The 70,132-nt window shown below is 53.9% G+C and overlaps 2 protein-coding genes, 1 long non-coding RNA gene and 1 other non-coding gene across 5 annotated transcripts in view; all 4 read left to right on the forward strand.

Annotated features, from left to right (window-relative positions):
• SPON2 (spondin 2) overlaps positions 1-171 on the forward strand; it is a 3,316-nt gene extending 3,145 nt beyond the window's left edge. The window contains exon 6 of the mRNA XM_043448283.1: positions 1-171. This exon is cut by the window's left edge and continues 155 nt beyond it. Within this exon, the coding sequence (XP_043304218.1) occupies positions 1-30 (30 nt within the window). The 3' untranslated portion in view covers positions 31-171.
• A 20,559-nt stretch (positions 172-20,730) lies between these two features.
• LOC122428273 lies at positions 20,731-34,361 on the forward strand. The gene is made up of 4 exons (XR_006265681.1): positions 20,731-20,777; positions 32,383-32,508; positions 33,229-33,375; positions 34,149-34,361. It is a non-coding gene; the product is annotated as an uncharacterized LOC122428273 (long non-coding RNA).
• On the forward strand, positions 28,495-28,617 carry LOC122428512. Its single transcript, XR_006265735.1, has one exon. It is a non-coding gene; the product is annotated as a small nucleolar RNA SNORA26 (small nucleolar RNA).
• Positions 34,362-36,497: 2,136 nt separating the features above from the next.
• Positions 36,498-60,045, forward strand: RNF212 (ring finger protein 212). 2 transcript variants are annotated; one of them, XM_043448555.1, is made up of 12 exons: positions 36,498-36,627; positions 38,956-39,017; positions 41,171-41,245; positions 45,152-45,208; positions 45,920-45,978; positions 46,636-46,688; positions 46,781-46,841; positions 47,736-47,781; positions 49,207-49,270; positions 58,257-58,326; positions 59,476-59,593; positions 59,679-60,045. In XM_043448555.1, exons 1-12 carry the CDS (start codon positions 36,519-36,521, stop codon positions 59,757-59,759), a joined length of 855 nt encoding a protein of 284 aa, XP_043304490.1. In that variant the 5' UTR covers positions 36,498-36,518; the 3' UTR covers positions 59,760-60,045. The 2 variants fall into 2 exon arrangements, with proteins under 2 accessions (XP_043304490.1, XP_043304491.1); XM_043448556.1 differs by lacking the exon at positions 41,171-41,245.
• Positions 60,046-70,132: the final 10,087 nt, after the last annotated feature.

Here is a 70,132-nt window from a genome sequence, read left to right on the forward strand (position 1 = left end):
GCCCCCTGTGACCCCGATAACTGCCTCTGATACCCGCGCCCACCCGCGCCCGCGCCCGCGCAGAGACTGGCCCCCGGCCCGGCTGCGAAATACCTCAGACCTGGGGCCCCGGGTCACCGGCCTCGTCAGGGTCCCGTCCCAGCTCCAGAATAAAGACCGGTGTCTCCCACACCATAGCCGTGGCCTCGTGTGTCCCCGGCGGAGCGGGGCGGGCAGGCGGGGCGCATGCGCCACGTGACTTTTCCCCAGGAGCTAGTGTCACCCTGCGGGGATGAGCCGGGGACCACCACGCACACAGGCGCACACACACTGCACACACACCACACACGGCACACACATCACACATACACGCAGGTTACACACACATACACGCCACACACGCCACACATGCAGGCTACACACATACACGCCACACACGGCACACACACACAGGACACACACACACAGGACACACGCTGTACACACACCACACACGACACTCACATCACACATACATGCAGGTTACACATACACACCACAAACACACAGGACACACACACATACATGCCACACACAGCACACACACACACAGGAAACACACACATACACGGCACACACACAGAGGAAACACACACATACACAGCACACACACACAGGACACACACACACAGGACACATGCTGTACACACACCATACAGAGGGCACACACATCACACATACACGCAGGTTACACACATACATGCCACACACACACATACACGCCACACATGGCACACACACGCAGGACACACACATGGCACACGCACACACATACACGCCACACACGCCACACATGCAGGACACACACTGCACACACACCACACAATGGCACACACATCACACATACACGCAGGTTACACACATACACGCCACACACACACACGGCACACACACACAGGACACACGCTGTACACACACCACACACGACACACACATCGCACATACATGCAGGTTACACACATACACGCCACAAACACACACAGGACACACACACATACACACCACACACGGCACACACACGCAGGACACACGCTGTACACACACACACACAGGACACACACATACACGGCACACACATGCAGGACACACACATGGCACACACACACATACACGCCACACATGCAGGACACACACTGCACACACACCACACAATGGGACACACACACACATACACGCCACACACGGGGCACACACACACAGGAAACACACACATACACGGCACATACACACAGGACACACACACATAGGACACATGCTGCACACACACCATACAGAGGGCACACACACAGCACACATATGGCACACACATCGCACATACATGCAGGTTACACACACGGGACATACACATACATCCACACATAGCACTGACACAGGACACAGCACACACACAGCACATACAACCACACACACACACAGGACACACACACACATGGGGAGCTTGAAGGACCAGCAGCATGAGACCTGCTGCACCCCCAGGCCTCTGACCATTGAGGCCCCTGAACTTGCAGTGGAGCCCTGAGGCCTTACCGCTGACCTGCCCCAGCTGAGGTCAGGCCCCGCCCTGACACCCTCTGACCCCTGGCCCCTGCCCTCACACCCTCTGACCTGTGACCCCCAGGCCCTGCCCTCACACCCTCTGACCCCAGGCCCTGCCCTCACACCCTCTGACCTGTGACCCCCAGGCCCCGCCCCCACACCCCTGACCTGACACCCAGGCCCTGCCTTCACACCCTCTGACCTGTGACCCCCAGGCCCCGCCCTCACACCCTCTGATCCATCTCCTCTGGTGGCAGCACCTCTCCTCTCTGACGCCTCTTCCCATGAGCTCAACCTCGGACCTCCTCACCATCCTCTCCGCAACAGATTTCTGTCCCCAACGGTCACCGCTGACCTCTGGGACGAAGGAGTGAAAGCAGCCGCCTGTGACCTGTTCCTCCCCACCCACGGGGACGGAAGCCCTCGCGAGCCAGCGCCTGGACGGCCTGCCGACAGGCCGCAAGTTCCAGGAGGAGCCTCGCATGCCCAAGGTGCCCAAGGCAGAGGCACTCCGAGGACTTATGGGCACAGCGCTCCCCGGCGGGGGTGCCGCCCACACCCCCAGGAGCTCAGGAAGAACCCCGCCAGGCGCCAGCCGCCCCATGGGCCCGCCTCCCTGCACACCATGCCGCCGCACCCGCTGGGCCAGGCTCCGCGGGAGGCAGGAGCACAGGCGTTCCTCCAGTGGGCAGCAGGCTCCCGGCCAGTGGCTTGGAGGCGCGGGGTCACCTCAGAGTGGACCGGGAGCTTGACTTGCCTCCTCTGTTTTGTCCTGACACGGAGCTGCTGGCCGGGCCCAGTGGGTGGCGGGACCCAGGGCCAGCCTGCTGAGGAGGGGGCAGGAGTGGCCAGAATGCCCACTGATGGGGAAGCGGGGGTCATGAGATAGCAAGCAGGTGGTGCGGGTGGGGTAGGCAGTGGGGGCACTGGGGGGGCTGGGCAGAGGGTGGGACGCTGAGAAGTGACAGGAGGGGTCTTCCTTCAGAGCCAATGGGCCCAACACATCCAAGTCTACTCCCGCGCAGACTCCACGGAAACCACAGAAAATGATGTTTAGATGGCAAAACCCAGATGCCTGCCTTGGGCACCAGGTCTGCCCCTTACCCTGAGGAGACTTCTTCCAGCAACCATGGCCACCCACCTGTTCGTCTGCTCCTGTTATTAGAAGCAGCGGTGATGAGAGCACAGTCCCCAATATCTGCTCAGTTCAGTTCAGTCGCTCAGTTGTGTCTGACTCTTTGCGACCCCATGGACTGCAGCGCGCCAGGCCTCCCTGTCCATCAGCAACTCCTGGAGCTTACTCAAACTCATGTCCATCAGTCGGTGATGCCATCCAACCATCTCATCCTCTGTTGTCCCCTTCTCCTCCTGCCCTCAATCTTTCCCAGCATCAGGGTCTTCTCTAACAAGTTAGCTCTTCGCATCAGGTGGCCAAAGTATTGGAGCTTCAGCTTCAGCATCAGTTGTTCCAATGAGCATTCAGGATTGATTTCCTTTAGGATAGACTGGTTTGATCTCCTTGCAGTCCAAGGGACTCTCAAGAGTCTTCTCCAACACCACAGTTCAAAAGCATCAATTCTTCGGCATTCAGCCTTCTTAATGCTCCAGCTCTCACATCCATACATGACTACTGGAAAAACCATAGCTTTGACTAGACAGACCTTTGTTGGCAAAGTAACATCTCTGCTTTTTAATATGCTGACTAGGTTGGTCATAGCTTCCAAGGAGCAAGCATATTTTAATTTCATGGCAGCAGTCACCATCTGAAGTGATTTTGGAGCCCAAGAAAAGAAAGTCTGTCACTGTTTCCATTGTTTCCCCATCTATTTGCCATGAAGTGATGGGACCAGAGGCCATGATCTTGGTTTTCTGAATGCTGAGTTTTAAGCCAGCTTTTTCACTCTCCTCTTTCACTTTCATCAAGAGGCTCTTCGCTTTCTGCCATAAGTGTGGTGTCATCTGCGTATCTGAGGTTATTGATATTTCTCCTGGCAATCTTGATTCCAGTTTGTGCTTCATCCAGCCCAGCATTTTGCTTGATGTACTCTGCATATAAGTTATTGAGCAGTGTGACAATATACAGTCTCGACGTACTCTTTTCCCAATTTGGAACTAGTCTATCGTTCCATATCCGGTTTTAACTGTTGCTTCTTGACCTGCATACAGATTTCGCAGGAAGCAGGTCAGGTGGTCTGGTATTCCTATCTCTTGAAGAATTTTCCACAGTTGGTTGTGATCCACACAAAGGCTTTGGCATAGTCAATAAAAAAGAAGTAGATGTTTCTCTGGGACTCTCTTGCTTTTTTGATGATCCAGCAGATGTTGGCAATTTGATTTCTGGTTCCTCTGCCTATTCTAAATCCAGCTTGAACATCTGAAAGTTCTCAGTTCACATACTGTTGAAGCCTAGCTTGGAGAATTTTGAGCATTACTTTGCTAGGGTGTGAGATGCGTGCAATTGTGTGGTAGCTTGAACATTCTTTGGCATTGCCTTTCTTTGGGATTGGAATGAAAACTGACCTTTTCTAGTCCTGCAGCCACTGCAGAGTTTTCCAAATTTGCTGGCATATTGAGTGCAGCACTTTCATAGCATCATCTTTCGGCATTTGAAATAGCTCAGCTGGAATTCCATCACCTCCACTAGTTTTGTTTGTAGTGATGCTTCCTAAGGCCCACTGACTTCACGCTCTAGGACGTCTGGCCCCCGTATCTGTACAGGGTCTTTTGTACCCACCCCAGTTCCTGCAAGCTGTGTGTAGGGTGCTCAAGTAGCAGACGCATGGCCCCCCATCTAGTGACTCAGGGCTGAGGGGTGGTTGAGGGGTACTCAGGGGTACCCACTCAGAGTTCAGATTGACCAAAATTAACTACACTTTGCCATTCAAGGCTTCCCCTGGAAGCTGCAAGCCTCCAGAAGACTCCAGAGTTTCCAGACTGTCACATCAGAGGATTCTGGCCCAGCAGTTGTCCAGGTGAGAGACAGATTCTCACCTCCCAAGTGTTTCCTGCTGCGTCATCTTCCCCTGTCTTCCAACTCCTGTGTCTGTTGGGCAGAATAACATTAGTTCCTTCATATGAAAGCCTGGTGTAAAAAGTGTTTTCTATTGGGCTGCTGTTGCCTTTAAGCTTTTTCAGAGGACAGAGCTAGGAGATACTTTTGTGCTGAAGCACGTCTTTTAAAGTCCCTTGGCGTTAAAGTCTCTCAGTTATTGTTGATCTGAAAATGTATCTAAGCGCTCATTCTTGAAAGACGATATTGAGGTCACGACTCTGGGTTGCCAGCTCTTTGCTCTCAGCATGTTAGAAGCTCTGTTGGGCTGCCTTCTGACTCCCTTGCCTACTGCTGAGAAATTGCTGTCTTTCCCACAAACACTCCTGTATAGGCAATCTCTCCTCCTCCTCTGGGTCCTTGGAAAGTCTTCGCTCAGCAGAATGACAGAAGTCCCTCCCTATTAGCCATTACTTTACGTGGAAATGGATTAAATGTTCTAATCAAAAGACAGACACTGGCAGAATGGATAAAAACACATGACCCAACTATATTTTGTCTGCAAGACAATCACTTTAAATCCAAAGACTCAGAGGAATTGAAACTGAAAGGACAGAAAAAGACACTCCTGCAAACGGGAACCAGGAGAGAGCAAGGGTGGCTCTGCAAGCATCGTGCAAAACCAGCCTTGAGTCAGAAATAGTCACAGGAAACTAGCACGTTAAACATTAATGAAGCTCTCAATACAGCAAGGAAATATAACAGTTACAAATATTTACACGCCTAATGATAAAACATTAAAGATATATGAAGCAAAAATTGACAAAAGTGAAGAAATAGCTTGACAATAATAGTTGGCGACTCCAATACCCACTCACAGTAATGGACGGAGCAACCAGTCAGCAAGTGAGTGAGGAGGCGGAGGGCGTAACCAACACAGCAAGCTACCTAGGTCTAACAGGAGTGCGCGGAACATGGTACCGACAACACGCACACAGTCTTCTCAGATGCACACAAGACATTACAGACTAGAACACACATCAGGCTGTGTGTGTGTGTGCATGTGTGCACGTGTGTGTGCGCGTGTGCGTGTGCGTGCATGTGTGCGCGCGTGTGCGTGCGTGTGTGTGTGTGTGCGAGTCACTCGGTCATGTGCAACTCTTTGCGATCTTATGGACTGCAGCCCGCCAGGCTCCTCTGTCCATGGGATTCTCCAGGTCAGAATACTGGAGTGGGGTGCCTTTCCTTTCTCCAGGAGATCTTCCTGACCCAGGGATTGAACCCAGATCTCTTTCATTGCAGGCAGATTCTTTACAGAGCCACCAGGAAAGCCCAGGCCACATATCAAGTCTCAATCGATTTTAAAAGGTGATATCATCCAAAGTATCTTCTGCAACCACAACAGGATGAAGTTAGAAATCAACAACAACAGAGGTGAAATTCGAACATTCACAACTTTGTGGAAATTAAACAACACACTATTAAACCAGTGGATTAAAGAAGGAATCACAAGGAAATTAGAAAATGCTTAGAAACAAATGAAAATTCATGCATGCATGCCGCCAGGCTCCTCTGTCCATGAGATTCTCTAGGCAAGAATATTGGAGTGGGTTGCTATGTCCTCCTTTAGGGGATCTTCCTGACCCAGGGATCGAACCCACATCTCCTGCATTGCAAGCGGATTCTTTACCACTGAGCCACCAGGGAAGTTGAAAATGAAAATACAACAGACCAAAACATATGGAATGCAGTGAAAGTAGTGCTAATGGGGGAAATTGCGCCTATAAACAGGGCTTCTCAAGTGGTGCAAGGGGTAAAGAATCGGCCTTCCAATGCAGGAGATGCAAGCGATGTGGGTTCAGTCCCTGCATTGGGAAGATCCCTTGGAGAAGGAAATGGCAAACCACTCCAGCATTTCTTACCTGGAGAATTCCATGGACAGAGGAGCCTGGTGGGCTACAGCCACGGGGTCACAAAGAGTTGGACATGACTGAGCGCGCGCACACACACACACACACACACACACACACAGAGCTATAAACACATTAAGAATAGGAAAGATGTCAAGTCAACAACATATCTTTAAAATCTAAGGAACTAGAAGAAGAAGAACTATACCCAAAGCTAGCAGAAGGAAGGAAATAATAAAGATTAGAGCAGAGATAAACAAAACTGAGAACAGAAAAACAGTAGTAAAACAGTAAAGAAAATCAATGAAACCAAAAGCTTGCTTTTTGAAAACATCAGCAAAACTGACAAACCTTTACCCAGAAGGACTAAGGAAAAAAGAGAGAAGACTGAACTTACCAAAGTCAGAAATGAAAGCAGGAACATTAAAATCCACCCTGCAGGAGAAAAGGGTTACAGGAGTGCTATGAGCAATGGCACACAAACCAATCAGATAACTTGGTTGAAATGGACAAATTCCTGGGAATACGAAGCCTACCAGGACTGGGTCATGCAGAAACAGAAAGTAGGAATAGAAACATAACTAGTAAGGAAACTGAATCAGTAATAACAACAATAATAAAACTCTCAACAAAGAAACTGGACCTAATGGCTTCACCAGTGAATTCCATGAAACATGGATCTAATATCAACCTTTCTCAAACTTTTCACAAAAACTTAAAGAGGCGGGGATACTTCCTAACTCATTATTTGAAGCATTACCCTGAACCAAAACCAGACAAAGACACTAAAGGAAAACTACAGACAAATATCTTTTATGAGCACTTATGCAAAAATCATCAACAAAATATTTGCAAACTGAATTCAACAGCATATGAAAAGGCTTGTACACCATGACCAGAGCAGGACCACTGATATCTCGGCCTGTGTTGCTAGGCAACAGGATGCCCACGCCTGTTCCTCCCAATGTGGTTCTCAGCCCAGATCGAGTGGAGCCTCTAGATAGGGAGTCAACCCTTGCCCTCAGAGCTGGTCCACAGGGCAGCAGTGTCCCATTGGTCCAAGATGCACATTGAAAACTGATGAGGGAAAAGAACCTCTGATCTAGAATTTGCTTTAAAATACTCCAGGAAGCCGGGCGCGGTGGCGCGCGCCTGTAGTCCCAGCTACTCGGGAGGCTGAGGCTGGAGGATCGCTTGAGCTCAGGAGTTCTGGGCTGCAGTGCGCTATGCCGATCGGGTGTCCGCACTAAGTTCGGCATCAATATGGTGACCTCCCGGGAGCGGGGGACCACCAGGTTGCCTAAGGAGGGGTGAACCGGCCCAGGTCGGAAACGGAGCAGGTCAAAACTCCCGTGCTGATCAGTAGTGGGATCGCGCCTGTGAATAGCCACTGTACTCCAGCCTGGGCAACATAGCGAGACCCCGTCTCTTAAAAAAAAAAAAAGAGAAAAAAAAATACTCCAGGAAAAGTGTGAGTGCGCCTGTATCGGTTAAATGAAATAAGATTGGGGTTCATCGCACAACCCCCTGGTTTTATGTGCTTGAAATTCCATAATGAAAGTTCGGTGGAAGTGCATGGAGTTGGAGCAGAGACGCCTCGTCAGGACCAGTCTTCAGGGGTCAGGCTGTGACACAGTAACGGCAGACATTCTGGAGGTTCCCACGAGCCAGGAATTCTACTCTGAGCACGTCACACGTGTATCACGTGGGCTTTACAAAGCCCTGTGAGGCAGAAACTATTATCACCCCCGTCCTGCGGGTGAGGAGACTGAGCCGCCTCAGTCTCGGAGAAGGCACGTATGGACGGGGCAGCCCAGACCGGCCCGTGTTCAGACGGTGGACGCCCCCTGTGGCGCTGCTCACAGGCCCGTGTTCAGACTGTGGACGCCCCCTGTGCCGCTGCTCACAGGCCTGTGTTCAGACTGTGGACACCCCCTGTAGCACTTCTCTGAGGGACAGCCTGGTGGCTGCTATGGTCTGAATCCGTATGCTGGAATTCCGACGCCCCCCCGTGATGGTGTCAGGATGGGGGCCCTGGGAGGTGACGGCTGGGACCACTGCCCTCACAGGACGCCCCTCAGAGCTCCCTTGCCCCTCCTGCCACGTGAGGATCCAGCGTGAGGGCGGCCATCTGTGGACAGAAGCAGGCCCTCACCAGACACAGCCGGCCTCCAGGACCGTGAGAAACGAATGTCTGTGGTGTGCAGCTGTACCGGCCCAGACAGATGGAGACCAAGGCCCAGGAGGGGCCGGCAGGGAGCACCTAGCACGGTCCCTGAGCACAGGCGAGGACGGGCCACAGGGCCAGGAGGGCCGGGGCGGGGTCATGGTGAGACGCTGTGGAGGACCTGTGCTCAGCGGCCGCTGCCACACCAGGCCCACCAGGCCGGCGTGCAGCCCCGCCCCGCCACGCACTCCTTGTCCTGGAGGCCCCTGCGTGCCTGGCGCAGAGTCAGGGCCTGATGACCCTTGGTTCCACGCTTCTTTAAACATCTGGACTCCCTGCTGTAACATCTGTTGCCACCTATAGCTACAATGAAGTGTCATCTTGGAACCTAGTGTACATTTAAGAATGTGTTGTGCTAAGTCGCTCAGTTATGTCCAACTGTTTGCAATCCCATTGACTGTGGCCTTCGAGGCTTCTCTGTCCATGGGATTCTCCAGGCAAGAATACTGGAGTGGGTTGCCATTTCCTCCTCCAAGGGATCTTCCCAACTCAGGGATTGAACCCATGTCTCCTGCCTCTCTTGTCTCTTGCATTGGCAGGTGACTTTACCACTAGAGTCACCTGGGAATAAACTTTTATTTAAAAAAGAAAAGGAAAAACATTGGCTGCCAGAGCTGAAATGTAGTAAATCACACCAGGTGACTATAACTCTTTTTAATCAGGAAACAGAGCCTTGGAAAGTTGTTCGGGGCGAGGACTGGGGTCATAGTCAGGCTCTCGCCCCGTCCCAGGCAGGAAGCTTTCACTTTAGCACCTGCGTCTTCCTCCTCCCTGCGTCCTCACCAGCCTCCCTCCCCCACCGCCCACCGAGCGGAAGTGACCAGAGAACCGTTCCGGTCTGGTCACCGCTGCGCGGCTTGGGCCATCACTGGGCGTGTGCTGGGTGTGGCGCTCTGGGGAGTCCTCCTCGGCTTGTCTCTTGGCCTCACTTTGTCTTTCATTCCCTTGGAGCACTTCAAAATCCTTAAAAGTAATAGGTCCGAAGGAATTCTGATGTCACACTTTAGCGAGGCCCCAGGGTTCAGACGACTTTGATCCTGCTCCCTGGGACTTGCAATCTCCTGGCCAGGTGCAGCCACCATGTGTCACTTCTCACAAAAATCAATTTACAAAAAACGAACCAAGGAAATACAAACACTCCACAAGCAGTATCACCTGCAGTTGCTCCGTTTCTAAAGAAGCAGTACAAGGGTGGCTAAAGCAACAGAAATGCACAAGTTAACATTTCTTTTGAGTTTTTGTTTTTCACTCTCAACTGCTTTTTACTTCCACGTCGGGGAACGAGAGGAGAAATGCATAATAGAAGACATTCCGAGCAACACCCTGATAACAGGTGGGTTAAATGAGCTGCTGAACATTGAACTCAGGATGCTGTCTTATGGCTATTAAGGTTATTATGCTAACTTCTTGACGTATAAGTTATTTGGCAGAGAGAATCACCCTGTACAGTTTTCTCTTGAGACGTTTTTTGCATATCAAATTATGCAAAACTGACTTGAAAACAGGCTTAAAAGTGAATTGCGTAATTCATAAAACAGGAAAGCCAGACACAAGAGCCCAGAACCCAAGCTTGATTTGTTTTTCCGGTTGTCAGGTCTCCTTCAGTTAAACAATCTCTGATGCCATGAATCATGCTGATTGTGGTTGAATTCTTGAAAGATGACCCAGGTCTCTAGACTGGTTCAGTAACACAAGACAAAGCAGCAGAGGTCAGGGTGTCTTCTGAACTTCAGCCTCATAAAATCAGGAGACCGATTTTATATCACAAGAAGAGAAGCCGGAGCTCAATCTAGTAGCATTTTCACAGGTGCTGATTATGTATTTTTACATACAACTCAACCTTACATTGAACGTTGTTGAATTCTCCTCTCAAATTATCTTGGCCATCACATCTGAGTGTTCTGTTGCAAAGTGTCATAACTCATCCTGCAGAAACCCCAGGAGATGCAGCAAGTGTGGACGCAAAGAGAGAGAGACTGCCGAGTGAGAGCCTGGGGTGAGGGATGGGGAGAAGGCAGGTGAAGTCCTCTACTGAGGCTGCAGTCGCTGTGGGCAGAAGCTGTGTCTGTGGCCGCGGGGAGTTAACAAAACCGCCTGGATCTAACCCAGAGCTGCTGGGAATTGCCATCTGCCCTGGGCAAGCTCCTAGCCTCTCTGCTCCATTTGCAAAGTGGGATAAAGTTGTGATGAAGACAGGCCCAATACTTGTAAGGCTCCTGGAAACCCAGCAGACACACAGAAGGCGCTGCGCTTGCTGCTGTTCCCTGGCCCTGAGTCTCTTGCCCCCGGGCACGCTCCGAGCCCCCGGCTCTCCGGCAGCGGGCTGTTCTCCTAGTAACCTGGGGGGTTTCCCACCTGCATTAGCAGTGGCAGAGGAGGAGGAGAGGGACAGGAGCGGCCTGCCCACCTGCCTGCTGGCGGTCCGCCAGCTGGGCGGACTTGGCCTGGATGTGCTCACGACACAAGCCCGAGAAACAGCTGGCCCAGGAGAGGGTCTGAGGCAGGAAGCAGCTGCAGCAGGATGGCGTCTGGCAGCTGCGCAGGAACAGGCCCTGAGTCAGGGACTCCCGAGAATCCCTGTGCCCACGGACACGGCTGCTCACACCCCTCCTTGTCCTGCCCCGCTCCCCCACCAACCTGCCCGCCTTGGTCTCTGTCCCCCGCCCTGAGGTCCCCTCAGCCACCGCCCCCAGCAGTTACACGGAGTCAGAGTCAGCTACTCAGTGTCTACTGCAACTACAGGGAAAATGTGGAAACATGTCAGGACATATGTTTCAATTTTTCTCTAAAAGAGAATATGGTCCTAGAGTCTCAGAATATATAATACGCTAAAGGAGAAAAATGGAAGAAATACTCAATTTTTTAAAAAAGGCAAGAAAGAAGGGGAAAAGGAACAAGTAGGACAAATGAAAAGCAAATAGCAATATGGCGGGCTCAAACCCAGCTACATTTTACATTACATTAAAGATAGTTGGTAAAGAATCTGCCTGCAATGCAGGAATCCCCAATTTGATCCCTGGGTTGGGAAGATCCCCTGGAGAAGGGAAAGGCTACCCACTCCAATCTTCTGGCCTAGAGAATTCCATGGACCGTGTAGTCCATGGGGTCACAAAGTGTCAGACACGACTGAGCGACTTGCACTTTCACTTTCAAGTGTAAATGGGCAAAATTCTCCAATGAAAAGACAAAGATTGTCATACTAAACTAAAAAAAAAAAACTCATGTGGCACAGTAAGAATCCGCCTGCCAGTGCAGGGGACATGGTTCGATCCCTGGTCTGGGAAGATCCCACATGCCATGGAGCAGCTGAAGCTCCAGGGCTGCAGCTGCGGAGCCCAGCCTGAGGGCCTGCGCTCTGCACAGTAACAAAAACCCGGCCTGGCCAAAAATAAGCAAGACAACTAATTTATTTCCTTAAAAAAAAACAACTATGTGTGGTTTCTAAACAAACCACTTTAAATATATGGAAAGGTTGGAAGTAAGCGCATAGGAAAAGACATAACTTGTAAATATAAACCAAACCAAAGTTGGTGTAGTCAAAGTAGATTTTAAGAAAATAAACATTACCAGAGTTAAAGAGACACAAAAATCACCGAGGCCAGCTTTAGTAATAGATGTTTTGGAGATGTTTCCTACTTTTATGAACTTCTTTTAAAAGAATTTTGAATATGATGGGCCATCACTTAAGTCTCTATTCTTGTCATTATTTTTCCTTTAATTATGATCAGATCTTCAGTCATAAGCCCACTTCTTTGAGGCGCTAAATAGTATAACAACATACCCCCAAATACAATTCTTAAAACATTTCCTTTAAAAATCCCCTTGATAACAGACTTTGCTCTACTCCTTACCCTGCCTTTGTTCACTGTGTGTTGCAAGCCTCACGGTTGTCTACACCTCAGCCGGCTGCTGGCAGTGTGCATTCCCGACCGCAGCAGGCTCTGCGTGGTGAGGCTGCCTGCTCCACCTCCCTGCCTCACCGAACTCGCGCTAAACCTTTGCTGCCCGTCTCATCCTGACTTTCGCTGAGCGACACTCGAACACAAGCACACGGGTCAAATCCTACTTGGTTAAGAAGTGCCAATCAAGAACACGCTATAATTAATGCTTAGATCACCACAGTGGGGAAACAGATGTTAAACCTTTCTGGGGATCTGTGGGGACCTGAGATCTTGTCAGACACCCTGTGTCCAGGAAGAGCTCACGGCGGCTCCACCTTCTCTCCTTCCAGCTCAGAGTTCCAGAGGAGGCCGGGGAAACAGCTTCCAGAATGATGAAGGGAGATGACCTTAGAGCCATTTGGTCAACTCTAGACCCGAAAACGTGTTTTTGCTCCTGGGGGCTAAAAATAGGCTGCAGGGCATCAGAGCAGCCAGCTGCCCGGTGCCCAGGGGAGGCCGCTGAGGGCACCACAGGCAGGCAGCGGAGTGCAGGCGGTGATTCTGTCGCCGACGCTTGTTGACTCTGAGCCCCGTCTCCTCACCTGTGAGCTGGAGCAGCTGGCTGGGCCCCTGACGGCCACAGGTGTGCGTGCGGGCTTCCTCCCACCCTCCTGGACTCTGTCTCCAACCTGGCCAGCTTGGCCTCCCAGGGTCTGTCCGAAGCTTCCTGGGAAACAGGGTGGCCTCAACTCTGGCTCCAACCCCTCCCTGAAAGGGAGGAAATTTCTGAGAAGAGCCTGGAATTCCTGTGTTGAAGGTTAAAAGGGTAAGCGGCTCAGACCGCCCCCGGTGTGGGGGTGCAGGGTTTGAGAGCTGCCCGTACCCACTGGTGTCCGCTCGGTGGCGGGAGCTCTGGCTCAGGTTTCTGAGCTCCCAGCCGGGGCCTCACCTAGAGGCTCCCCTCACCTGGCCTCTCTCCCTCCCTCTCCTGGGCGGGCGCCCCTGTGATGAACCACTTGTGCTGGAACCCTTGGCTCGGGCGGGGGTGAGGCTTCAGAGGCGCCCAGGCCTCACGCTCCCGTGCGGTGAGGAGCGATGGTCCTCCTCCTCCTTGACTTCCTCCTCCTCCGCCTCCTGGTCTTCGGGAAGCTTTGCGCTTGAAGGAAAGAAACTACAGAACCCGGGAGCTGGCCCAGCGCCAGAGTCACGTCCAAGGACATTTCAAAACGCGACCAGGAGCGAGACTTCAGAGCTTCTGATTTCTAATTCCTTCCTTTTCTTGGCCGGGGCCCGGGGCACGCAGGGTCTTTTTGCCTCGACCAAGCCAAGGACTGCCCCCGGCAGTCAGAGCGAAGGCCTAAGGGCTGGAGCTCCAGGGAATTCCCTCATTACTTTCCTTTTAATGAACAGTCTCCACACGTGGTCACTGCGCTGCATGGCACCTCTCCCCTCACTTGGCATCTGCCTTTGTAGGAACTCACAGCTCGGTTTAAAGTGTCCGCAGGGACCAGCAAGCAGGGGGCCGCAGTGCCCACTGGGCGGTCACTGAGCTGACGCTCCCTGGAGTTCCTCGTCCCTCTCCTCTTTCTCCCCCGAGAGACCTTGCTGCCCAAGTTCATTAAAAAAAACCCGGAGCTTGTTATTAAAGAGCATTGCTAAGAAGGGCTAAGAGAAGCAGAATGAAGGGACACGACAGATTTGACTGGTTTCCAAACAAGTCTCCAGGGCAAGGGTTTCATGCCCTGTGTTGCCGGCATGCCCACCTGCCTCAGGCCCCCTGCAGACACCAGGGATCCGAGGGCCCAGGTACCAGAGAAGCATCTGCTCTGCCGGCCTCTCCTGGCAGCACCGTGATTCTGACAGTAGCGCGAGTGTGCAAGGAAGATCACGCCTCTGCACCCAAGGGGCCAGCATGGAGGACAGTCCTGTGGTCAGGGGAGGAGGCCCGGCTGGGGAGCAGCAGCTGCCCCACAGGAGAGGAGAGGCCGGAACGGCCAGGGGTGGGCGGCAGGGCGCTGACTCCACGTCCAGCAGGCGACTCAAACCCCAGCCCTAGACGCTGCTACACACCCACGGGTTGGAAAACAGGAAGTAGCTGGAGGGTCGGCAGGTGTAGCCCCCTGGCTCCAGGCCTAGCCCTCACCCCGACCCACGTGGCGCCCCCGGAAGATGCCCAGCCTGGATCCGGGTACACGGACTCGCCCAACAGAAACGCACACATGAGCTCAGGAGACCCTTCAGAGCAGCGCAACCCAAAAGGGCCCACACCGGGACCCTGCCGTGCCCAGGCTGGCGAGGAGGAGTCAGTCATCCGTTCGCGGGACAGGACACTGACGGCAGCGACAGGGGCGGTGGGCACCTGGCCCGCATGGCAGACCCCGCACGCAGGCCGAGCACTTTCACAGGCGGATGCGCACGGAACAGAGTATAGACACCACATGCTGCGTCTTCACAGGGTGGAGGCTGGAGGGCTGGGCGCTGAGGGGCGCCGGGGCGTTCCGGAGGTTGGCTCTGATTTGGCCACAGACTTGGTGGGGACTGCCGGTTGGCTGGGCCCGATGGGGCATGCAGCGTAGGAAGTGTGCGCGCCTGTGCTCGGTGTCAACGGCCCAGGGCTCCCCCCCGCTTCTGCACAGAAAGAACCGCAGCCAGCTTCACAGGCTGGAAGGAAGCCAAGGCGCCCGGGAGCCTGGGGCACCTGGAAGGGGCCGCTCTGTGTCCACGATGGCCTCAAAAGCACTTGCCTTCATGCCAGGCTGCTCCCGGGTCGCCCGGACAGCTGGTCTGAGTGACCCCCGCACAGCGGCCGTCCTGGCTCTTGCCCTGCCTCCCCTGACACGGTGGTGCCAGTTCGTGTCTGCAGAGCTCCGGGCTCAGTGCTGGACATGACGTGGTTCTCTCTTCAGCTCTCTGAACAGACCTCAGTCAAGTTACAGAAGAGCATTTAAGGACATACAAGGATGGCTGCAAAAAGCTGGTGGAAAAATCAAGTCAGAGTTGTGCAGTATGACCTCATTTTTTATAAAATATCCTATGTGTCCCCTTGGGAAAGCCTGGAAGGGTAACACCGAGCACCAGAAGCCTGTGGTGGGGCTTTTACTTTCTGAAATTCCCACCACGGCTTTGTCTCACTTGTCCAGTTTCAGCTCAAATGGCCCTGGGCTCCAGCCTCCAGGATTTGAGTCTGGAGCAGAAGACACAGCTGCCTCGGGGTGGGGAGAGCTGAGAGTCTGAATAGCCGCACCTTTGGGGGAGGTGGGGAGAGAGCTGAGAATCTCAATAGGCGCACCATGGGGGAAGGGGTTCTGGGAGGCAGCCTGGCTCCCTGCCAGGGCTGGAGGCCCCTGGAGGGCAAGGTCAGGGCAGAAGCTCTGCAGGGAGAGTTAGCACACCCGCCACACCACCAGGGCCAAGCCTGAGAGAATCAGCCCATGCGATTTTCACTTGTTTTCACCCCGTGTCATCTAGCTTTAGGAGTTCCCTGGGGGCCCAGTGGTAAAGAACCCAGGTGCCAATACAGGAAAGTCAAGTTTGATCCTTGGGTCAGGAAGATCCCCTGGAGAAGGGCACTGCAACCCACTCCAGAATTCTTGCCTGGGAAATCCCATGGACAGAGCCTGGTGGGCTACCGTCCATGGAGTTGCAGAGAGCGCACACGCTCCTGTTGCGGTCTGGAGGGCATCGGTAAGTCAGTAAGCTCTCCAGCTCACGCTCTCCTCCGCTGTAAATGTAGGTATTATTATACCGACTTTGCAGGGTTGTAGGACCTAATGGGAGTTGACAGGAAACACCACCGCATGTGAGAAGCCCAATAACAACTAAGGAAGAGTTCATCGAGTTCTTGCATCAGGCTCACCATGTGCTACGCTCTGCATTAAGCCGTGCACCAGTGGTCACTGGGTCATCACACCACAGGGGGATACGGGGCAGGCAGCGGGCTGGCTCTGCGCGCCTCCGCGGGACCGTCCTGTCCGCGCCCACTCGCCCGCCAGCAGTGCTGCTCTCCTGCCCCCTGGTGGCGGCCATGGGGCATGACGCCTCCCGGGGCCGGGAACCCCGGGCCGTGGGCGCACAGCCGTTCAGAGTGCTTCACTGAACATGTACCGGGAACACGTTCAGTTCAGTTCAGTTCAGTTCAGTCGCTCAGTCATGTCCGACTCTTTGCGACCCCATGAACCGCACGCGCCAGGCCTCCCTGTCCATCACCAATTCCCTGAGTTTGCTCAAACTCATGTCCATCGAGTCGGTGATGCCATCCAAGCATCTCATCCTCTGTCATCCCTCCCGCCTTCAATCTTTCCCAGCACCAGGGTCTTTTCCAATGAGTCAGCTCTTCGCATCAGGCGGCCAAAGTACTGGAGTTTCAGCTTCAGCATCAGTCCTTCCAATGAACATTCAGGACTGATTTCCAGTCACCCCGAAGAGCCTCACCAAGCTTCGACCTCCCTCTGTGTCCCGCAGGGGGCCTGCGGAAGGGGACACGGCGTGTCTCCAGGCCCCGGGTGGGGGCGGCTCGTGGACAGGACGAGCGTGGGTGGCGAGTGTGGGGACTGTGACCACAGCAGAGCCCTGGGGGCGGGAGGGCGGCTGCTGACAGGCCAGGGGGCAGGTGGGGGCGGCAGGCAGCCAGGGGCCAGGGTGCTCGTGGTGAAAGGGGGAGACGCTGAGCAGGTCCGCATGGGCGAGGTGGGAGGGACAGAAGGAGGCCCCCAGGAGACCCAGGTGCCCCGGTCCTCTGGGAGGACAGGAGTCACGAGGCAGATGTTTCCAGGTGCCCGCGGGCTTGGAAAGCCACCTGCCTGGCCATGTGCTCCTCCAGGAACACTCAGCAGCTTCAGCAAAGGTGCTGGGGCAGGCTCGGGGCTTTGTTGCCCAACTTGGTGAGACGTCCACGTACACCTGAAGAGCAATGTGTACCCTGCTGTCTGGGGAGACACGTGGGAATGCCAAGCAGGCAGGGGACGGTGAGAGTCAGCTCCTGCACGGCCAGCAACCCCAGCGTGCCGAGAAGTGCAGGCAGCCCTCAGGGTGCGGTGGACTTGTCCGCGTCTCTTTCAGCAGTTTCACCTCCCGTTGTTTTGAAGCATTTGGGATGGTCGTGTCTTCACACTGAACTGACCCCTTTGTCGTCACGTGAGGCCCCTTGTGTCCTTCGCAACTTCCTCTGCTGTGGAGTCTTATCTGATATTTATGGAGCCACAGGAGCTTTCTTTTGATTGTTGCAATGATAAATCTTTTTTATCCTTTTACTTTTAACCTACCTCCCTTCAACTGTCAAACAACTTTTTTTTTTTTTTTAATGGAAGATAAAATTCTATTGCGATTTCCCTTCCCTGGGGTGGACCTTCCCATTTTTCCTCCTTCATTCCTGCTATTCCAAATTTCCTTCTTACCACTTTCTTTCTGTTTTAAGAAGTTCCTTTAGCAATCTTTTTACAGCAGGTGTTCTAGTGACACGTCTTCCTAGTTTTCCTTGACCTTAAGAATACTCTGCCTTCATTCTGAATGGTATCTTTGGTGAGTATAGAATTGTTTGACAATTTCTTCTCCTTTCAGCACTTGGAAGTGTGTCGCTTCCTTCTGGCTTCCACATTCTGATGAGAGGTCCGCTGTTACTCAGGTAGTTTTCCCTCCTCAGCAATGCAGTTTCTCTCTGGCTATTTCCCCTATTTTCCACAGGTCTTTTTTTCCATGGTCTTGAGAAGTTTAATCATGCCGTCTGGTGGTGAATCTGGGAAGTCTGGCCTTGTAGGGTCTGCTTAGCCTCTTGAGTCTGTGGGCATTTCTCTCTCACCCAGTTTGGGGGGTCGCTCCTCCCTCTCAGCCCCTCCCCTCTCTCCTCTCCTCCAGCCTCACAAATCCTAGACCTTTGGTTACTGCCCCATGGGTTCATGGGGTTGTTTGAGGTTCTTCTCTGTCCCCATCTTCTCTGGTCTCCATTGACCAGATTTGATTATTTCATTGATCTAGTTTCAAGTTCGCCAAGTCTTTCCTCTCTCATCTCACTCTTTTATTGAGTCCATTCAACTTCAGATACTGTGTTTTTCCTGTTCTAATGTGTCCTTTTTTCCTTTTATGTCTCTACTCTTTTTCTGAGACTTCCTACCTTTCCATTTAAGGATGTTCAAACTCACTGATGTATTTTTATGGTGACTTTAAAATTCTTGTCAGATAATTTCAACTCTATGTCATTTTGATGCTGGGGTCTATTAGCTGTCTCTTCTCACGCAAGGCGAAGTTCTCTTAGTTCTTCATATGCTCTGTAATTTTGTAATGTATCCTAGACATTTTGAGTATTGTGTTATAACATTGGTTCCTATTTAAACATTTTATTTTAGCAAGTAGTCAACCCATTTATGGCTTCCCAGGTGGCACTAGTGGTAAGGAACCTGGCTCCCAGTGAAGGAGCTGTAAGAGACAGGGGTTCAATCCGTAGGTTGGGAAGATCCCCTGGAGAAGGAAATGGCAACCCGATCCACTATTCTTGCCTGGAGAAGCCCACGGACAGAGGAGCCTGGAGGGCTACAGTCCATGGAGTCACAAAGAGTCGGACATGATCGAGTGACTAAACACGCACAATCCATTTAGATTCGGGTGACACACCCTAATGTCTTTCTCCTGAGGCTCTGTACCACTATCCTGGCCTACCCTGGTCGTGTGCTACCCAGAGGCCAATCTGAAACCTGGGTGTTTTCCACACCATGGTTGGGTTTGCAAAGGTTTTGCTATGTTTGTTCTGGTTTGTGGCAAGCACAGGCTGCTCAGAGGGGGTGACCAGAACACCCCATGCGCAGATTTAAAGATTGCTTCCTCCTGCCTCTCTGTAATCCTCCCCAGCACGTCCCCTGACTCCAGTCCTTTACAGAATGGGGGGGCGCTGACCCTCCAAGCAGGTAGAAATCCACGTGTAACTTGCAGGCGGCCCCCCACGTCTGCGGGCCCACACCCCCAGGTTCAAGCAGCCGTGAGTCGTGCAGTGGTGTGTATTTACTACACTGAAGAAACCCCACACAGAACACACACTGACCCGCACAGTTCAACCCTGGGCTGCTGGGGAGTCAGCTGTCCTTTAGAGCCAGTGGGTCATCCGACGGCTACATGATGAGCAGCTCCCTTCAAGGGGGTAACAGCAGCTGGAGGAGCTGAGGAGAGACGAACAACAAGGACAGTGTCTTCGTTCTCACAGAGAACAGACAACAAGGAAACATAAAACGTCAAAGATGCTAAATATGCTGTAAGAGGAAGCAAGTGACAGGGCAGGAGTGTGGGGGCGTGCACGGATTCCGTGGGGAAGTCAGGCAAAGCTTCTCTGACACTGCGCCAGAAGCAAGGAGGCGAAGCTGCAGGAGGGGGACAGAGGCAGGAGGCCTGTGGGCAAGGGGCAGTCCTGCCACAGGACATTACCCTCCAGGGGCAAAGCTTCTGTGGGCTCATTATTCTCAGCAGACCTCGGAGAGATGCAATGCTGAGGTCTGGAGTGGCAAAGTGACTGGTGAACAATGAAGAGAATTGCACCCAAAATTCTACATTCCAGAATCTTCCAACGCTGCTACAGGAGCTGACCACCAAGACAAGTTGTTGTTCAGTCAGTCAATAGTGTCCGACTCTTTGTGACCCCATGGACTGCAGCACGCCAGGCTTTCAGGTCCTTCACTATCTCCCGGAGCTTACTCAAACACATGTCCACGAAATCGGTGATGCCATCCAACCATCTTAACCTCTACCACCCTCTTCTATTCCTGCCTTCAATCTTTCCCAAGGTCAGGGTCTTTTCCAGTGAGTCAGCTCTTCGCATCAGGTAGCCAAAGTATTGGAGTTTCAGCTTTAGCATCAGCCCTTCCAATGAATATTCAGGACTGATTTCCTTTAGGATGGACTGGTTTAATCTCCTTGCAGTCCAAGGGACTCTCAAGAGTCTTCTGCAGCACCACAGTTCAAAAGCATCAATTCTTTGGCACTCAGCCTTCTTCATGGTCCAACTCTCAGATCTATATGTGACTAAGCTGTTCAAAATAGCAGCATTTTTCTGATTTGGACAATTTGAAGACTTCATTTCTCAGTAATCATGTATAACTATTAATTTATTTTATAATAAATGTCATATCTTTGAAACAGGGAGTTTCAAAATACAACAATGGGACTTAGGCAGACACGACTTCCTTGAATCTGCTCCTGGTCTGGGAATGTTTGTGACCGTTACAACTTACAGCGATGAGGTAAAACACACTTTTTGTCTTGTTACTGAAATTATTTTCTAAAAAGTCATGTGTCATGTACGCCCACAGACTTTTAAAATCTCTGCAAAAAGTGCTCACAACCCAGCATTTCATTTTTAATGAGTGTGGTCCTGACAAAGCACCACACCGAAACGTGGGAAGTCCCTACAGTCCCGCCGAGCAGCAGGGACTACTCGAAGTGAAAGCACAGAACAGTACAGAGGGCAGGCCCCTGGGGCTCTGCTGCTCGTGCCGGGCAGGAGGAGCCCACAGGCCAACGTGCCCCTCTGGTCTTGCAGGAGCTGCAGCCTTACGCAGACACGAGGGCCACTCCGGCCACCCTTCCCTCTTCCCGTCTGGCGGGGTCTCTGTAGGGACGGGCAGCCTCTGCGTCTGTCTGGCCTCCCAGGGCACGTCCTCGCTGGGAGTTGGCAGGGGAGAAAGGCACCAAGGTCACAAGGGAAGAATGAGGGCCGTGGAGTCGGGGCCAAGTGTCACTGCAGACTGCCATCTACAGGCTGACTCTTGAGAAGTTGCCTGATTGCTTTAAGCCTCAGTTTTCTCCTTGTCCGATGTCGTAGCAGACGTTGTCCCCCACCAGGCCGGCTCAAGGTACAGTACTGTGGCCTGCCTTTCCAATAATTCCAAAGGGATTGTGGGAACCACCTCCCCTTGGACTTGTCCTGGGAATGCGCTCACGGCGTGGCAGGTTGGTGGTGGAGCAGAGCCTCACAGAACAGATGGGCAAGAAAAGGAGGGTACTTGGCGTGGATGGGCCCAGGTTCCATCCCTTAGGAGAGCTGTGAGACCCCCACACACGTGGAGACCGGGAGATTCAATGCAGCTGGACCGCTGGACACCGGCTCCTGCCGGCTGCAGCAGCCTCCTCCTGGTGCTCTGGGCACCCTGTACAAGAGTTCCCCTGGGTCCATTCTCCCAGGTCTAGCAAAGCTGCCTTCTCCACCTGATACCCCCTCCTTCACTTCCTGCCCAGTTAAACCAAAACACAATTCTTTGCTTCCTTTTCTGTCATCTTTCATGCTGCTCAGATGCTCAGTCATATCCGACTCTTTGCAACTGCACAGACTATAACCTACCAGGTTCCTCTGCCCATGTGGTTTTCCTGGCAAGAATACTGGAGTGGGTTGCCATTCCCTTCACCAGAGGATCTTCCCAACCCAGGGATCGAACCTGAGTCTCCTGCCTGTCCTGAATTGGCAGGCAGGTTCTTTACCACTAGTGCCACCAATGTCTCTATATTTGGGATGGCCTAGGAGAGAAAACCCTCACCGAAAAGCCCTAGTGGTCAGGAAGCCTATGAGGACAAGACACAGCTCTGGCTTTAGTATTTCTCACACGCTGCTGCTGCTAAAACTTCAGTCGTGTCCGACATTGTGTGACCCCATAGATGGCAGTCCACCAGGCTCCCCCATCCCTGGGATTCTCCAGGCAAGAACACTGGAGTGGGTTGCCATTTCCTTCTCCAATGCGTGAAAGTGAAGAGTGAAAGTGAAGTCGCTCAGTCGTGTCCGACTCTTAGTGACTCCATGGACCGCAGCCTACCAGGCTCCTTCATCCATGGGATTTTCCAGCAAGAGTACTGGAGTGGGGTGCCATTGCCTTCTCCTCTAGCACCCCCTAAAAGATGATGCTGTGAAAGTGCTGCACTCAATATGCCAGCAAATTTGGAAAACTCAGCAGTGGCCACAGGACTGGAAAAGGTCAGTTTTCATTTCAATCCCAAAGAAAGGCAATGCCAAAGAATGTTCAAACTACCGCATAATTGCACTCATCTCACACGCTAGTAAAGTAATGCTTAAAATTCTCCAAGCCAGGCTTCAACAGTATGTGAACTGTGAACTTCCAGATGTTCAAGCTGGATTTAGAAAAGGCAGAGGAACCAGAGATCAAATTGCCAACATGCCTTGGATCATCAAAAAAGCAAGAGTTCCAGAAAAACATCTACTTCTGCTTTATTGACTATGCCAAAGCCTTTGACTGTGTGGATCACAACAAACTGTGGAAAATTCTTCAAGAGATGGGAATACCAGACCACCTTACCTGCCTCCTGAGAAATCTGTATGCAGGTCAAGAAACAACAGTTAGAACCAGACATGGAACAACAGACTGGTTCCAAATCGGGAAAGGAGTACGTCAAGCCTATATATTGTCACCCTGCTTATTTAACATATATGAAGAATACATCATGTGAAATGACAGGCTGAATGAAGCACAAGCTGGAATCAAGATTGCCGGGAGAAATATCAATAACCTCAGATATGCAGATGACATCACCCTTATGGCAGAGAGTGAAGAAGAACTAAAGAACCTCTTGATGAAAATGAAAGAGGAGAGCAAAAAAGTTTGGCTTAAAACTCAGCTTTCAGAAAACTAAGATCATGGCCTCCGGTCCCATCACTTCATGGCAAATAGATGGGGAAACAATGGAAACAGTGACAAGACTTTCTTTTTTTGGGACCCAAGAATCACTGCAGATGGTAACCACAGACATGAAATTAAAAGACGCTTGCTCCTTGGAAGAAAAGTTATCACCAACCTAGACAGCATATTAAAAAGCAGAGACGTTACTTGGCTGACAAAGGTCCATCTGATCAAAGCTATGGTTTTTCCAGTAGTCATTATGGATGTGAGAGTTGGACCCTAAAAAAAGCTGAGCACCGAAGAACTGATGCTTTTGAACCATGTTGGAGAAGACTCTTGAGAGTCCCTTGGACAGCAAAGAAATCAAACCAGTCAATCCTAAAGAAAATCAGTCCTGAATATTCATTGGTGCTGATGCTGAAGCTGAAACTCCAATACACTGACCACCTGATGCGGCGAACCAACTCACTGAAAAAGACTCTGATGCTGGGAAAGATTGACAGCAGGAGAAGGGGACGACAGAGGATGAGATGGTTGGATGGCATCACTGACTCGATGGACATGAGTTTGAGCGAGGTCTGGGAGTTGGAGTTGGTGATGGACAGGGAAGCCTGGTGTGCCACAGTCCATGGGGTCGCAAAGAGTCGGACATGACTGAGCGACTGAACTGAAGTGAGCACCCCACAAGGACTCTGATTGTCCCTACTTGGAGGATGTGCCAGGGCACAGGGTGCTCTCGCGTGCTAACCTGAACATGTGCCACTTGTGTGGCACTGCGGTTTTCAGGCTGGTAAGGTCATCGGGGCAAACAATGACAAGATACACGCACCACTCAGACTGTGCATTTTGTATTCCATTTTCCATTATTCCATATCCAGTATTTCTATTCCCTTTTGTAGAAGGGAAACCTGAGGTCCTGAGAGGTAAAACGACCTACACCAGATCACATCATCAGCAAGTGGAAAAGCTGAGGTTCAAACTCAAGCATGTCTTTCCTCAACACACCAAACTAACAGGGACTCAAAACATGTTTGCTGACTTGAATATTCACTGGAAGCAGAACCCTGACATGACACTGAGGCTCAGAAATTGAAGCTAACAGGTGATGAATCTTCCCTGAATATTTTTTCAGGAAAGAGTGCTCTGTTATTCATAAAAAATTAGAAATCAATTGGAAAATCTGACTCGAGTGGTTTTATTTAACAAAATTTCCTATCAACAATCTGTTAAGTGAAACAAAGTACATGGCAAGATGCTTTAATTTTCTTCAAATCAAAATGGAAAGACTTAAAAAAGAGAATCTTGGCTGCATTTTTCTATGTGCAACATATACCTGTTCTTAAAGTGATTTAACAGTCTTCCCAAGCAGCTTGAGGTTCATAGCAGAATTCTGCAGGAAGCACCGCATTCCCATGTTCCCGCCTCTCCCACCAGGAGCACCGCATGGACAGTGGTTATAATTGACGAGCTGCATGGAGGCATCCTCTTCACCAAAGCCCAGAGTTCATGTTAGATTTCATCCTTGGTGTCGTACATGTACAGGTGTGACGAGTGTGTCCATCATCCCCATATCAACACGGAGCAGTTTCACTCCCACACAAATCCTCTGCAACCGTCTCTTCATCCCCACTCCCGCCCCCAACCTTTGGCGACCACTAATCTTTTCATTGTCTCCATAGTTTTGCCTTTTCCAGAATGTCATATAGCTGGAACGATACAGTAGGTAGCCTTTCCAAACTGGCACCCTTCACTTAGGAATACACACTTAAGCCTCCTCCATGTCTTTTCATGGCTTGATAGCTCATTTCTTTTTAGCGCTGAATAATATTCCATTGTCAAGATGCAAACCATGGTTAACTGGTGCATTCACATGCAGCAGGACATCTTGATAGCTTCCTAATTTTAGCTGTTATAAATAAAGCTGCCACAAACATTTGTGTGCAGGTTTTCATGCGGACATAAGTTTCCATCTTACTTTGGTAAATAAATAGCACAATGGCAGGTTTGTATGGTAAATGTATGTCTAGTTTTCTAAGAAACCACCAGACTCCGCCACTTTGCATCCCCACTAGCAATGATGAGAGCCCCTGTCGCTCTACATCCTCTCCAGCGTCTACTGCTGTTGTTTGTTCTATATTTTTGCCATTCCCACAGGTGTGAAGCATCTCATTGTTGTTTTTAATTGGCAAGTCCCTAACGACATATGATGCTTGTGCTTATTTGCCATCTGTATGCTTCTTCGGTGTGTTGTCTATTCAGACCTTTTGCCCATTTTTCGACTAATTTGTTCATTTTCTTGCTGTTTTCAGAATTCTTTGTAGATTCTAGATAGCAGTACATTATCAGATATGTCTTTTACAAATAGTTTCTCCCAGTCTGTGACTCGTCTCTTCACTCTCTTGACAGAGACAGCTCTCTCTTTTGCAGAGCAGAACTCTTTAATTTTAATGAAATTCAATGTTTAATGTTAAACATTAATGTTAAATGTTTAATGAAGTTTAATTTTAATGAAGTCCAGTTTCTCAATTCTTTCATGTATCATGCCTTTGGTGTTGTACCTAAAAAGTCATAACCAAACCCAAGGTCATCTAGATTTGTTCTTATGTTACCTTCTAAATAGTTTAGTTTTGTGTTTTGCATTTAGATATGTGCTCCATTTTGAGTTAACTTTTGTAAAAGGTGTAAGGTCTGCATCTACCTTCATTTCTTTGCCTGTGGACGTCCAATTGTTTCAGCACCATCCGTTGGAAAGACTGCCTTTTTCCACTGAATTGCCTTTGCTCCTTGTCAAAGATCAGTTGACCGCTGTTGTGCTGGTCTGTTTCTGGGCTCCCTGTTCTGGTTCATTGGTCTGTTTTTCACCAACAACACCCCATCTTGGTTATTGTAGCTTTACAGTAAGTCTTGAAATCGAGAGTGTCAAACCCCTGACTTTGTTCTTCTCCTTCGATACCATGTTGGCTATTTTGGATCTTTGGCCTCTCCATAGAAAATTTAGAATCAGCTTGTAGATATTCATAAAAATTACTTGCTGACACTTTAACTGGGATTGTTGAATCTATGGATTAAGTTGGGAACAACTGAGATTTTCACAACATTCAGTCTTCCTGGCATGAACAAATAATCTCTCTCCATCTATTTTGCCTTCTTTGATATCTTTCATCAGTTTTTCAAATTTTCCTCATGTACCTTACACATATTTTGCTTATATCCAAGTATTTCATTTGGGTGGATCCTAAAGCAAATGGTATTGTTTTTGATTTCACATTCTATTTGTTCATTGCAGATGCATAGAAACTGATTCACTTAACATATTAACGTTGTATCCTTTAACCTTGCTATAATCAATTATTAGTTCTGGTAAGTTTTTTATTATTTTGAATTTTCTACATAGACAATCCTGTCATCTGTGAACAGCTTCATTTATTCCTTCCCAACTTATATACCATTTTTTTCTTTTCTTCTGTTACTGAATTAGGTAGGAATTGAACTGTGATGTTGAAAAGGAATAGCAAGTGGGGAAATGCTAGTCTTTCTGATCTTAGTGGGAAAGCCTCTAGTTGTTCACTATTAAGTATGTTAGTTTTAAGCTTTTTGTAGATTTTTAAATCAAATTGGCAAAGTTCCCCTATTATTAGTTTGCTGACAGTTTTTACCATGATGGATGTTGGATTTTGTCAAATGCCTTTTCTGCATCTATTGGTATGATCACATCATGTTCTTTAAGCTGCTGATGTGATGAATTACATTAATTGATTTTAAAATGTCAAACTAGCCTTGCATATCTGGAATAAATCTGACTTGGTCATGGTGTATAATTCTTTTTATACATTTCTGGGTTCAGTTTGCTGATATTTTATTGAGTATATTTGTATCTATATCCATGAGAGGTAATGGTCCATAGTTTTCTTGTGTCTTTCTCAGGCTTTGGTATTAGGCCAGTGTTGGTCTCAGAAAATGGTGCAGAAAGTATTCTCTCTACACCTGTCTTCTGGAAGAGATTGCAGAGAATATGTTGGATTTCTTACTTAAATCTTTGGTGAAATTCACCAGTGAGCCCATCCTGGCCTGGTGTTTCCTGCTTGGAAGTTATTATCAATTCAGTTTCTTTACTAGATGTAGGTTGTCTATTTCTCTTTGTGTGACTGGTGACAAATTGCGCCTTCCAAGGAACTGGTCTATTTCATCTAGATTACCAAGTCTGTGGGCATAGCATGGTTCATAGTAGTCCTCTATGACCTCATTCCCTAGAATTCCTCAATGATCCTATTGATAACCATGAGACCGGTAGCAACACTCTTCTTTCACTTCTGATATTATTAACTTGGGTCTCTTTTTTTCTTTGTTAGCTGAGCTAGAGGTTTGTTGATTGTAATGATATTGGTTTTCTCTACTTTATTTCCTGTTTTCATTGATTTCTGCATTAGCTTTTATTAGCATGGATCTTATTTCTCCTCTTATGCTTGTTTTGAATTTAGTTTGCTCTTCTTTTTTCTGGTTTCCTAGGCTTAGATGATAATAAACTTCAGAACTTTCTTGTTAATACATGCATTCAATATTATAAATTCCCCTTTGAATATTTCTATCACTGTGACCTCAAATTTTGATTATGTTGTATTTTCATTTTAGTTCAAATATTTTTTGATATTTTTAAAATACACAAACTTCACCTTAATAATTACCAAGTACATTGTTCAGTGGTATTAAATATATCCATAATGTTGTATAATCATCACCCTCATAACTCTTCAATCTTTTAAGTGAAACTACACCCATTAAACAATAACTCCATGATTTTAACTACTCTTATCTCATAAAGTTGAGCCACATAGTATTTGTCTTATGACTGGTTTATTTCATTTATCATAATGCACTCAAGATTCATGTAGCACAGGTAGGAATTTCCTTCCTTTTTAAGGCTGAATAATATTTCACTGTATGCATATACCACACTTTGCTTATTCATTCATCTGTCAATGGACACTTGTGTTGCTTCCACATTTTAGCTATTGTGAATAATGCTGCTGTGAACAGGAGTGTACAGATATCTCTGAGACCCTGCTTTGAATTCTTCTGGGTATATATCCAGAAGTGGTTACTGGATCATATAGAACATTCCCACCGACAATGCACAAGGGTTGCCCTCTCTCCACATGCTTGCCAGTACTCACTGTCTTTTATAGCAGCCACTCTAATGTGTGTGAGGTGGGCTCACTGTAGTTTTGATTTGCATTCCCTTAAGGGCCAGTGAAGTTGAGCTGCTTTTCTCATGTGCTTTTGGCTTTTTCTGTTGTTGTTGTTTTTTTTTAAAAAAGCACTTTGATCGCCCTTTCCAGTGCCCTTTCAAGGCTGACGCAGTGCCTTAAGAGGCTAACACAGGAGGGTAAAGAAAGTCTCCATAAAACCCAGAGAAGAGATTTTTAGAACTCTTCTTTGGATCCTGTCTGGAGTCACAACTGAACTGGAAGATTTTAAGTCTTAGCACTTACTAGTATGTGTATAGTTAATACCAAAGTCATTAAATTTAAACTTGACCTTCAGTTTAAAAAAATAAAAAAAAAAAAAATAAAAAGCACTTTGAATGTACCTGCCCACTGCCTCTGTTCTCCAAAGTTCTGGTGAGAAATCTGCTGGTAATCTTACTGAGAATCCTTTCTATACAATGACCTCAAAAGTCCCTGACGTTTGGAGGATAGGGTCTGTCATGCCTACCCTGGCTTCTAAAGGCTGTGTGCAGGCTGCCCCAGGAACACCTGCAGAGCTGCCGGCCGAGCGGCTGGGGCAGGGGCGGGGGGAGGGGGGAGCGGCTGCTACTGTTCTGAGAACTGAAATCGACCAAAATCAACCACAGTTTACCGTCCAAGTCTTCCCCCTGGAAGTGGCAAGACTTCAACAGACACCAGAGCTCCAACGTAGTTCCAACATAGTTCCATTAGACAGATCCTCCCAGGATGACTGTTGTCTCAACACAGATTCCTGTTGCCTCCTGGAACATCACCTTCCCAGAATTGTGTCAATAATTCAAAATACTTTTTCTCTTGAGACGTCTTCCTTGACTCATGAGCTATTTAGAAGTGCGCTGTTTAATCTCTAAATATCTGGGGACTTTCCAGCTATCTTTTAGTTATTGATTTCTACTTTAATTCCATTATGGTCTAAGAGCATACACTGTATGGTTTCTATGATTTTGAATGTGTTAAGGTATATTTTGTGGCCCAGGATGTGGTCTGTCTTGGTGAGTGTTCCATGTGAGCTTGAAAAGAATGTGTATTCTGCTTTGTTGGATGAAGTAGTCTATGGATACTGATTATCCAGTTGGTTGATGGTGCTGTTGAGCTCAACTGTGTCCTTATTCATCTGCTGCTGGACCTGACCACCTCTGATGGGGGGATCAATGTCTCTGAACCGAGCTCCTCCATTTATCCTTGCAGTTCTATCAGTTTTTGCTTCATATATTTTGACACTCTTGTTATTAGATGGATACACATTAAGGTTTGTTTTCTTGGAGAGCTGACCCCTTTAGACCTCTTTTTTATTACATAATGCTCTGTTACGTAATGATTCCTGGTGATTTTCCTTGTTTTGGAGTCTACTCTGTCTGAAGTTAATATAATGACTCCAGCTCTCTTTCGATTAAGGTTGGCTAAAAATTAACATATACATTTTTCTCTGCCCCTTAACTTTTAATCTATATGTGTCTTTACATTTAAAGTGGGGGTTCTTATAGACAATACATAGATGGTTTGTTCTTTTTTGTTTTTTGATCCACTGTGACAATGTTTTAAATGGTACATTTAGACCACTGACTTTCAAAGTGACTATTGATATATATAGCTGGGTTAATATCATCACATTAAAAAAATATATATATCATCATGGTTACTACTGTTTTTTGGTTGCCACCCTTGTTATTTGTTCCTATTTTTGTTTTCCACTCTTTTTCTGTCTTTTGTGGTTTTAATTATTTTATGATTCATTTTATCTCTTTTCTTGGTTATCAACTACAGTTCTTTTAACTTTCTGTCAGTGGTTGCAATATACCTTTACAACCAATCCAAGTTCACTTCTGAATAACAACATTTCACTTCACAGGTAGCACAAGTGCCTTATAATAACAAAACAGTCCTAATCCCTATCTCCCATCCCTTGCATCTTTGCTGTTACTAATTTCATTTATACATAAACTGTAAACATCAAATACATTGCTATGATTTTGAAAGAAGTATCTATTAACTCAGTTAACAATAATAAAAGTTTTAATTTTACCTTCACTTATTCCTTCTCTAATGCATTTACAACTTTCATGTAGATCCAAGTTTCTGACCAATATCATTATACTTATGTCTGAAGAACCTTTAACATTCCTTGTGAGACAGGTCTACTGAGAGAAGTTCCCTCATCTTTTGCTTGAGAAAAGCTTTCTCTATTACTTTTGAAAGAGAGTTTTGCAGGATACAGAATTTCTAGATTGATGGGTTTGTTTTTTTTTTTCTCTCTCAACTCCTTAAATGTTTATTCTCCTGCTTGCATGGTTTCTGGGGAGAACTTGTGTATGACTCTCATCTCTCCTATAAATAAGGTCCTTTTCTGGCTTCTTTCAAGACTTTATCTTTGACATCTGTAGTTTAATATGATTCACCTTGGTGTAGTTTTATTGGCATTTCTCCCACTTGGTGCTCTCTGAGCTTCCCAGCTCTGTAGCTTGGTGTCTGACTAACTTGAAATTCTGTTATCATTGTTTTAAGTATTTTTTCTGTTACTTTCTTTCTTCTTTCTGGTACTCCCAATGCATGTATGTTACATCTTTAATTGTCATCCTGTGGTCCCTGGATAGTGTTCCTTTTTACTCCCAGTCTTTTTCTGCTTTGTAGCTTTAAACATTTCTGTGGACATATCCTCAAGCTTAGAGTCTTTCCTCAGCCCTGTCCAGTCCACTGAGCCTATTGAAGGCACTCTTCATTTCTGTTAGTGTTTTTCATTTTTGGCACTTTTCATTTTTTCATAGAATTTCAATCTTTCTCCTCACGTTTGTTCTTGCATGTTGTCTACTTTTCCCATTAGAGACCACAGAATATTAATCAGAGTTTTTCTAAATTCCTGACATGATCATTCCAATATCCCTGCTATATCTGAATCTAATTTTGAGACTTGTTCTGTCTCTTCAAACTATGTTTTTCACCTTTTTTGTGTGCCTTGCTGTTTTTCTGTTGTTGTTGGAAGCTAGACATGACATGCTGGGTAAAGGAAGCCAGTACTGGTCCCTACAAGCTTCTGCTCTGGTACATTGTGACTCTCTGCATTTGTCTGTGTTTCCAATTTTGAGGGAAGTAGCCTGCCTTGGGACCTCAATTCTCTGACAAATCTAAGAACTGACTTCCTTTTCATGCAGCTTTTTACTTGTTAATACAAAGTAACAACTTCTAAGCTCCTTATGTACCAGACTGGAAGTCCTATACTATTTTTAAAATGTCCAACAATATAGAAATGTACTAAGCAGAAAAGTCAAAGTCCCCAACAAACAACTGCCTAATAGCTTGGAATCTTTAGAATATTTGGAACCTTTAGAATCTTCTTCTAAGCACATGCACTTTTACAAATAATACGTTTCACAAAATAGGATCCTATACAGCCTACCCCTGATATCGTGGACACCTTTAGTATAGATATGGGTGTTTTATGTGTGTTGTAACAGTCTCTTTTACTAGCAATTTTTCATTTGTTTTCACCTAAACTTAATCAGTCCCTACTGAAATATATTAGTTATTTCAGAAATGCAAACTTTAAAATAAATACCATTACACTGAATAGCTCTTACATGTAACTTTGTCTACTTGAGCATTTCCATAGGATAAACTTCTATAGGAAGCTCTGCTGGGTCAATGGTTAGATACACTTTAACTTTTCCTATGTACTTTCAAACCATTCTCTGAAATGGCTGTTAAATGTACATTCTTAAAACAGTGTTCAGAGGTAGCATTTCTCAATACTATCCCCGCCCCAGGTACTTTTAAGTCTTTGCCAATCTGATAACTAACAAGGAATATCTAACTGTGGTTTGTACTTTATTGATTGGCAGAAAGAGTGAATATTTTTCTTGTTATCGGTAATTTGATTTCTTCTTTAAGAATTGCACAAATTTCACTAGGTTACATAGGGATGGTTTAATTTTTTTAATGGAATATAGAGAATAATAAACTTAAACTATGGAAATCCTTAATCCTAGGTATTATTGTCAAAGTTATATGGCCCACAAGGAACATTCTATTTCACTTCACATTCACCTGGTGAACACATCATTTGCTTACAATCTAATTCTACAAGGCTTGTGTCATTCGGAGGGAGTAAGCTGGTAAGTAAATGCCCTCATGTCCTTGCAGATGAACAGCGTCAGCATTACTCAGGTGTGACAATGATATGCAGAATAATTACGTCCAGGCCATATTAAAGTCCTGCACCCAGATCTCAGCACAGCCACTGAAGAGGGAGTTGGAGAGCTTGGAAGGGGTTCAAAGCGGAGCCACGAAGTTGATTACAGGGCTTGAAAAATGAGAACTGGGAGGGAAGGTTGAGAACTGTGATTATTCAGGCTTGAAAGCAATTGAAGGCTGAAGGTGGATTAATAATGGGACTCCAGTAAACGGAGCTCTTACACGGTAGATGGTGATCGGATATTTTCTAAAGGTTCTGAGAACAGACGGAGAACTTGTGTGTTAGCATCAGAAAGTTAGTTATATGTAGAGAACCTTTCCCTGAGAGTAATCAAATGGTCTCAGGGCCAAAGGCACGTGCCCGGAACTCTAGAGGACATAGCTCAGGAAGGTGTAGTTGCTCTTTCAGGGCAGCAGGTACCATTTAACGCATTATTGTGACAACGAAAGCCTCCTGAGTATAACCTGGAATGCAGCGGCAGTGAAGCAGAAAGAGAATGAAGGAGTGTTTACTCTCAGAAAGGTGCGGGGGTTGGGGCACTGGAGAAAAAGGACGGACTGGTAGGACACAATGAGGGAAAAACAAGGAAAATGAGCGAGCCACATGAAAACATGCTTCTTCCCTTTTACTGTTTGTACAGCGGATCCACTTAGATATTCGAGTCGGAGAACATGACCTTGATGCAGCCATTACTCAAGCAAAGGACAAAGTTAATGAAGTTAGCTTCAAGCTTGAACATCTAATCGAGCAAATTGAGCAAATAGTCAAAGAACAGAACTATCAAAGGGTCAGTCTGCCTAATCAGCTTACACCCCCTCTTCCTGCCAGGAACATAATTCTTGACTAAGCCCCCGAACCAGGGAAAGAGTAAACTGCCTGTTTCCTGGGTTTCTCCAGGACTGTGTAGATGTGCAGGGTTGGTGGGGGTACTCTTCTGCCGTCTGCTGGACTATGAGCTCCTCTGGGAAAGGGACCGTGGCTCGCTCGCCTCAGGGGTGTGAGCTCACAGATGAATAAATAAGGGCTTCCAACACACCCTGTGCATCTGCAGTTGAGGGTGCCCACTTTCTACAGCATTATTTTGTTCCTGTGACATTATGTGTTTCCCAGGTCACTGTGTTCAGTGCACCCTGCTTGGATGTGGGCCTGAATCTGCCCCCACTCACTAACCTTCTGTTGTCTCTAAGCTTCAGCTTCCTTATCTGGAAAATAAAATGAGCACAGTGCCCAGCTTAAAGTAAAGTAAGAACTGGAACAATAAAAAAAGGTGTCAATTAGGCAATAGACACTTTGATGCTAACAAATAAAACATACGATATCAATACGATATCAAATACGATATTTTACACCAAAATATCAAAGTATGTTTTATAAGGTTGACGCCCCCTCCTTATCTTTGGCTAAAAACACACCTTAGCTCAGAAAAATCAGATACTGCTCTTTGGCATAAGATATTACCTGGGTGACATTAAGTACCTTGAATATATACAGCACCTTCCCCTCAAATTCATGCATGAAGCACCTTAAGAAACCTAACCTGAATATTTCTCTTCTATATAGGACCGTGAAGAAAAATTTCGAATGACCAGTGAAGATACAAACAGCAATGTCTTATGGTGGGCATTTACACAAACATTAATCTTTATCTCAGTTGGAATTTTCCAAATGAAGTCCCTTAAAGACTTCTTTATAGCTAAGAAACTTGTATAAAAATAAATAAAAAGTAAAGGCAAATAATTACCTTCTACTTTGCATAATGTTTGATTTAATAAAATATATTCATAAGTATGCATTATTTTCTGACTTCAAAGACATCTAAGGTTGGAATTGATGTTATAGCATTGTAACACTGATAAAATGTCCAATAGTCACGTATGGATGTGAGAGTTGGACTACAAAGAAGGCTGAGTGCTGAAGAATCGATGCTTTCGAACTGTGGCGTTGAAGAAGACTCTTGAGAGTCCCTTGGACAGCAAGGAGATCAAACCAGTCAGTCCTCAAGGAAATCAACCCTGAATATTCAGTGGAAGGACCACTGATGCCGAAGCAGAAGCTCCACTACTTAGGCCACCTAAAGCGAAGAGCTGACTCACTGGAAGACTCTGATGCTGGGAAAGACTGAAAGCAGGAGAAGGGGACAACAGTGGGTGAGATGGTTGGATGGCATCAATGGACATGAATTTGAGCAAGTTCTGGGAGTTGGTGAAGGTCAGGGAAGCCTGGTGTGCTGCAGTCCATGGGGTCACAGAGTCCAGACATGACCAACAGACTGAACAACAACACTGATAAAATGTCACTTTAACAATACAGCTTCTGAGTTTGACAGAATAAACACATGATTCTGTTCTTAAACTTGGAATAGATCAGCCCTGTCCAACAGAAATAAAATGTGAGCCATATATGTAAATTTTAATTTTTCTGGTTGCCACATTAAACAAGGTTTTTTAAAGAGTAAAATTAACCCTAGTGACATATACTTAACCTAATACATCAAATACACTACCATTTTAACATGTAATCAATACAAAATTACTAATGAGATAGTTTACTTTTCTTTCTTGATAAGAAGTCTTGGAAACTCAGGTGTATTTTGCAATCAAGGCATATCTCAACTTGGACCCAGTCCCATTTCAAGGTCCAATGGCCACAGGAGGCTCTTGGCTGCAGCCTGGGACAGAGGGGTACATATCTTCCCTAACGCACTCCAGTCAGTTATCCTGAATCTCTGAGTCTTCCTGTTTCCCTGAAAGAAGGCCACTTTTCTCCATTTGCACAGAGACTTCCTCTCAACCAAGTTTGCTCCGCAGGTCCCACCTGATCCCCCTCCACCTGGATCAGGGCAATGGAAACAGCTCTTCTACGGAGAGTGTGGGGCATTCCATGAGGTTTGAAATAATATGAAGTTAGGTTCCCTTCATTTTCTCTAACTTTCTTTTTCCTTTGGACTGCACAGCATGTGTAATCTTGGTTCCCCAACTGGGCACAGAACCCACATCACCTGCACTGGAAGCCCAGTCTCAACCACTAGATGCTCAGGAAAATCCTTCTCTAAATTCTAATTACAAGGTCATTAGAAGCTACAAAAAATAGAACAGTCCTTTCCACCAGCTCCTCTATATCTTTGTAAATAGAAAACAATCTTCTCTAGGTCAAGACTTTTCATATACCCACGCCAGAGGCAAGCAAGGCCCTGGCTCGCCTGGCCCAGCTTTGCCATGTGACCTGGTCAGCTGGTCCTGGGCCCTAGTCACACCCCACCCTGATCCACCAAGCCCTCCTGGCGCCCCGCCCTGGCCCAACGATCTCCTAGAACCCCACCCCAAGGTGTCCCCCCACCCCACCTCCTGTTCCTCTGACCCCACTGGTCCGTCGTGGCCCAGGGCCCCTTCCCCTCCCACCTCCAGTCTGCGGCCCTCAAGTCCCCTCACCTTTCCCACCGCCACCACAGCACAAGGGCCTCCTGGCCGGTCAGCTCAGCGCAGCGCGCTCAAGGCCGGCACACGTCACGTCTCCCTGTGGCCGGCTCCACCCTTCGCCCAGGCACTGCCTCCTGTGAGGGTCCCTGAGACTGGCGGCTTCGGCGCACCCACCTCGGCACCGCCCGGGGGTCCACATGGCTCCCGGAGTACCACGCGCTGCCCTCAGGAGGGTCACTGGGGATTGCAGCGCTGGAGTGAGTGGGGCCGGGTCCTCACCTGCACGTTCCTCCTCCCTGACGTCCCGCGGAGACAACCCACAGACGGCAAAGTGTAATCCTCACCCTGTCCCTTCCTGCCTTGGTACCTTCCGGGGCGCGTTTTGGCGGGAGCAGCGCCACTCTGGCGCGCAGGCGCGGAGTCACACCCTTGGGCCAGGCGCAGATCCCGCGCCCAGGTCTCGCGTTGCTCTCGCGCGGCTCTCGCGCGGCGGCGGCACGACCCTGGGTCAGACATGGCCAGCTGGGTGTTCTGTAACCGCTGCTTCCAGCCGCCCCAGGCGACGTCGTGCTTCAGCCTGACCAACTGTGGCCACGTGTACTGTGACGTCTGCCTGCGCAAAGGTCAGGGCGGGGCGGGCAGCGCTGGCCGGCAGCCGGGCCCCTTGGCGGTGGCCACACAAGGAGGAGGCTCCCTGAGGCGAGCTGGAGGGCCTTCGGAACTGGGCTTCTTGGGGGAGGGCTGGCGGCACCAGGGCCAGGGCGCCGGCCGAGAGGCCCCGGGCTCGCGTCTCGTGGACGCCTCTGGGCTGGCGCAGCGGGGCCGCCGGCACAGTGGGCAGCGCAGGGCCCTGCACCTCGGCCCCACCTGGCCCTTGGAGCCCGACACGGGCGTGGGGCGGGAAGCGGGGAGGCGGGTGCAGAACGGTCCCCAGAGGAGGCGGTGCGTGTGAGGGCCTGAAGCAAGGGGAGGGGAACCCAGGGCTGCCTGCGGGCTGCGAGGTGATCCGACCCCCACCCCAGGACCTGCGAGCCCCGCACCCGCGCCTGTGGCCCCACCTTGACAGACATTCTTGACAGACATTGACCTAGAGAGCTCAGGCAGGAAAAAAGCCTAAATGAAAACGCAGTGAGTTCTCACAGTAACTGACCTGTGATACCAGCTCACGGATGAAGAATCAGAACATCACTGCCCACCCCCCAGACCCTCTGAAGGAAATGGCACCCATCACCTTGGGCAGCCGTGAGCAGGGGGTCCAGCCAGTGCCAGGCTCACCCCACACTCCGCCCCGCGCGGGCCCGTGTCTGGGCCTCTCCCTTCAGGACCCTCGGTGCACGCTTGCCCCTCGCGTCCCTTCCCCACCACACCTGCTCCGGCCTGGCATGTTTCCCAGCTCACCACTGACCCTCGGGCTCCTCCAGGCTCTGTCTTTGTGGTACCACAGGCGTGCTAGTGCTGGGCTCGCAGGTTCTGGGGTTGGGGCGGCAGAGGCGTGTGCCCAGGTGGGCTGGCTGAGTCTGGATCCTGGCAGCCGGAGGACGCAGGATGGGGGCAGGGGAGGCAGCACTCTGGGAGGAAGCGGAGCCTAGCACAGGGAGACGTGTCCAAGCAGGACAGCCGCCAGGGCTGGACAGAAGCAGGGCCCGTGTTGGGCAGACTTGAGTCTGGGCGGCAGCTGGCCGGATTGGGGGTGGGGCCCCCCTGGCCATCCAGAATACCGGGGGAGACAGCAGGTTTGAGCTGAGGCTCAGGACCTCACGTTTGGAACAGAGGTGCCGGGGCCAGCCGTGCAGGGAGGCAGCAAAGGGTTGTGAGCACACAAGGGTCTGGTGGTCCAGACCGGAGTGCAGTGGGGAGGGGACTGGAGGGGCTGGAGAGGGGAGGGCGGGAGGCAGGAGACACACAAGCCTGTTCTCACCTGGGACAGAGCGTTTCCTAAAGAAGCTGGGTGAGGGCAGGAGGAGGCTGGGGCGGGGAGAGACCAAAATGTCAAACCAGGCCTCCCAGGCAGTCAGGGCACCGGCCTGAGGACTACCTGCCTAAGTGCACTGCGGAGAGGAGAGGGGGGCTGCCTGGGTGCTGGGAGGAGAGAGGGAGGGCTGGGGCGGAGCTTAGGGGGTCTGTGGGAGGGCAGGCGCCCTCTTGGAGGCAGTGGGTGGGAGAGGAGGTGAGCCCTCCCTTGAAAGACTAGGCCTGGGGTGGGGAAGGGGAGGCGACCCCCCAAGACACAGGAAGGGGGCCAAGCCCATCAGCTCTGGTGTGGGCAAGGGGAGAGAGGCAGGCCTCATGGGGCCTCTTTCTCAGGCGATGACTGTGGAGGGGACAACCCTGGGATTGGGCCATTGACGCTGCCTAGGAGGACCTGGGGCAGCCGGGTGTGGACGCCTGGCCTCTGAGCTGCCTTGTGGAGAAAACGAGATCAGAGGCTGTGAGGACCGGGCAGGGCCAGAGAGGAGCTGGAAGCGAGGGGGTTGAGGAGGGGGAGGCTTGCGGGACCCAGGGCCAGGCGGTGGAGGAGGGGCGGGTGGGAGGAGGTGGAGCACAGCCCCTCAGCTGCCTGGCCCTCGCAGGAGCCCTGCTGCCAAGGCCAAGCGGCAGAGCAAAACCCTGGAGCTGTCAGGTGCGGGGGAGGAGCTTTCATTTTGTAGTGTTTAAAATTTTCAGCTAAGTTATCCCCATTTTATTTCTATAAAATATGCTTGGAAATAATCTGGGCTGATCTAAGTTTAAGAGGTGTTGATCTGTATGGCCACTGTTTTGGAGCATATTTGGATAACAAGAAAAAATGGATTGTTACTGTGTAAGTCTTTACCGCTATGTGCATGCCCCCAGGCTTGTCCACGGTAAGTGCTATAATCCTGTATACTTTTACAAGTACTGTAATTTAAGGTCTGCATTTATATATGTTTAAAAGCACTGTTCACTGTAATAAAGTGCGCTTTCTTTTGTAGGTAAAAGGGATGAATGCTTGATTTGTAAAGTTGCATGTCGTACAATTCTACTTTCAAAACATGTAAGTAGAAGTCTGTAGTATGTTAATGTTAATCAGTGATTTTTTTTTTAAGTGTGATGTTCAATTTTTACTTTGATTTGCTTGGTGTGCTAGGAGATCATGCAGACTTTCTGTATAAAGTCCACTAGTGGTCCTGAATACCTCACACAGCTGTCCCCTCACCAGAGCCTGAGTGCTGCTTGAGGACAGGCGTGGGGCGCTGGCTCCTGCCGCTCCTCACGGTGGTGAGGTTGGTCTCCCTGGGGTCCATTCTAGTTAAGAGGGTCAAGGGAGTAAAGTTGATCCATTCAAGTTTAGGTCCCAAGATGTATATTTGATCTGATGTTTAATCTGTAAAAGTTCTTTTTCTGATTACACACATAAAATTACCTCAAACTTCAAACATAACAGAAAACCATAACAGAATGTGAAAGTCCCCAACTCCTGTTTCCCAAGGAGAACAACCAGGAGTGTGGGCCCTGCTCTGGGTGTCGGTGGGATTTTAACAAAGTGGTATTTCCCAGTTGACACTACATGTTCTAAAGTGTACACACCCACATTCTCTAAAAATGACTTCCTGGTGTGATAGGAAAAAACCTTTGGGTTTTTTCAGTTTTTTACTATTTCAGTCTTAAAATGAATATTTTTTTTTTACCATAGTTCTACATACTTGTAAGACTATTTCTGGAGCATAAATTCCTAGAAGTGGGGAAAAGTGAGGCCTGGTGGTGTGGGAGGGTAGGGTGGTGGTGCAAAATGTCTTCCTAACCATCACAAATGAAAAGAGAGACAGAGAGGCATTGAGAACCCAAGTCTGACTGATTCCCAAGCCAGCCAGGGTTCTCGACCACCACTTTGTCTTCAGAATAGAAAGAGTGCATCACTTCATTAAACCTCCTCCACCTAGCGCTTCTCAAATGCGTTTGTGACAGAACTCTTTTTCAAGGAACGCATATTAATATCCCACAGTCCACACTTGGAGGAACTGTTCTCCCATAATAAGCTTCTAGGGAGTAACCAGCGTGTCTTAGTGTGAGCCCAGCTCTGGAATTTGGCAGACCCAGAGCAGATTCTCGTCCTAGCTGTGGGCTCCTGGAAAGGTCCCTTTCCCATCTGCTCTGGGGCCCTCATTGCATTGTTGAAAAGATTAAATGAAATGACACTCAGAATTTTACTATTAATATTTCCTCCTTCGTGCGTAGGAAGTGCAGGCCCCTTCTGTGCTGTTGGGGCTCCCCATCCCTGTTTCCCCTCAGGGAAGCCCTGGGCCCTGGCAGGTCAGCACCGACACCCTCGCCTCCCCCAGGGCCCGGGAAGGTCTCCTTGTGGGGCCTGGTCCTTAGTGGGCATCAGTCCGGTCTTCATCACTGGGGTCCTTGCTGCTGTGTGTAGGGCTCACCCGGGCCCTTGGAGGTGGGGGCAGGCTTCTGTCCTGTTTCCTTTGAAGTACGGGGCGCAGGGCGTCGGGTGCTGTCCAGGGTCTCGGGTGGAGATCTGAGTGTGGGGCTTGCGTGTACTTGGAGCGCCTGCAGCAGGCCTGCTGCCCTGCCAGTGCCCTTCCCAGCCCCTGCTCTGAGCGGAGTCTGGGGCTGTTTCCCCTGTAGCTGCCCCCACCCGCAAAGCAGCTGCCCCCTCCCCGCCACAAGGTCCTCCAGCAGCTCCTGGGGCCCTGGCCCTTCAAGTGTTTCCTGGTTTCTTCTGCGGACCTCTTTCCCTGTGTGCAGCGTGACTCACTTCAGCGGGGATGGGCCCATGTGTGTCCTTGTCCATGCCCTCTATGCCTGTGGTGCTGACGAGGGGAGAGGAGAGGCAGGCGTGCCTGCAGGAGGCGTGCCGGTGGGCAGGTGCCGGTTCATAAACCCTCTTTTGTCACGTTTACGCTGAAGTAACTCAACACAAACTTGTGAGAGTTAGAGGTTGTGCCCATTGCTCTTCCTGCTTCTGATTCCACTGTTTGCTTTGTACCCGGCTGCCCCAACCCTGGCAGCTGCCCGAAACTCCTCAGCGCCACCCTTGGTCCCTAAGAGGTGGTGCTGCCCCTCTCCTGCACCAGGGTGTCCTCGGTGGCCCCTGGAAGCCGCTGCGATGGCGTCCTGGCTGGGTCTCGGCCCTGAAGCGCACGGACCTCCAGGCCCTGGAGGCAGCATTGGCAGAAGCAGCCTTTTCTCTTTCAGACGGACTCCGACATCCAGGCGCTCTTCATGGGCATAGACAGTCTGTGCAGGAAGTATGCCAAGGAGACCTCCCAGGTGTGTCCCCAGGCCCTGGAGGTGGGTTGGGAGCCCAGTCCATGTCCGCCCCCACTGTGGAAGGCCGGGCACTGCTCCCATGTCTGCGGGTGTGAGACAGCGGCTGCTCGATCAAGACGCCCACGCTGCCTCAGGGTTTGAGGGCTGGGCCGCAGCTCTGGGTCTGGAAGGTGGGCCTGAGGCGTCCAGACACTGGGCAGCGGGCTGAGACTTGACAAAGTGTCTCCTGATGCCCTCTCTTGACACTCTCTCCTACCTCCTTGTGACTGCGCATCCTCTCCTGACCCCTAGTGCCTGTGCATCCTCTCCTGACCCTCCTTGTGCCTGCACGTCCTCTCCTGACCCTTCTCATGCCTGCGCGTCCTCTCCTGACCCTTCTCATGCCTGCGCGTCCTCTCCTTACCTTCCTTGTGACTGCGCATCCTCTCCTGACCCCTAGTGTCTGCGCGTCCTCTCCTGACCCCTCCTCGTGCCTGCGCGTCCTCTCCTGACCCCTCCTCGTGCCTGCGCGTCCTCCTCTCCTGACCCCTCCTCGTGCCTGCGCGTCCTCTCCTGACCCCTCCTCGTGCCTGCACGTCCTCTTCTGACCCCTCCTTGTGCCTGTGCATCCTCTCCTTACCCCCTCATGCCTGCACGTCATCTCTTTGCTTCTTGCACACTTGCTCCATCCCCAGCCTTAATGCTGGGCGTTCCTCACTAGATGTCATTGGACAGCACTCCCCTGGGCTGTCTTTCTGTTAAAGGTGCAGACCCCGCATTGGCCGCCTGCCACTTGCCCTTGGGGTAAGGCCGAGTAGGGCAGCAGCAGGGGCCGACTGTGGCTGAGGCCCGTCCTGGGCACTGCTGCTCGCAGGACCATGGGCTTGTGGGCCTGGAGACCATGGTCAGCCAGCTTGGGGGACTGTCCCCTCCCCGGGAGGCCGCTCTCCGGCTCTGCCGAGAGCACCAGCCGGACCAGGGCTGACCCCTCATGCCGGGGTGGCCAGGGGCCCAGGGAGGCCCTGGGACTCAGTGTCAGTGCGATGTGTGCGCTGGGCAGGGCTGCTTCTGTCGCCTCAGTCAAAGTGGAGGACCTCTCTCGGGCCAGGCCCCAGGGCCAGAGCTGCCCCTGGTGGTGATCTTTGGGAGGTCTGCGGGAGCCCTGCGCCTGGAGTGGTCTCTCCAGGGACGGCCCAGCACAGAGCCTGGGGCCCCGGGGGAGGCCGAGTGGCCGCCCCTCCACCTCCGGCCACACGTGCGCCCACCAGGCGTGGTCAGGCAGCTGGTGGTGGTCAAGTGCCCGCCTCGTGCCAAGTGGCCCACAGCAGGGAGCAGGGCAGCTCGCTGTGGATGCTGGCATGCGGAGTTTGCTGTGACTCTCAGTGCACTTAATGAGCATCTTTAATTTCTCACTGCGTTAGTTTCTCACAGGGCAGTCGTTTGTAGGTAAAACCCGTGGAACGGTCTCTGTGGGGCCCTCCGTGACTCTAAGAGAGTGAAGCCAGCCAGGACCGAGGCTGCGGGCGCCTGTGCGGGGCCTGGGCTTGCCTGAGTGGTGGCAGCACCACCGGTTCCTGCTGAGCTGACTGAGATCCTCCCCGAACCCTCCCCACCTCTGACGCGCTCACCCGCCAGCCTCTCCCCGTGACGCAGAGAAGGGACCCAGGGTGCTGGGCTGGGCAGAGTCTCCTGACCCCTCGGCACAGACGCCCTCGGCCTGTGCTGCTCCCAGACCATAACCCGACCCAAGGACTCGCGTCTTTCCTCCAGCCCAGTCCTCCCACTGTCCTGGGCTCCAGGGCGGCGTGGCCGCGGTCAGCTCCTCCTCGGCCTCTGCGGAGACCCAGGGTTGGCTGCTGTCAGGCACGGCCTGCAGACTTTGTGCGAGTGTCATCAAGTCTCACCTCTGTCTCGCTCTAGCTGGGGACTTGAGCCCTTTTTCGTTTTGTTGCTGTCGGTCAGGCCAACACTGAACCCAGAGGCTGGCCAGGTGGCGTGTGGCTGCGCCCGAGCACACACGGAGCCCTTGCCCTCAGGGGGGCTGCCCCCACCTGCTGCTCAGGGACCACCCCCTCCCCGGCCTTTGGCCCACAGTCAGCCTTGCCCATGGCCCTGGTCCTGCTGTGGCCTCACCTGTCCTGCTGCGTCTGAATCATGGAGCCCTGCATGCTTGTCCTACCAAGGTTCTCCTTGGAAGTGGCCTGTCCACGGGCCTTGCTGGGCCCAGTGCCTCAGAGGTGGGGTTCCCTGTGACTGGCTCCCAGATGCTGCTGAGCAGGAGCCCGGGGCCTCGCCCAGAGGCGGTGCTGCTCCTCAGTTTGGGCCCTGCCCCAAGGCATGCGTTCGGGGGTCAGCTTCGGACATCGGTCTCTCTTGCCCTGAGCGTGGGACCCTCGGAGGAGTGAGCTGAGAGAGGTGACTGTCACCTTGTTTTGCTTCAGTGATGGGAAGGCAACTTTAGACCTGTTCAGACGTCTCCGGGGGGCACGGCTCTCACCTCTGGTCCTGCCCAGGGGAGGTAGAGGGAGGGGCAGGATCAGTCCCGGCTGATGAGTGAGGACTGGGCATCTGCCTGCGAGGGCCCAGCGGGGGCAGCCGGGAGTGAAGGCCGTCAGTGTGATCCGGAGCCTTCCTGGGATGGGGCCTCAGGAGCTGTGAGGACTCCTGCAGGGGCGGCCCTGGGTGCCCTCACATCATCCCCTCCACAGGCAGGCGTGCTGGGCAGAGCCTGTGTCCACTGACCCTCCTGTGGGTGGAGATGCACATCCGTTGTCCCGTGGGGCGAGGCCCTGACAGCGAGGGCTCTGAACCCCTCTGATGAGCCAGCAGCCAGGCTGGCAGGGGCTCTGGGAGGGTGTTTGCCCTCCGCCTGTGGTTCCCCCACCCCCCGCCCTGAGACGGCCAGCCTCCTTTGCATAGAAGGACTTCTTCCCTCCATCTGGACCAGACCAGTGAGCCCTGGGAGCATGCCCTGCCGTCTGCATGCCTGGGGGCAGGGAGTGACTGGGGGAGTATTTACATGATACAGGCCTCAACCAGCTTAGTACCGTCTCTGCTGTCTCTCAGCTGTGCACAGGTGACAAGAATTAGGCCTAAACAGTTCAGTTCAGTGTTTCAGGAGGGTGAGTGTCATCTGAAAACCCCAAGGTTTGAGAATAGCTCTCTCTGGGGCCTTCCCTGGTGGTCCAGTGGCTAAGACTCTGTGATCCCAGTGCAAGGGCCCGGGTTCGATCCCTGGTCAGGGAACTAGATCCCATGTGCTGTCACTGCAGATTCTGCATCCTGTAAAGAAGATGGAAAACCTTGCGTGCCACAACCAGGACTCGGCACAGCCAGATAAATACGTAAACGAACAGCTCTCCCTTCCCAGAAGTGAGTCAGTCATTCTCCTGTAACGTCCGTCAGCACCTCCAGGAACAGTCCAGGCTCTGCTCCATAGACATGGAGGTTGGGGCTCATAATTGGAGACCAAGGATGGTGCTGGTTTCGGGCACTGCTGGCCTTGACCGGCTAGTAAACATCACTGGGCTCCCAGAGCAGTGTGGCCCTGCCAGCCTGCCTGGTGGTGTCCCCGCCCAGCGAAGTCCCGGTGGGGGTCTCCTGAGATCCAGCGGCTGCTCCCTGAGGGATAGCACGTGGTGATTGTCCCATGTGGGTCGTGTCCTGTCCTGTGTCCTGAGTGCCCCTGGAGCCACGTGGAAGGGGGCAGAGTAGCCGTCGTGCCCACGTGGTCTTCACGTGAAACCCGTGGTGCTCAGCACCTCTGGGTGGAGCTCACCTGGCCAGGGCTGTCCACTGAGCCCGGGGCCTGCCCGTGTTTGCTCTGGCTGCTGGGCAGCAGCGGGGCCATGCCTGGGGAGGAGCCAGCGGCTTCGGGAAGCCCCCGGCCTCAGCCTCTGCAGCAACTGACATGTGTTGTCTTCTCAGATCTCAGAATTTCAAGAAAAGCACAGGAGGAGACTGTTAGCCTTCTATGGAGAAAAGGTAACTCCGGTCAGCGGGCCGCAGGGAGCAAGGTGGCTGCATTACCCCCTCTTGGCATGGGCCGCTGGGCGGTGTCTGCCTGCAGATGCTCAGCCCGCTGCACGGTGCCTCTCTGAGGTCAGCCATGCAGCCACCTGGAGACCCAAGTGTGGTCTCACTTCCACTTTGGACATCAGTACAGACCCACAGTCACCCCACGGTCTTTGTGGTACTTCTCCATGAATGTGACCATAAAGTAGCCCTGGCTGATCTTCACAAAAGGAGGTTTAGTACCCATTTGCTTATCCCCAAAGCATCCTCCTCACTTGGTTTTGAAACTCAAAAGAAAGAAAATAAAGCTTTAGTGAAAACAAATGTGGAGCTTCAGCTTGACTTGGGTTGAAGCTTCCTTTTGGGCCGTGTGGGTTGAGAGGAGCAAGGGGCAGTCGTCAAGGGGGCGCTTGGTGGGCGGGGAGGGTGCTGTGCCCAAAGGGTGCCCCATGAGGTGGGGCGGTGCTGGGCTGGGCTTCGCACTTCCTGAAGAGATTCCTGGAGCCCGTTTCCGACACATCTGGTGACCTGGACTTGGTACAAACTCCCACAAAAAGTGCGAGGGCCGTGGCCGCATCACTTGCATTCTGATTCCTGGTTTAAGAACTTGAGGATTCATTTGTTTCTTCTAAACTGTCACCCGGCCTGTGTGGTAATGGGAAGTCATTCGATCGTGTTTAGATTTCTCAGTTGGAGGAGTCCCTCAGGAAGTCGACGCTGCGGGTGGAACAGCTGCAGAGGTGAGTCTTGGGGGCGTACGGTGGGGAGAGGGCACGTGGCGGGTGGGAAGGCTCACAGCACTTTGTTTCCCGGGCCTGGTGTCTCCAGGTTCAAGTCTGCCTGTTTTCCTTGGTCTCTAGGTGGGGTGTTTCTGGGGCAGTGGTTTCTGGGCCAGGCCCCCTCTCTGGCCGCTCCACTCCGCTTGCACTGGTGTGGCTTGCGGTCTCCCTCCAGGGGGAACCCTGCAGCTAGCACCCTCGCCCCAGATCACGCGTACCCGGGTTTCCCCACCCTGCCCTGGTGGTGTCTCTGCCTCTGGCTCTGTCTCGGGGACCGTGGATGCTTGTCCACCCCACACAGCCGCACCGGACTTGTTTCACGAGGTCACCTGGAAGTAGGCACAAGTGCCCTTTGGGAGCTGGGCCCAGCAGCCGGTCCTGCTCAGCAGGCTTCGAGGGAGTGCCCACTGTGTTCTTGGCGCTGCCTGCTGTGGGTTCTGGGGACTCAGGGGAGCCCCTCTGGGGTGGACCAGGCCTGTGCAGGTTCCCGAGGTGAGGAGGGGCCAAGGCGTGTCATGGAGAAATGGGTCGTTTCTGTTTTCCTTACTTCAGGTTGGAAGGTATTATCTGGATGTAAATGTTTGCAACTCAATTAATGCCTTTTCTCCATTTGTTTAGGGTGAGGTCGTCACAACAAGCAGTTTTCAGCACAGTAAAAACTCCAGCTTCAAGTAAGTGAAGTGATGCCTGGAAGGGGGTGGGGGGCGCAGGTGCTGGGTGTGCCTGTAACTCCAGCACAGCGGTCTGTGCTCTCTCATCACAGCGCCTTCAGCAAGGCCAAACGGACCTCTGTTCCAGTCCCGTGACTCATCAGCCTCTGAAAGGTCTGTGCCCTTAGCCCCCGCCCCCAGCGCAGGCCCTGAGCAGAGGCACCCCCCCCACCTCTGCTGCTTGCCCCTTACTCCCATCCCCAACCAGAGGGGTCGGTGGGGTGGCCACGTGACCAGGCTGGGCCCTTCCTTTGACTGAGATGAGAGGGGTGGGCCGGTGGCAGCCTCTGGAGCCTAGACCCCCGGTGGAGTGTCTTTCTTGGAAGGCTGCAGTTGGGCCCGTGGGCAGCAAGGCTGATGGGGGTGCTCTGGCCGTGCCCGGCAGGCCACACCCCTGCCCCAGCTCTTCAGAAAGTAGGAGGCAAGGCCCTCCTCCCAGCTGCTCCGTGCACCTGCGAGAAGTCCTGGCCCCGTCCCCACCAGCCTGGAGCAGGTTAACTAGGGAGCTCATGTGGACGAGCCCTGCATGTGTAAACCACGTGGGCCAGGCGGTAGGGTGGACAGAGGTGGGGTCCCGCCCTGGACGTCCGGCAGGAGGTGGAGGAGCCCAGTGACAGCGCAGGTGGCGAGGAGGAGCTGAGAGGGGACCTTCCAGGGCGGATGGGGGGCAGGAGACGGGAGGCCCGTTCCAGCCACACGTCGGGCACGTCTGTGTCCGTGGGCAGGTGTGTCTGCCTTACGGGCCTTGCTGGCCTTGCCGGGGCTGTGATCACTGCGCTGTGGGAGTGCTGAGCAGCCATAGGGAGGGGGCCTGCAGGGCCTCGTGTGTGCATGTTTGCATGTGTGCGTGCACGCGCGCGTGTGTGTATGCGTGTGCGTGCATGCGCATGTGTGCATGTATGTGTGTGCGTGTGTATGCATGTGTGTGCGTGTGTGTGTGTGCGTGCATGCGTGTTTCTGTTACTTCAGGGCAGTCAGCCCGTGACCATCTCGCTGCCTGTGTAACAGGGTCGAGTCCATGGAAGTTGACCTCACACCCTCTCCAAGGAGAAAGGTGAGTGCACCGAGATCACACGTGTGGTCCCCGGTGCTTTGCACGGATGGTCTTTCCTGGCGTGGATAGCTGTCCCACAGTGCACACGCAGAGGCGGCTGGTCGCCAGGAGGTTCCGAGGAGAGGCCTTCGGGGGGGAGGCTGGGGTGCGGTCACGGGCGGGGGTGCCCCCTCTCTCACTGGCCCGGTGGCCTCGTGACGCCTCAGTTCCTGGTGCTGCTGTACTCACGCCCCCTCCAGCCTGGGCAGCAGCAGTGCCCACTGGATGCCCTGCGCCTGTGAAGTCTTCCTGTGTACTGTCACAGACCCTCCTGCAAACAGAAGGCTCAGGCCTGTGAGGAGAGACGACACTCAGATTCTGCCTGACAGGAGTGATTTTGTCCCCACGCTGTGACTGACTTCTCAGAGCTGGCCTCTGCTGGGCACGGGGCACCAAGTGTAGGATAGGCTGGAGGTGGGGGGAGGAGCAGGGGGCCAGAGAGGGCCCAGGACGGGGGCCAAGCCGGAGGGGCTCTGAGCACAGTGGCCAAGGGAAGGCTGTGAGGTGGGGCCTGCTCACACCCAGCCACGCCGCCTCGGCGGGAAGCGAGTGTCGTGCGGAGTCAGCCCGGCCGTCCCCGCAGGCTCCGCAAGGTGTCAGCCTGCGCTGGGTGGTCAGGGGCTGGAGCCCAGAGGCGGGGAGCTGCTCCCATGGGTGGACACCGGGTTGCTGGGCAGCGCAACCCCACTTGCAGAGTGTTGGGGGTCCCTCTGAGGCTGTCATCTTGCCAGCAGAGGTGAGGCTGGGGTGGAGGTGTCGGCAGAGGGGGCCCTAGACTGAGGCTGCCACAGAGCTGGCGCTCACCGCGTGACGGAAGAGCAAAGGGGCGCTGTGGTGCCAGGCATGGGAGCGGGGCGAGGGCGCAGTGAGGGCACGGGGGGTGGTGGCCGGCGGGCAGCAGCAGTAGTGCCAGGCCCAGGCTCCTGGCCCCCACGGGGCGTGTGCCCCCTACCAGGCCCCACCGCGCAGTTAGCGGAGGGCTCGGGGCAGCGGGGTGGGGTGGGGCCCCGCCTGGCATGTGCACATGCGGAGTGGGCCTGCCCTTGCTGCCGCCACCCAGCATCTGTCAGCATCTGTATTTCGAGGAGATGAGACGCTCCCAAAGTGCGGATTACTCAGGATTTTCGAACTCCTCATGTCAGCCAAGAACTTCGTTTACTTTTCCTCTTATGAGATCCTTAAAGTCACCAGTGGAGCCTTCATTCACTCACCACCTGGGCCCCTGGGGCAGCAGGCGCGAAGCCACCAGCGGCCGTGTTCCTGCACACAACACCAACAGTGTATCAGACAGATGCAACTGAGGATCTGTGTTCTTAGCAAACAGGGACAGTCTCTGCTCCTGAGCCAGTCTGGAGCATCAGCGGTCGTTCTCTCTTTACGATGCAGCCTGAGGTCACCGCTGGCCCACCGAGGATCTCCCTGCTCAGCCCACCTCGGGATGGACGCATGGGTAAGTGGAGACGCCTCGCCTCGCCCAGACTGCACGCGCTGCAGGGCCTACCCTTCCCCCAAAGTGGGCCACTCCTGCAGGTCCACCTGAGGCAATGCAGGGGCCGCTGGCCCTGGTGTCCTGTCCTGTCTCCGGGCTGTGCACAGAAATCCTAGTGCCGCTGTGACTCCCGGCTGCTGCTGGCATGGCCGCTGGGTGAGCACCCGGCCCTTCCCTGGGTCAGCTTGAGCGCCAGGCTCAGGCTCACGCTGTCCCCGCCCCCGAGTCCCTCCCGGAAGTTGCCTCGGCAGCGTCATCATGGAAACACACATGCGTGAGCCGCGTGCTGACTCCTCTCCACCCTCAGCGCCTTGGCTTTCTCTCACCGCTGCTGCCGCGTCTCTGCCCTTGGCTTCCTGTCCTCTCTCGCTGAGGCCAAGGTCCTGAGCGTCACCCCTGAGGTGTAGGTGTTCTGCGCCACCTCGTCCAGGGCCTGTTGGTGCCGCCCTGGCATTTGAGCACCTGGTTGGGGCTTGATTTCCTTCTGCCCAGCCTCAGATGGAAACCATGGGTGCAGGTCAGGCATGCGCCTTCCTCTCTCCCTGCCCTTGCTCTCCTGGGATCTCAGGCCGTCAGTCGCTCCCGGGCGCTTCCTCGCCTCCTGCCCACCTCCATCCTCCTGTGCAGCTGGCGTGCCCACCAGGCAGGGCTCCAGCCGCTTGCCCCGTGGACGCAGCACCTCTCAGCCCCTGTGAAACCTGCGCTCCCTCGTCCTCAGGCACCGCCTGCTTCCTGCTGGCCCATCCCATTGGTGATGGAGGCGGCCTTCCTCCTGGGCACTGGGCCTTCCGGGCCCCCACCTTGGCACGGCCTTGCAGGGGTCGGTCTCATACCAGTGTCTGCAGGCCCAAGGCCCCGAACCCGCTGCTAGGAGCACCTTCCCCTTAGGAGCCTGGGGTCTGGTGGGTGGTGACCGCAGTACCCCTGCTATCCAGCAGGACCTTGTTGCCTCTCCGTTCTGTCAGTATCTTGTAAGAGCCCATAATGGAAAAGGATAGATAAATGTGTGACTGAAACACATAGCTGTACGCTTACAACTAGACAACGTTGAGAGTAAACTGTGCTTCAATTTTTAAAAAGCAGAAAAGGAAAGAACCATTTTAAACCTGGAGGAATGGAAGCAGTTACATTAAAAAGCATTTAGAAGGCAACACAGGCCGGCGGGCGGGGAGCACCGAAGCGCAGAGAGCAGACAGCACGGCGGCAGGAGCGGGCGCGCGCCAGCCCTTCCCATCTCACGCTGAGCGCCGGCCTGCCAGGGGAGACGTGGCCCCACCCCCGAGACGCGTTCCAGCGGCAGTGCAGAGACGGTCAGGGTGAAAGGAGCGACCCCACGCCGGATGACGCCCGAAAAACCGACCAGGAGCGGGGGAGCCTCGCGGTGACAGGACGTGACGCTGACGACGGTGTGCCCACCTGACTGCGCGCAGGTGCCTGGAGCAGAGGCTGACGGGCGGCAGGGCGAACCTAGTGCATTCTGGGCGCGCGCTCCCGCTCAGAGGCAGAAGCAGCAGTGAGGTGGACACGCAGCGTCGGCCTGGAACAGTGTCCGGTGTGAGTGCCCGCTAGGGCAGAGACCTCTGCCTGCTGTGCGCTGTCTGCGGGGGGCCCGCCTCGCGCCTGGAGGTGCACACAGGCTAAGACACAGCACAAGTGCCTCAGCGAGCAGCGGGTCAGGAGCCAGAGCAGCGTCCTTGCCGTAGCAGGCGGCTGTGCGCCCAGAGGGCAGGGGCTCTTCTGCACAGTTCAGGTCCATTTATCAGACACCCCACACAGACGCCCCCCAAGCATATGGGGCCAAAACCACAGAATTTTAAAAGTAATCATTCCTTCAGCACTTACTTGGACATTCACTGTTAGTAATTGATGCAACTACTAGACAAGCGATAGTAAGGTAAGTGACCCCTTACCTGATGAGCACTGTGCCCCCAGCAGTGGTGGGGGAGCGAGGGAGGCTTTCCAAGGTCAGGTGAAACGTTCTGTGGAGAGGACATTGCAGTGGGGTGTGAGACAGGCCCTGACACTTGGGAAGGACAGTTTACACGGAGGGTATTTTGGGGCCAAAGTGGAATTAAGTTGGAATCAGCAACAGGAAAAAATCTGGGACTAAAACAAATATTTGAAAATTAACACAATTATAAGTACCTTATGGATCAAAGGAAAAACACAAAGCCTTTGACTGTGTGGATCACAACAAACTGTGATCCACAGAATCTCTTGAAAATTGTTCAAGAGATGGGAATGCCAGACCACCTTACTTGTCTCCTGAGAAACCTGTATGCAAGTCAAGAAGCAACAGTTAGAACTGGACATAAAACAATGGACTGGTTCAACATTGGGAAAGGAGTACATCAAGGCTGTATATTGTTACCCTGCTTATTTAACTTGTATGCAGAGTACATCATGTGAAATGCCAGGCTGGATGAAGCACAAGCTGAAATCAAGATTGCCAGGAGAAATAGCAATAACCTTAGATATGCCACCCCAATGGCAGAACTATAATGACTATAGAGTGGAAGTGAGAAATAGATTTACAGGACTAGACCTGATAGAGTGCCTGATGAACTATGGATGGAGGTTCGTGACGCTGTACAGGAGACAGGAATCAAGACCATCACCAAGGAAAAGAAATGCAAAAAAGCAAAATGGCTGGCTGAGGAGGCCTTACAAATAGCTGTGAAAAGAAGGGAAGCAAAAAGCAAAGGAGAAAAGGAAAGATATACCCATTTGAATGCAGAGTTCCAAAGAATAGCAAGGAGAGATGAAGCCTTCCTCAGCGATCAGTGCAAAGAAATAGAGGAAAACAGTAGAACGGGAAAGACTAGAGATCTCTTCAAGAAAAGATACTGAGAGAATATTTCATGCAAAGATGGGCTCAATAAAGGACAGAAATGGTAGGGACCTAACAGAAGCAGAAGATATTAAGAAGAGGTGGCAAGAAGACACAGAAGAACTACAAAAAAGATCTTCATGACCCAGATAATCACGATGGTGTGATCACTCACCTAGATCCAGACATCCTGGAATGTGAAGTCAAGTGGGCCTTAGGAAGTATCACTACAAACAAAGCTAGTGGAGGTGATGGAATTCCAGTTGAGCTATTTCAAATCCTGAAAGATGATGCTGTGAAAGTGCTGCACTCAATATGCCAGCAAATTTGGAAAACTCAGCTGTGGCCACAGGACTGGAAAAGGTCAGTTTTCATTCCAATCCCAAAGAAAGGCAATACCAAAGAATGCTCAAACTACCACACAATGGCACTCATCTCACACACTAGTAAAATAATGCTTAAAATTCTCCAAACCACGCTTCAGAAATATGTGAGCCGTGAACTTCCAGATGTTCAAGCTGGTTTTAGAAAAGGCAGAGGAACCAGAGATCAAATTGCCAACATCCACTGGATCATCAAAAAAGCAAAAGAGTTTCAGAAAAACATCTATTTCTGCTTTATTGACTATGCCAAAGCCTTTGACTGTGTGGATCACAATAAACTGTGGAAAATTCTGAAAGAAGTGGGAATACCAGACCACCTGACCTGCCTCTTGAGAAATCTGTATGCAGGTCAGGAAGCAACAGTTAGAACTGGACATGGAACAACAGACTGGTTCCAAATTGGGAAAGGAGTACATCAAGGCTGTATATTGTCACCCTGCTTATTTAAGTTATATGCAGAGTACATCATAAAAAACACTGGGCTGGAGGAAGCACAGGCGGGAATCAAGATTGCCGGGAGAAATGTCAATAATCTCAGATATGCAGATGACACCACGCTTATGGCAGAAAGTGAAGAAGAAAAGTAAGATAATGGCATCTGGGCCCATCACTTATGGCAAATAGATGGGGAAACAGTGGATGACTTCATTTTTCTGGGCTCCAAAATCACTGCAGATGGTGACTGCAGCCATGAAATTAAAAGACGCTTATTCCTTGGAAGGAAAGTTATGACCAACCTAGACAGCATATTGAAAAGCACAGACATTGCTTTGTCAACAAAGGTCCGTCTAGTCAATGCTATGGTTTTTCCAGTGGTCATGTATGGATGTGAGAGTTGGACTGTAAAGAAAGCTGAGTGCCAAAAAATTGATGCTTTTGTACTGTGGTGTTGAGAAGACTCTTGAGAGTCCCTTGAACTGCAAGGAGATCAGTCCTGGGTGTTCATTGGTCAGACTGATGTTGAAGCTGAAACTCCAATACTTTGGTCACCTGATGCGAAGGGCTGTCTCATTTGAAAAGACCCTGATGTTGGGAAAGATTGAAGGCAGGAGGAGAAGGGGACGACAGAGGATGAGATGGTTGGATGGCATCACCGACTCAATGGACATGGGTTTGGGTGGACTCCAGGAGTTGGTGATGGACAGGGAGGCCTGGCATGCTGTGGTTCATGGGGTTGCAAAGAGTCGGACATGACTGAGCAACTGAACTGGACTGAATGGCAAAAAGTGAAGAGAAACTAAAGAGCCTACTGGTGAGGGTGAATGAGGAGAGTGAAAAACCTGGCTTAACTCAACATTCAAAAAACAAAGATCATGGCATCTGGTCCCATTATGTCATGGCAAATAGATGGAAAAGCAATGGAAACAGTGGCAGATTTTATTTTGTTGGGCTTGCAAATTCACTGCAGATGGTAACTACAACCGTGACATAAAAGATGCTCCCCGGAAGGAAAAGGGAAGGTGAAGGTCGCTCAGTCGTGGCCGACTCTTTGCAACCCCATGAATCCATGGAATTCTCCAGTCCAGAATACTGGAGTGGGTAGCCTTTCCCTTCAGGGGGATCTTCCCAACCCAGGGATCAAACCCAGGTCTCCCACATTGCAGGCGGATTCTTGACCAGCTGAGCCATAAGGGAAGCCCAAGAATACTGGAGTGGGCAGCCTGTCCCTTCTCCAGGGGATCTTCCCAACACAGGAATCAAACCAGGGTCTCCTGCATTGCAGGCGGAGTCTTTACCAACTGAGCTATCAGGGAAGCCCCCTTAGAGGAAAAGATATGGCAGACCTAGACAACCTATTAAAAAGCAAGAGACACTACTTTGCTGACAAAGGTCTGTATAGTCAAAGCTATGGTTTTACTAGTAGTCATGTAGAGATGCAGGAGTTGGACCATAAAGAAGGCTGAGCACCCAAGAATCGATGCTTCCAACTGTGGTGTTGGAGAAGACTCTTGAGAGTCCCTTGGACTGCAAGATCAAACCAGTTAATCCTAAAGGAAATCAACCCTGAATATCCACTGGAAGGACTGATGCTGAATCTCCAATACTTTGGTTACCTGATGCAAAGAGCTGACTCATTGGAAAAGACCCTGATGCTGAAGAAGATTGAAGGCAGGAAGAGAAGGAAATGACAGAGGATGAGATGGTTGAATGGTATCACCGATTCAATGGACGTGAATCTGAGCAAACTCTGGGAGATAGTGGAGGACGGGGAAGCCTGGCATGCTGCAGTCCATGGGGTCACAAAGAGTTGGACACGACTTAGTGACTGAACAACAAGTGCAGTGCATTTCCACATGAATCCTAAGATCCACTGATCAGATTCTACCTGAGCTCATGGTTTGGGGGGTTGCCCTCTCAATGAGACCTGACAGATCTGTCCACTTACTGGTTCCTAAGTGACCTGAAGAATTGTCATTTTCAGCATACGAGTCTTATGCTTTTTTCGTAAACTGGAACCTTAGGAGTGAGTTATTTGATAGTGGAATTTTCCTCATTGAATTTCGGATTGGGTACAGTATGCGCGAGGCATCTTTCTGTCCTTTGCTCTCACCCGTTTGCATCTTTGGACCTAAAGTGTGTGTCCCATGGACACGCATGGTTGGGTGATACTCATGATCTCCACGTCTGGGTAGAGCGTTCAGTCCACTGGGTCAGCACAGCTGTTAACGGGTTTGGCCTGTATGTCTGCCTCTGTGCTGTGTTCTATCTGCCATGTGGGGTTCCGTGTTTATCCAAATCTCCTTAGCTGCCTCCTTTTGTGTTCACCACTCTTAGTGCGCCATTTGCTGTGGACTGTGTACCCTCAAAGCTGTGGCTGTGTTTGGAGCTGGGGTTTTCAGGAGGTCAGTGCAGCCTTGAAGGTGGGACCTGATCCCGTTGGATCCGTGTCATCGGGATATGCACACTCAGGAAAAGGTCACGTGAGGACACAGCCTGAAGGCATGTCTGCAGGCGGGACCCCGGATCCAGCCGATCACCAGGACTCAGATCTGCCTGTGCCTTGCTCTGGGACGCCTGCCTCGGGACTCTGGGAAACAGAGATGGACGTGACTGAAGCCGAGCCTGCGGGGGTGGCAAGGAGCCAAGCCGACCGAGGGACACTGTCCCGTGGTTCTCATGCCTGGGGAGCCGTAGCCTCTGTTGCCGCCCAACTGAGTTCTGATCAAGTGGCTTCCCCCGTCTGAGAGGCTCTGTTGACATGGAGCCGTGGGTGACAAGAGCCCGCAGTCCGGCTCTCCTGCTTCCTTTAGAGACGCTTACTGTCTTAGAGGCAGGAGGACTCAGGCCCGCTTCACAGGCATCTGCACCCGCCTTCTACCCCGCGGAGCCGCGTGCCTGTCGGCGGCCACTCTTTCACTGTGGGGCAGCTTGGCCAGCAGTGAGCTCTCCTAGCTTTTGGCCACCTTTGAACAGCATTGTCTTCATTTGAGGGTGAGCTCACTGGGTAGATTCTCAGTTGACTGGCGCCTTGCAGGGTCGTCCTGCTGTCTGGCCACCTTTGAACAACGTTGTCTTCATTTTAGGGTGAGCTCACTGGGTAGATTCTCAGTTGACTGGCGCCTTGCAGGGTTGTCCTGCTGTCTGGCCCCTTGTTTCTGAGCAGGAGTCGCCATCAACCCTGTGCTCGCGTCCCCGCATCCCCGTGTGTGAGGAAACACTCTCCTAGCTGAGGACTCTCTGCCCTTTGCTTATTTTGGAGGACTTTTCAAAATGGTGTGAGTCCTGGGGCCTCACCCCACTCTCCCGGGATGGCCGTGGCTGGTCTGGGTCTGTGTGCGGGCCACAGCGCTGTGCCCTTTCCTCCTCCTCACGTCCCGGGACGCAAAGCCACAGGTTCCCAGCCGCCCTCTCTCGGCCCAGCCGAGGGAGCCCCCTCCCCCACCTGGCGGCAGTGGGTGTCCAAGTGCGGGGCTGTCAGCTGCCTTGGCGATGTCCTGGAATGGTCCATTCTCCTTGCGGATTTCAGCTCCATGGCAGCTGGAAGTCAGTTCTTGGCAAACACCCCTGGAAGAATTGAAGCCGTGGGACCGTGGCTCGATCCCCTTGCCGGTTCCCACCCATGAGCCTGTGCGCGAGGCCAGCCATTCGCCTGCCTCGATCGCCCAGCTGTCAGTGCTCGGGGTCTTGTCCAGAGGACCCCCGTCCTGGTGTCATGGGCACGAGCACCGCACATGTCCAGCAGTGAAGTTCACCCTCTTTACATGTCAACATGGTCTCCATCTGAATTTTTCAAAAGGAAATCTTGCCAAACGCCCTCAATTACCGTGCTTTCCTGAACTGAAACCCGGCCCTGACCTGGGGACGTCCTCGGCTGGTCACTGGCTCCCAGTCGGGCCGCAGCTCCAGCTCTGCAACAGCTCTGTGCCGCCATGCCCTGCCGCCGCCTCGGTTTCATGAGCGCTGGGGTCGCCCCCCTCAGGACAGAGACCTCGACCTCAGGGTCCCTGATTCTCAGGCAGGACCTGAAAGACCACCAACTGAGGGCCTGGCGCCTGTGCTCCTGGGGTCGCACTGCTGCCCACACAGCCCGTGAGTTGTTGACCTCCTAGGGCCTCAGGGTCCTCGGCAGTGTTAATGATAGTTGTCCCCAGAGTCCTGTAAAGCACAGGTGAGAAACTGCTGCTGCTGGCTATCAGGGCTCGAGCGTGTGAGCGCCAAACACAGGATTCTCTCTGGGAGGCCAGCAGGGTGGGAGCTGTGGGCAGGACAGACTCGCAGTCCCCAGGAGCAGGAGGCAGGGCCGCTCGGGAGGCACAGGTGCAGGCCTGGGCCAGAGCCGGGGTGGGGGCTGGCCCTGGAGGGGCGGCGGGGTGCACAGGCCGGCAGGTGGCAAGGCTGCCCCGCTTGTCTTGGCTGAGTGTCGCCGCAGACAGGAGCCAGGTCCGGCCTGGCTGCTCTCATGTCAGAGGCGCACATGGCTCTTGGGCACAGCGGGCCCACCGCTGAGAGCCAGCCCACCTGGGGGGCCATTCCTCCAGGGTCATTGAGGCCCCAGGTTGTCAGACCCTGTAAAGCCCCGAAAATAGCAGGAGTGATGAACACAGCTATTAAGATGGTTCATCCTGGCTCTCAGCCATTCTGGGGGTCTCCCATGGTCACCTGCCATGGGCTGTGTCTTCATAGTCCACACTGCCCCAGGCAAAGAGGCGAGACCCCCGTTGGCCACATAGTTTTGGGAGAGGCACTCGCCCTCTCTGGTCTGGGTTGGTCACTGAAGGGGTACGTGAGGGGACACAAGGGAGCCTCAGCTAAACGCTGGTGTCCCCTCTTTCCTGCTTCCTCCTGTTGCAACTCCAGAACTGAGATGCAGAGGAATTCAGGTATTCAAAAAGAGCAGTGTTTCCATACCTGCCCCCTGGTGTGGCTGAAGCACACCAGGCACCCTTCACATCTTTAACAGAAGCTTCGCACTGGCCGGGAGGGGTCAATGGCAGGAGTCAGAGGGTAAGCCTCTGCGGCTTGGGTGGAGACCACACAGCGGTCCCGGTGCCTGGTGTTGCCGGCGGCGGCCACCCTCCTCAGAGCCAGAAGGGCCTCCCTGCCAGTGGCCTCGGGGTGGCAGGTGTCCAGACGTGGATCGAGAGCCGCCGCACACAGGGGCGTCCTTCCCGAATGGGGCAGCGAGGCGGGGGGCGGTGGCATCAGGCCACCTACTCAGCGAGAAGACAGCAGAGCATGGGGTGTTCTGGGCGGGGGTGGCGATGGGCACAGCCCCCCTGACCTCTCACTGCAGGCAGCATCGCCCATCGCCCTCAGCACCTTGGCCTGATGCCCCGATGCGCCAGCGAGCCCCAGGCGCTCAGGTAGGTCCCACCCTTGGCCCCTGGGGGCACCTGGACCCTGCCCGGCCCGGGCTCTGAGGGAGGCTGTGCCTTGGGCACCGCTTCACGTTCTTGAAGGTGAAAGGTGACATGGGTCACTGTCACGAAAACCGTGGAGGACCATCCTGGCTGCAGGACCCCGGGGGTGGCAGGGTCTCCTGACAGGCAGTGCTGCCCTGAGGGGCTCCAGCTGGACGGACCCCCAGCGCACCCAGCCCGGGACACCTTGCGCAGGGGCAGCTGTGCCAGGCGTGGGCTGCCTCCCCCAGGGGCTCTTCAGCCCTGGGAGCCCAGGCAGTCTCCGCAGACGGCAGACCCTTCCTTCCCTCTCACCCCTCACCCAGCGCCCGTCTCACTTTGCCGTTTGGTACCGTCCAGACCCCTGGCCTTGCCTGCCTGTGACTGACAAAAGCCACCCCCTTGCCCACCTGAACACAGGCTGCAACCCAAACCTCCGTGAGGCCACCTTCATCCCACTCCATGTCAGGGGTCTGCTCCGTGCCCTCTGACCCCCAGACAGCCAGCCCCCTGCTCCGGGCCATCTGCCCTCAGGGAGTTGGTCCCCCTACTCCACGCCTTCTGACCCCCAGGGAACCAGCCCCCCTGCTTCACACCCTCTGACCCCCAGGGAACCAGCCCCCAGCTCCATGCCCTGTGACCCCCAGAAAGCCAGCCCCCTGCTCCACACCCTTTGACCCGCAGCCAGCCAGCCCCCCTGCTCCATGCCTTCTGGCCCCCAGGCAGACAGCCCCCCCACCCCGTTCCGTGCCCTCTGACCTCCAGACAGCCAGCCCATCCCCCGTTCCGTGCCCTCTGACCCCCCAAGGAGCTGCCCCTTGCTCTACGCCCCCTGACTGTAATTTTTCAGCATCAGCACAGAGGACCCTGGGGTCCCATGTGGATGCTCTGGGCCCTAGGAGTGAGCAGCGGTTCTCGGGGCCCTGCCAGGGTCACCACAGTCCGCAGCGGGCCTCCAGTGAGGCTGCCTGCCGAATGCTGTGTGGGGGCTGCTCCCGCTGGACCCATGGCCCCAGGCTGGCCGTGTGCCCTTGGAAACTGACAAGCAGCTGACCCTTGAGTGGCCATGGGGTCAAAGGCACTGGTGATTTTATCTATCAAATTTGCTGCTAGGATCCCGGCCCTGCAGATGCCCTGTGAGTGGCCAAGGCAGAGCCCGGCACCCGCGGCGGGCAGAGGAGCAGCGCCCAGGCAGCCCATCAGCATCTCGGGGCTGATGCAGAGGCATCAGGCGAGTGGGGCCCAGGGAGCAGCCGGAGCGCAGGCCCCGAGAGCCCCTGCAGCCCCTCGCAGTGACCTTGTCTCTCTCCCTGCAGGGCCTGCCAGCCTTGGGGGACTTGTGCACAAGTGAGAGCAGGCTCCTCCCGTCTGGGTGTCCGCGGGGGGCTCATGCATGACAGCAGGCTCACCCCCGTCTGGGTGTCCGTGGCGCCGGCCTGCCTCTTCCTGACAGAGCGACTCAGCCACATGAGTGAATAAATGGTTTTTGGGCTCTCCAGGGCAGCAGTGTGACGTGTCTGCTCTTCATTCTGTAGAACCTTCTTACGGGCAGCCAGCCCCCACCTCCCTGCTGGGGACTGTGACAACCTTCGGGGAGGCGGCAGACTGGTCCAGGCCGGCGGCTGGTGGTGTAGCCTCACGGGTCGGACCCACCCCTGGGCCCCATCACATGCAGCTTGTCTGTCTCCAGCCGTGGGCTTCACGTGTGACCTCCCGCGGGCCAGGTGTGCCCTCCTCACCCCATGCTGCTCGGTACACGTCAGGCTGGAAAGAAAGAACTACGGTCCTCAAGTCGCAGTTAACTGAGACCTGCCAGAGCCCTAGGTCCTCTCACCTGGGTCACGCCCACAGCCGAGCAGGCTGAGAGCAGGCGACCTTCCACCCCCGGGAGCCGAGCAGGGCCGGGCCTCCATGCTGCGGGTGTCAGAAATGCTCCTGAGGGCACAGTTGGCGCCGTGCTTGTCTGCCTGGGTGCGTGCCTGCAGGGTGAGCACGATGCCCCAGATGGGGAGTGTGGGCACCATGCCGGGCAGACGGTCCCAGGGTGGACGGCTCGGCAGCAGGGGCGAGGGGCAAGGGCGGCAGGACCAGAGGAGATGCAGCGGCCGCAGAGGGGCCCTCGTGACGCCGCCTCCAGGCTTCCTGCAGGTGGAGCCCTGGCTCCGTGGGTCTGGGGCCGGGTCCATCCTTGGCCCTGAATTCCCTTTCCGTCACCTCGTCTCCCTTTTCACAGAAAGACCCTGATGCCGTGTTTTTGGCGTTGTTTATCTTTGGTGTTTTTCGCATTGGAGTTTCAGTCCCGTGGGCGTCTAATCAGGATTGTACCTCCTGCCCTCTCTGCTTGGCTGACCACTAACACCAGCACGTCTACTTTCCTTTTTCAGCTCTCTTCACTGGAACGGCAAAATTGAGTACAAATCTGAACGGTAGTGCACACGCTGCCATAGAAAAAGGCAACACAGCCTAGCACCTGAGGCTCCTGTTCAGACCTTCCACCCAGGGGCACACCAACACGAGTCAGCCCAGGCCCGGCAGAGGGTGGGGGTCGTCGTGGGGCTGCGTGAGGGGGCAGGTCACAGCGCCGACTGTCTCGGCCTGCTTTGGGCCCCACATGTCCTGGCAGCTCAGGCCTGCACTGTCCTGCCTGGTGGCCAGCTTCCTAGAGGTGGCCGTGTGCCAGGGCCTGGGTGGGGGAACAGAGAGCCACACTCAACCCAGGCAGGGCCCTCACCCGGCCCTAGACATGGAGTCAGGTGTGACCTTCCCTCTTAGCCCAGGCAGGGCCCTGCCCTGGATGTGGAGTCAGGTGTGACTCACCCCACATGTCACACGAGGACCCCTGCAGCCCAGGTACTGAGTGACCACAGCTTACCCCCCCAGGCCGTTCCGTTTCTGCAGCCTCCACACAGTCGGGCCTTGGGGGTCTGGCTTGGGGCCTGACCCAGCAGGGCCTGGTGTGGACAAGACCGTGTGTCACAAACCCTCCTTCGAGGGCCAGGGGAGTATAAGCATGTCTGCTTGTGAGTTTTAAAGGAAAACAAAACCTGAGGCTGAAATGAACGAGTGGGGGCAGGAGACACCAGCGCTGCACAGGCCTGTGAGGAGGGGCTCAGATGGGCCGGACGGCGGACGGAGCCCCGGCCAAGAGACCGCTGAGGATAGTGAGCCTCCGTCTGGTCACTGCCCGTTTCCTTCGAGAAGCTCGCTGTTAATAACGCTGCTCTTCCCAGTGAATGGAACTGTCCAGGATGAGCAGGCTGCTTAGACCACGTCCTCCTAGGTCCCCTCCCACCACGTGGGTTCTGTCCCCAGGAAAGGGGGCTGCCTCCCGGCTGCCGGGGAGTCTGTGAGAGCTTCAGGCAAGAAAGAGAGGCCAGGTAGGCGGGCGACATGGCCGTGCCCCGGGCCGGGTCTGCAGAGAGGACTGTGGGGCGGGCTGGGAGGCGAGCCTGAGCACAGGCGGGGGGCTGTGCCGGCTCCAAGAGAAGCCCTGGGGCCCGGTGCCCCGGGGGTGCAGTCAGCCTGTGGTGGTGTGTCTGCTGCGGTGACTGCATTGCTTCTCATCTAATTCCAAGATAATGCCTATTCATACCTAAAAAGCAGAGACGTTACTTTGCCAACAAAGGTCCATCTAGTCAAAGCTGTGGTTTTTTCAGTAGTCGTGTATGTATGTGAGAGTTGAATCATAAAGAAAGCTGAGTGCCAAAGAACTGATGCTTCTGAACTGTGGTGTTGGAGAAGACTCTTGAGAGTCCCTTGGACAGCAAAGAGATCCAACCAGTCCATCCTAAAGGAAATTAGTCCTGAGTGATCATTGGAAGGACTGATGCTGAAGCTGAAACTCCAATTCTTTGGCCACCTGATGCGAAGAGCTGACTCACTGGAATAGACCCTGATGCTGGGAAAGATTGAGGGCAGGAGGAGAAGGGGACAACAGAGGATGAGATGGTTGGATGGCATCACCGACTCGATGGACATGAATTTGAGTAAGCTCTGGGAGTTGGTGATGAACAGGGAGGCCTGGTGTGCTGCAGTCCATGGGGTCACAGAGTCAGACACGAGTGAGCGACTGAACTGAACTGAACTGAACCTGTTCATTGAGCCCAGTACGGCGGGTGGGAGGCATGTCCCCTTCGGCAGCCCCTCTGGCACCTGGACTGACCTCAGCTCGGGCGCGTTCGGCCGCCTCAGCCAGGCCGGCAACACAGCGGGTTCCCAGCGTGTCCTTTCCTCAGAAGCAGCTCAGTCAGTCAGGTCACTGGCTGTGCTTTTAGCGAAAACCTGGGATCGCCCTGTGGGGCTCCTGGCCAGCTGGTGCGGAGCCCGTCCCGTGGCCCCCTGGGCTGCATCCCCGCTCGCTGTCCTGCTCTCGTCACGGGGCGTCCACAGCGTGGTGGCTGGCAACACGGCCACACAGTCCTCAGTGCCCGTGATGGGGTGCCCCCGGGACGAGGCTGGAGAAGGGTGTGCAGGCTGGGCGGGCGGGGGCGTCGGGCCGAGACCCCTGCAGGAAACAAGGGTCCTCAGGCCCCTGACCCCGGGATACAGGTCAGGGCGCCCTGAGGGGTCAGAGGAGGGGCAGGGCCAGCAGACAACCCGGGAGTGTGCGGGGTCCGGAGCATCCCAAGACGGGGGGGTTCAGGGGTTCTGGTGTGGGACGGGCTGGGGGAGGGGCCCTGAGAGGGGAGGAGGGCCCAGAGGAGGCCTGAGCAGTCAGCAGGGGAGGTCAGAGGGTGGGGCCGGGAGAGGTGGCACGCCGCAGCGGGGACCCCCCTGGGGACACACATGGGAACCCCCCCGGGACACACACGGGGACCTCCCTGGGGACGCTGGCGGGTCGGGGTGCCTGCGGGGACCCCCCTGGGGACGCACGCACATCCTCCAGCTCTCTGTGTTCCGGTGTTGCTCTCAGCCCCATCTGCTCACAGTCGCATCACATACTCCGTGCTTCTGAGGCCAGACGCTCCGATGCCAGAGGGCGCCCAGTGTCCGCCCCTCCGCTGGCACAGCCCCTGGGGCCTGGGATCTGCTGCCGTCAGGCGTCCCGGGCATCGCCTGTCTGAGACAAAGCCGAGAGCGGCTGGCAGAAGCCTCGCTTTAACCGTAAAATTTCCATTAACAAATAGCGTCGAGTTAGGTATAATTTACAGTCGCTGGACGTGTTTTTCCAAAGTGAAAGAGAGTGTTCCGAGCAGCACTATTTCCCGGCACAGCGAGTGAACCGCTGCCAGCCCGGGGGCCGGGGCCAGCCCGCAGGGAGCTTCACAGAGCCGTCCAGAGGCCTCGGGGCAGGCAGGAAGCCTAGGGTGCCGCGAGCCCCGGAGAGGAGCCCCCAGGCTCCCCGGCCCAGCCCCAGGGGAGCAGGCGGGAGGCTGGGCCCACCCAGGGCCGACCCCTGCGCGCACAGCCTCCTCCGAGAGCACAGGGCCCTTCCACACCCCTCAGAGCCACGAAGGAGGTCTTGAAGGGGTTTTCTTTTCAGACTAATAGGAAATTCCTGGAATTCTTTGGTGGTAAATCCAGGCTCCCGCGTGGAGTTCAGGGAGCTGAAGAACCGGGACACACGTGGCGGGAGGGGGCTGGCGTCCCGGGCCCCGTCTGCCCTCCTCGGGACCCCCGTCTGCCCTCCTCGGGACCCCCGGCCCCCGGGGTCTGGCGGTAAAGGCGGGCAGCCGGCTGGTTGGGCCCACCACCACCGCCGGGTGACCAGCGGCTGGACACTCGGGGCCCCCTTGCCGTCTGTGTGAGTCAGTGTCCGAAACCCTGAGAGGCACAGCCATCCCGGCTCGTGTGCGTCTGAGCACAGCTGCCAGCCCCACGCCACAGAACACACATCCCCCAGGACGGGACACACTCCCGACACCGGCCGCCTGGACGCGGGCCAGTCACCCACCCCAGGTCTGCTCAGCCCCGCTGCTGAGCTTCAGCCCAACTTCCAATGTGGACAGACCATCACAGAAAGTTCCAGAGTAAGATGGGTGCAGAGGGGAGACCACCCTTTCCCTGGACTCTCGTTGTGGACAGGGGTCCACCTGCTCCACCACTTGGGATGCACACACGTGTCTGCACACGTATGCCCAGCCCTGTATCTCACTCAGAGTGGTTCTCATTCTGGTTTCATCTGGCATTTTCTCGTGGCTGCTGCAGGTATCCAGACCTGCTTCCAGGCACCAAGGGCTGGCGCATCAGCCGGTGATGAGCTCTGTGTGGACACGCGAGCGCCACGCGGACACAAGCTCTGCATGGACACATGAGCTCCATGCAGACACATAAGATCCATATGGATATAGGAGCCCCACGCGGACACACGTGCTCCACGTGGACATACAAGCTCAATATGGATATAGGAGCCCCGCGCAGACACAGGAGGTCTGCCTGGACACACCTCCACGCTCTGCCTGGCTCCCTCTTCCTCTTCTCCTCCCAGGGATGCCACCGCCTTGCAGTAATATGCTCTCTGCTGGGGGGTCCTCCTGACACCTGGCACAGACACGCACACAGGGGATGGGGTGGGGATGGGCACTGCACAGAGCAAAACAGAGCAAGTGCCACGTGTCACCAACTGACCACATCTAGGACAGACACAGAAAACTGACTCAGAACAGAAAGCGAATAAAATACTGAGCATGTGTTTCCATCCACCCCAACCTTGAAGCTGGTGCGGGTGTCATGCAGACACGGCAGGTACATGCTAAGACCCCACAGGGCTGGGGCGGGGACGGGAAGCAGAGCCCCTAGTTGGCTTACGTTTGGGGTGAGGAAAGCGTCCCAGAACTGGAGATGTGATGGAAGCCTCAGGCCTGCACACTTTAAAATGGTTATAGCAGTACACTTTGTGAAATGTAGAGTTTCAGTTCAGTTCAGTCGCGTCCAACTGTTTGCGACCCCATGGACTGCAGCACGCCAGGGCTCCCTGTCCATCACCAGCTCCCAGAGCTTGCTCAAACTCATGTCCATCCTCTGTCATCACCTTCTCTTCCTGCCTTCTGTCCTTCCCAGCATCAGGGTCTTTTCCAATGAGTCAGCTCTTCGCATCAGGTAGCCAAAGTATTGGAGTTTCAGCTTCAACATTCGTCCTTCCAGTGCAGAGTTTACCATGATAAAAACTGAAGGCACACTGAGATTGACTTCACGATGCTGACACACAGGAACATTTTCACAGTTTGAAAGGTTCCGTGTAACTTACGACGTGGAAAGTGGGCCCCGAGGCTGTGCGTGTGGAGTCCAGTCACACACCTGCTTCTGGGGACCCCTTTGTGAGCAGGAGAAAAGGCTGCCAGCCAGGGGACCGGCCCCCCCCCCATTTGGACAGGCCACGAGAGCCTCGGCGCCTCAGCTGCCCTTGGTCTCGGGGCCCACCCCCGCAACCCCGGATTCTGGAGGTCCAGGGAGGGGGCGACGGGCAGTGGGGCTGGGGAGGCGGGCGGCCAGCCCCCTAAGGAGCGGCCAGGGACGCCCAGGGTGACGGTGTGACCACGCTCAGTGCCTGCCCTAGCTGGCTCTGGAGCGAGGGCCCAACCCAGAATCTGGTGACCGGCAGCATCCACAGGCAGGCGGCCGTGCCAAGTGACCACGTGCCCCAGCGCAGCCACACTCAGGACAAAGGTGGGCCAGCTGGACTCATGCCAACGACACCTTTGCCCCGGCCCCTCCCAGGGCTTTTTCACTCTGTGCCTTGTTAAAAACTCATCTGTTACCAAATTTATTTCCCTAGACACAGCGACGAGGCGCTTAGGAACTTTCATTTCTGGTGCCCTGCTCCTGACCGTGCGTGCCCTTGAGTTGTCACACGGGACACGCCCTCCCGCCCAGCGCCATCCCCGCCCACGGCTTCTGGGCCAGGCTGGCGATCACAGGCCCAGAGGCCCAGGGACGTGTGGCTCCCGTGTCGTCTAAAGCACTGGGTCCCACAGGAGGTGCCCCAGAGAAGAGTGCGGACCACAGATATGGATGTCAGGAGGGCAGCTGAGGGCCCAGAGTTACTAGTGGTCACCGCTGAGCCCGTTGGACTCACGGCCCGGGACTTCAGCACCAGGCAGGGCGAGCTTCTGCACAGGCAGCTCCCAGGAGCTGGGCAGGGCCAGCAGCTGCAAGCCCAGCGTGCTCTAGGTGGGCATGGGTGAGTGGAAGGGTCTGGACGGGGCTGGCGGACCCCAAAGGCAGCGCATTCCCACAAGGCTGCGGTGGGACGGGGCACAGAGGGCAAAGCCCTCCTCTCTCCCGCCATCGTCCTCTCTGTGGGAATGCGGGGGGGACCCTTGCATGGGCCCCGCTGGGGGTCCACACACCATCCGGGGCACGTGGTCTGGGTGGACAGCTGCTGTTTCTGGCCTCAGGTGACTTGGTGGGTCTCCACACGAGAGGCGCGTCCTTGCCGAGGAGTCTGTTTTCTTTCGGTGGAGCTGGAATTTGCAGCTCCTGCGTAAACCCGGAGGTCGTTGCGTCCCCGGTGAGGAAGCACAGCTGTGATTTCCTGGCTTGTGACCTAGTGCTGGGCCCCCAGCCACTCCACTCGTCCCCACCCCAGGGAGGACCTGGGGTTACCATGGCTCCTAGATGCCCCTGCGGGGTCATGGGGGCATGTGGCTCCCCTGGGCCGAAGGCCAGGCTCGCAATGGGCCTCCCGGGACCACCTCCAGCTCCTTCCCAGAGGAGCCTCCGCTGGGGGCTGAGAACCTCCGCCCGGGCCAGCTTCCTGTCCACACCAGACGAGCTGGGAGCACCCTTCGGGCAGTGTGGCCAGTGGGGGAGAGGCAGGACCCACCAGCTTCCCATCCTGCAGGAGACAGCCCCATTTCCAATTGCGCAAAGCTCGAATTCAGCCCATGGAAGCGATTCCAGATGTTTTTGGCACCAGGAAGAGCCTTCCGTGAACCCAGGAACGTGGCCGGGACAGGCAAGGGTCCCCGTTGACCCAGTGAGCACTTCTGGACAGGCCACTGGGCAGGGCCCGCCCCCCAGCCGGGGGGCGTCTAGCATGGAGGACACACAGGGAGCAGGCAGCAGAGAGAGGCAGTCTGGGACCTCTGAACCCTCCCTGAAGACCCGCTCACCCTGTTGCACTCAAGCCCCACCGTGACCCCTGAGTATTGGGGCGGCTGCGGACACACCCAGATTCACGCTATGCACACGCTTACATGAGTACAGACACACGTGCGCACACCCAGCCCAGCCCCCTCCACACAGACGACGGCCGTGGCAGCTGACAGAGTGCTGAGCCCCAAACAGCCCCCCACCCCGCACCCCAAGGCCCCGGGAGCCGGCAGGCCTAAGCTGCACCAGGCGACAGCGGCCCCCAGGGCTCCCGCCCCTCGACCCGGGGTCAGGTGCAGTCACCAAAGGCCTGAGCAGAGGACGACCCTGCAGGACAGAGGAGCCCTTCCTGACGTCCCTGCGACTCTAGCCACTGTGGCCTCAGCCTCCCCACCTCGCGGGACAGGCCTGCAGCCCAGGGCCCCCTGGCCAGGCCAAGGGGGTGTCTCCCCAGAGCTGCAGGTCAGCTCTACCGATGGGCCCTCCACCGGCCGCCCTGGGCCTTGCCATCACCAGCTGAGCGCACGTCAGGAAACTGGATATATTTGCAATTTTTTAAAAGCTTGGAGCCAGCGTTCAAAACGGGGCTGTTTTTCCAGTGGAAATTGTAACGTGAGCCCAGAACCTTCCCACTCACCCCGTCGACTTCTGAAGCTGGTGCCTGCTCAGGGGCCACCCCAGGCTGGTCCACCGCCCTGCCAAGGGTGTCCCGCTGCCGTGCCTGCCCTCCTGACCGGCCAGGAGCCCAGCTTGGGAGGGGGGCAGGGCTGCCCACCGCGCTGGCGGGTGCAGGGCCAGGAAGGGGCTCAGAAGCCCCACAGCCAGTCCCCCACCCTCCCCCCTCCGCTCTGCTCAGACCCCAGGAGGTGCCGGATGGTTCTCAGCCAGATGGCCTGGGAGTGAGAGGCTAACCACGGGCACCTGCCCCCCACAGCCAGGCCCTGGAGCCTGGTGCCCTCAGGTTCCCATAGCCCTCCCGGCACCCCAGGCTGGGCCCACCTGCACCCACCTGTCCTCCTTGGTGGAACAGCGGTCCCCACCTGCGTCGGCTTGAGCCATGGAAATGCAGGATGGTCGTTAGGACCACTCGGCCCAAAGGCAGGTGCTACGGGGCGCCACGGGGCAGAGCCTCCGACACCCAGGGGAGGTCCCCCCATGGCCTGGGACTCCCGACCTACTGCCCCCCCCCCACACTCTCTAGGAACCTGGGCCCAAGGAAAGAGGTGGGGGCCACGGACCACCATCACCCCACCCCACGGGGATGCTTGCTCCCACCTGCCCCAGGACCCTGAGCCCCAGGACCCCGACAGAGACGTGCCCTGGAGGACAGACCCTCCATGGGCTGGAGACCCCCCCATGTGCCGCCTGCAGGGCCCTGGTTCCAAGAGGAGCTGGCGGGCAGAGACAGGTCCCTACCGCCCCGACCTCTTCCGGCTAAGAACAACAAACTACCCTCAGCCCCCCGCGGGGGTGGGCACTGAGGGACCGTGGGACCTGCAGGCTCCCTACCTGAACCGAGGTCCCCTCCAGGCCCAGGGGCTGCAGGGCGGGCTCGGGGGTGGCAGGGGCCTGGGCTGCAGGCCGGCACAGCTGGGCAACCGTCTCGTGGACTCTGGGGAAAGCGGAGTGGCCAGCCCCTCTAAAGTGGGGGCCACGCTCCTTAGTCCTGAGCGTCTCTAACCAGGTAGCCAGAGGGGGCATCGCTTGGGGAGGCCCTGGTGGATGTGGGGCGGCACGGGACCCTATGCCGTGGCCCTCTCCCAGTCAAGCCGAGCAGGGCGGGTGGGGTTCACACTGGGGCGGGAAACCGCCGGAGGCCAGGCCTTCTGGGGACCCGGCTTCACAGGCCGGCCTCCTCTCTGCCCCAGGAGGATGGCATCCTCGGGGCCCCGGGGGTGGCGCGGTCCACCGGCGTTTGCCGCCGCCGGGGTCTGGGCCCGGGGCTGGGCGGGGCAAAGCCCCCCGGGGCTGCGGGAAGGCACCAGCCTTGGGCAGGCCTCCGACGGCCCCCAGGAAGGGCCGCCCACTACCGTCTGGGAGGGCCCGCGCAGCCCCTCGTGAGTGACAGCCGGCGTGGTCGTCACGCACAGGCGTGTGCACATGCATGTCGCAGGGCGGGGCCAGACGTCCAGGCCTCAGAGCCCAGCCCCGGCCCCAAGGACCCCAGTCCACAGCAGGGCCGCCAGCCTTGGTCCCTCCCTGCTGGGGTTCGACACGGGACCCCGGGAGTGGATGCAGGCCTGGTGTCGGGGGAAGAAGACCCCCCCGGACCCACCCTGGCCACTGGGCTGAGCCTGGGCCTCAGGGATACGGCAACAGCCCCTGCCCCACGGCCCCCCCACCTCTGCAGGGACCCCAAGGGTCCCGCACCCAGAGTTGAGCCGAGGCGGGCACGTCACCCGCCGAGCTCCCGCCTGGCGCTCCGGTGGGACCCCAGGCCGCCCCCGCTGTGGGGTTGGGCCTGGTGGGATCGCTGCCTGAGAGGACGAAGGTGGGTGGTGCCTGGTGGGTGGAGTCAGCCCTTCCCAGGGGAGACACATCTCAGAGAGGAAGGGAACTCGGGTCCCGTTTCAGCCTCAGCACAGGCTGAGGCGGGGCTGAAACACACCTGAGCTAGAGACACGGGGCAGCCTGGGGCCCGCGGAGCCCGCGGAGCCCGCTGGGTGCTGCTGCGGCAGGCCCGTCCAGAGACCCCACCAGGCAGTCTCACAAATGAGGACTCCGGGAGGCCCCCTCA

The sequence above is a fragment of the Cervus canadensis genome, chromosome 26, assembly GCF_019320065.1.
Source record: "Cervus canadensis isolate Bull #8, Minnesota chromosome 26, ASM1932006v1, whole genome shotgun sequence".
Classification (NCBI taxonomy): Eukaryota; Metazoa; Chordata; class Mammalia; order Artiodactyla; family Cervidae; genus Cervus; species Cervus canadensis.

Bases quoted from the DNA above. Each gene is read 5' to 3' on its own strand.
- RNF212 (XM_043448555.1), top strand. From the start codon at position 36,519: ATGGCCAGCTGGGTGTTCTGTAACCGCTGCTTCCAGCCGCCCCAGGCG. The intron at 46,689-46,780 runs GTAAGTGAAGTG...CTCTCATCACAG, and splicing joins AGTAAAAACTCCAGCTTCAA to CGCCTTCAGCAAGGCCAAAC. The intron at 47,782-49,206 runs GTGAGTGCACCG...TTTACGATGCAG, and splicing joins CACCCTCTCCAAGGAGAAAG to CCTGAGGTCACCGCTGGCCC.